At 28.0% G+C, this 58,523-nt stretch overlaps 7 protein-coding genes and 1 long non-coding RNA gene across 8 annotated transcripts; 5 read left to right on the top strand and 3 right to left on the bottom strand.

The window, feature by feature from the left end:
* The first annotated feature begins 7,715 nt into the window (after window positions 1-7,715).
* On the top strand, window positions 7,716-14,910 carry LOC128954362 (chymotrypsin-like elastase family member 2A). Its single transcript, XM_054299936.1, has 6 exons — window positions 7,716-7,772; window positions 7,868-8,117; window positions 8,228-8,290; window positions 9,134-9,521; window positions 9,598-9,808; window positions 14,657-14,910. The coding sequence occupies exons 1-6, from the start codon at window positions 7,751-7,753 to the stop codon at window positions 14,908-14,910; spliced, it is 1,188 nt and encodes a 395-aa protein (XP_054155911.1). The 5' UTR covers window positions 7,716-7,750.
* Window positions 14,911-15,717: 807 nt separating this feature from the next.
* Window positions 15,718-16,151, bottom strand: LOC128954360 (GTP cyclohydrolase 1 feedback regulatory protein-like). Its single transcript, XM_054299935.1, has 3 exons — window positions 16,085-16,151; window positions 15,907-16,001; window positions 15,718-15,853 (listed from the first exon to the last, which is right to left on the bottom strand). Exons 1-3 carry the CDS (start codon window positions 16,118-16,120, stop codon window positions 15,718-15,720), a joined length of 267 nt encoding a protein of 88 aa, XP_054155910.1. The 5' UTR covers window positions 16,121-16,151.
* A 1,061-nt stretch (window positions 16,152-17,212) lies between these two features.
* LOC128954359 (regulator of microtubule dynamics protein 2-like) lies at window positions 17,213-19,286 on the top strand. The gene is made up of 4 exons (XM_054299934.1): window positions 17,213-18,163; window positions 18,283-18,475; window positions 18,581-18,753; window positions 18,842-19,286. The coding sequence occupies exons 1-4, from the start codon at window positions 17,652-17,654 to the stop codon at window positions 19,284-19,286; spliced, it is 1,323 nt and encodes a 440-aa protein (XP_054155909.1). The 5' UTR covers window positions 17,213-17,651.
* A 546-nt stretch (window positions 19,287-19,832) lies between these two features.
* LOC128954229 (protein FAM91A1-like) lies at window positions 19,833-22,891 on the top strand. Its single transcript, XM_054299804.1, has 5 exons — window positions 19,833-20,028; window positions 20,103-20,184; window positions 20,268-20,368; window positions 20,477-22,569; window positions 22,648-22,891. The coding sequence occupies exons 1-5, from the start codon at window positions 19,951-19,953 to the stop codon at window positions 22,856-22,858; spliced, it is 2,565 nt and encodes an 854-aa protein (XP_054155779.1). The 5' UTR covers window positions 19,833-19,950; the 3' UTR covers window positions 22,859-22,891.
* Window positions 22,892-23,683: 792 nt separating this feature from the next.
* On the bottom strand, window positions 23,684-25,405 carry LOC128954227 (syntenin-1-like). The gene is made up of 4 exons (XM_054299803.1): window positions 25,127-25,405; window positions 24,538-24,930; window positions 24,031-24,470; window positions 23,684-23,950 (listed from the first exon to the last, which is right to left on the bottom strand). Exons 1-4 carry the CDS (start codon window positions 25,181-25,183, stop codon window positions 23,896-23,898), a joined length of 945 nt encoding a protein of 314 aa, XP_054155778.1. The 5' UTR covers window positions 25,184-25,405; the 3' UTR covers window positions 23,684-23,895.
* An 8,653-nt stretch (window positions 25,406-34,058) lies between these two features.
* On the top strand, window positions 34,059-34,626 carry LOC128954270 (uncharacterized). Its single transcript, XR_008484483.1, has 3 exons — window positions 34,059-34,122; window positions 34,225-34,445; window positions 34,562-34,626. It is a non-coding gene; the product is annotated as an uncharacterized LOC128954270 (long non-coding RNA).
* Window positions 34,627-41,978: 7,352 nt separating this feature from the next.
* Window positions 41,979-43,892, bottom strand: LOC128954283 (myelin transcription factor 1-like). The gene is made up of 5 exons (XM_054299860.1): window positions 43,635-43,892; window positions 43,329-43,550; window positions 43,006-43,226; window positions 42,401-42,888; window positions 41,979-42,286 (listed from the first exon to the last, which is right to left on the bottom strand). The coding sequence occupies exons 1-5, from the start codon at window positions 43,760-43,762 to the stop codon at window positions 42,038-42,040; spliced, it is 1,308 nt and encodes a 435-aa protein (XP_054155835.1). The 5' UTR covers window positions 43,763-43,892; the 3' UTR covers window positions 41,979-42,037.
* Window positions 43,893-46,065: 2,173 nt separating this feature from the next.
* LOC128954358 (RB1-inducible coiled-coil protein 1-like) lies at window positions 46,066-56,386 on the top strand. Its single transcript, XM_054299933.1, has 8 exons — window positions 46,066-46,194; window positions 46,477-46,631; window positions 46,718-47,221; window positions 47,330-50,003; window positions 50,258-50,382; window positions 50,900-51,027; window positions 54,708-54,811; window positions 56,048-56,386. The coding sequence occupies exons 2-8, from the start codon at window positions 46,564-46,566 to the stop codon at window positions 56,384-56,386; spliced, it is 3,942 nt and encodes a 1,313-aa protein (XP_054155908.1). The 5' UTR covers window positions 46,066-46,194; window positions 46,477-46,563.
* The last annotated feature ends 2,137 nt before the right edge of the window (window positions 56,387-58,523 follow it).

Here is a 58,523-nt window from a genome sequence, read left to right as displayed (position 1 = left end):
GGCGACAACTGACCAAATAACCTAACCTAACCTAACCTAACCTAACCTAACCTAACCTAACCTAACCTAACCTAACCTAACCTAACCTAACCTAACCTAACCTAACCTAACCTAACCTAACCTAACCTAACCTAACCTAACCTAACCTAACCTAACCTAACCTAACCTAACCTAACCTAACCTAACCTAACCTAACCTAACCTAACCTAACCTAACCTAACCTAACCTAACCTAACCTAACCTAACCTAACCTAACCTAACCTAACCTAACCTAACCTAACCTAACCTAACCTAACCTAACCTAACCTAACCTAACCTAACCTAACCTAACCTAACCTAACCTAACCTAACCTAACCTAACCTAACCTAACCTAACCTAACCTAACCTAACCTAACCTAACCTAACCTAACCTAACCTAAGCTAACCTAACCTAAGCTAACCTAACCTAAGCTAACCTAACCTAACCTAACCTAACCTAACCTAACCTAACCTAACCTAACCTAACCTAACCTAACCTAACCCAACCTAACCTAACCTAACCTAACCTAACCTAACCTAACCTAACCTAACCTAACCTAACCTAACCTAACCTAACCTAACCTAACCTAACCTAACCTAACCTAACCTAACCTAACCTAACCTAACCTAACCTAACCTAACCTAACCTAACCTAACCTAACCTAACCTAACCTAACCTAACCTAACCTAACCTAACCTAACCTAACCTAACCTAACCTAACCTAACCTAACCTAACCTAACCTAACCTAACCTAACCTAACCTAACCTAACCTAACCTAACCTAACCTAACCTAACCTAACCTAACCTAACCTAACCTAACCTAACCTAACCTAACCTAACCTAACCTAACCTAACCTAACCTAACCTAACCTAACCTAACCTAACCTAACCTAACCTAACCTAACCTAACCTAACCTAACCTAACCTAACCTAACCTAACCTAACCTAACCTAACCTAACCTAACCTAACCTAACCTAACCTAACCTAACCTAACCTAACCTAACCTAACCTAACCTAACCTAACCTAACCTAACCTAACCTAACCTAACCTAACCTAACCTAACCTAACCTAACCTAACCTAACCTAACCTAACCTAACCTAACCTAACCTAACCTAACCTAACCTAACCTAACCTAACCTAACCTAACCTAACCTAACCTAACCTAACCTAACCTAACCTAACCTAACCTAACCTAACCTAACCTAACCTAACCTAACCTAACCTAACCTAACCTAACCTAACCTAACCTAACCTAACCTAACCTAACCTAACCTAACCTAACCTAACCTAACCTAACCTAACCTAACCTAACCTAACCTAACCTAACCTAACCTAACCTAACCTAACCTAACCTAACCTAACCTAACCTAACCTAACCTAACCTAACCTAACCTAACCTAACCTAACCTAACCTAACCTAACCTAACCTAACCTAACCTAACCTAACCTAACCTAACCTAACCTAACCTAACCTAACCTAACCTAACCTAACCTAACCTAACCTAACCTAACCTAACCTAACCTAACCTAACCTAACCTAACCTAACCTAACCTAACCTAACCTAACCTAACCTAACCTAACCTAACCTAACCTAACCTAACCTAACCTAACCTAACCTAACCTAACCTAACCTAACCTAACCTAACCTAACCTAACCTAACCTAACCTAACCTAACCTAACCTAACCTAACCTAACCTAACCTAACCTAACCTAACCTAACCTAACCTAACCTAACCTAACCTAACCTAACCTAACCTAACCTAACCTAACCTAACCTAACCTAACCTAACCTAACCTAACCTAACCTAACCTAACCTAACCTAACCTAACCTAACCTAACCTAACCTAACCTAACCTAACCTAACCTAACCTAACCTAACCTAACCTAACCTAACCTAACCTAACCTAACCTAACCTAACCTAACCTAACCTAACCTAACCTAACCTAACCTAACCTAACCTAACCTAACCTAACCTAACCTAACCTAACCTAACCTAACCTAACCTAACCTAACCTAACCTAACCTAACCTAACCTAACCTAACCTAACCTAACCTAACCTAACCTAACCTAACCTAACCTAACCTAACCTAACCTAACCTAACCTAACCTAACCTAACCTAACCTAACCTAACCTAACCTAACCTAACCTAACCTAACCTAACCTAACCTAACCTAACCTAACCTAACCTAACCTAACCTAACCTAACCTAACCTAACCTAACCTAACCTAACCTAACCTAACCTAACCTAACCTAACCTAACCTAACCTAACCTAACCTAACCTAACCTAACCTAACCTAACCTAACCTAACCTAACCTAACCTAACCTAACCTAACCTAACCTAACCTAACCTAACCTAACCTAACCTAACCTAACCTAACCTAACCTAACCTAACCTAACCTAACCTAACCTAACCTAACCTAACCTAACCTAACCTAACCTAACCTAACCTAACCTAACCTAACCTAACCTAACCTAACCTAACCTAACCTAACCTAACCTAACCTAACCTAACCTAACCTAACCTAACCTAACCTAACCTAACCTAACCTAACCTAACCTAACCTAACCTAACCTAACCTAACCTAACCTAACCTAACCTAACCTAACCTAACCTAACCTAACCTAACCTAACCTAACCTAACCTAACCTAACCTAACCTAACCTAACCTAACCTAACCTAACCTAACCTAACCTAACCTAACCTAACCTAACCTAACCTAACCTAACCTAACCTAACCTAACCTAACCTAACCTAACCTAACCTAACCTAACCTAACCTAACCTAACCTAACCTAACCTAACCTAACCTAACCTAACCTAACCTAACCTAACCTAACCTAACCTAACCTAACCTAACCTAACCTAACCTAACCTAACCTAACCTAACCTAACCTAACCTAACCTAACCTAACCTAACCTAACCTAACCTAACCTAACCTAACCTAACCTAACCTAACCTAACCTAACCTAACCTAACCTAACCTAACCTAACCTAACCTAACCTAACCTAACCTAACCTAACCTAACCTAACCTAACCTAACCTAACCTAACCTAACCTAACCTAACCTAACCTAACCTAACCTAACCTAACCTAACCTAACCTAACCTAACCTAACCTAACCTAACCTAACCTAACCTAACCTAACCTAACCTAACCTAACCTAACCTAACCTAACCTAACCTAACCTAACCTAACCTAACCTAACCTAACCTAACCTAACCTAACCTAACCTAACCTAACCTAACCTAACCTAACCTAACCTAACCTAACCTAACCTAACCTAACCTAACCTAACCTAACCTAACCTAACCTAACCTAACCTAACCTAACCTAACCTAACCTAACCTAACCTAACCTAACCTAACCTAACCTAACCTAACCTAACCTAACCTAACCTAACCTAACCTAACCTAACCTAACCTAACCTAACCTAACCTAACCTAACCTAACCTAACCTAACCTAACCTAACCTAACCTAACCTAACCTAACCTAACCTAACCTAACCTAACCTAACCTAACCTAACCTAACCTAACCTAACCTAACCTAACCTAACCTAACCTAACCTAACCTAACCTAACCTAACCTAACCTAACCTAACCTAACCTAACCTAACCTAACCTAACCTAACCTAACCTAACCTAACCTAACCTAACCTAACCTAACCTAACCTAACCTAACCTAACCTAACCTAACCTAACCTAACCTAACCTAACCTAACCTAACCTAACCTAACCTAACCTAACCTAACCTAACCTAACCTAACCTAACCTAACCTAACCTAACCTAACCTAACCTAACCTAACCTAACCTAACCTAACCTAACCTAACCTAACCTAACCTAACCTAACCTAACCTAACCTAACCTAACCTAACCTAACCTAACCTAACCTAACCTAACCTAACCTAACCTAACCTAACCTAACCTAACCTAACCTAACCTAACCTAACCTAACCTAACCTAACCTAACCTAACCTAACCTAACCTAACCTAACCTAACCTAACCTAACCTAACCTAACCTAACCTAACCTAACCTAACCTAACCTAACCTAACCTAACCTAACCTAACCTAACCTAACCTAACCTAACCTAACCTAACCTAACCTAACCTAACCTAACCTAACCTAACCTAACCTAACCTAACCTAACCTAACCTAACCTAACCTAACCTAACCTAACCTAACCTAACCTAACCTAACCTAACCTAACCTAACCTAACCTAACCTAACCTAACCTAACCTAACCTAACCTAACCTAACCTAACCTAACCTAACCTAACCTAACCTAACCTAACCTAACCTAACCTAACCTAACCTAACCTAACCTAACCTAACCTAACCTAACCTAACCTAACCTAACCTAACCTAACCTAACCTAACCTAACCTAACCTAACCTAACCTAACCTAACCTAACCTAACCTAACCTAACCTAACCTAACCTAACCTAACCTAACCTAACCTAACCTAACCTAACCTAACCTAACCTAACCTAACCTAACCTAACCTAACCTAACCTAACCTAACCTAACCTAACCTAACCTAACCTAACCTAACCTAACCTAACCTAACCTAACCTAACCTAACCTAACCTAACCTAACCTAACCTAACCTAACCTAACCTAACCTAACCTAACCTAACCTAACCTAACCTAACCTAACCTAACCTAACCTAACCTAACCTAACCTAACCTAACCTAACCTAACCTAACCTAACCTAACCTAACCTAACCTAACCTAACCTAACCTAACCTAACCTAACCTAACCTAACCTAACCTAACCTAACCTAACCTAACCTAACCTAACCTAACCTAACCTAACCTAACCTAACCTAACCTAACCTAACCTAACCTAACCTAACCTAACCTAACCTAACCTAACCTAACCTAACCTAACCTAACCTAACCTAACCTAACCTAACCTAACCTAACCTAACCTAACCTAACCTAACCTAACCTAACCTAACCTAACCTAACCTAACCTAACCTAACCTAACCTAACCTAACCTAACCTAACCTAACCTAACCTAACCTAACCTAACCTAACCTAACCTAACCTAACCTAACCTAACCTAACCTAACCTAACCTAACCTAACCTAACCTAACCTAACCTAACCTAACCTAACCTAACCTAACCTAACCTAACCTAACCTAACCTAACCTAACCTAACCTAACCTAACCTAACCTAACCTAACCTAACCTAACCTAACCTAACCTAACCTAACCTAACCTAACCTAACCTAACCTAACCTAACCTAACCTAACCTAACCTAACCTAACCTAACCTAACCTAACCTAACCTAACCTAACCTAACCTAACCTAACCTAACCTAACCTAACCTAACCTAACCTAACCTAACCTAACCTAACCTAACCTAACCTAACCTAACCTAACCTAACCTAACCTAACCTAACCTAACCTAACCTAACCTAACCTAACCTAACCTAACCTAACCTAACCTAACCTAACCTAACCTAACCTAACCTAACCTAACCTAACCTAACCTAACCTAACCTAACCTAACCTAACCTAACCTAACCTAACCTAACCTAACCTAACCTAACCTAACCTAACCTAACCTAACCTAACCTAACCTAACCTAACCTAACCTAACCTAACCTAACCTAACCTAACCTAACCTAACCTAACCTAACCTAACCTAACCTAACCTAACCTAACCTAACCTAACCTAGCGGTGTCAGAGCTGACTGCGGTGTCAGAGCTGACTGCGGTGTCAGATCTGACTGCGGTGTCAGAGCTGGCTATGGTGTCAGATCTGACTGCGGTGTCAGAGCTGACTATGGTGTCAGATCTGACTGCGGTGTCAGATCTGACTGCGGTGTCAGATCAGACTGCGGTGTCAGATCAGACTGCGGTGTCAGATCAGACTGCGGTGTCAGATCAGACTGCGGTGTCAGATCAGACTGCGGTGTCAGATCAGACTGCGGTGTCAGATCAGACTGCGGTGTCAGATCAGACTGCGGTGTCAGATCAGACTGCGGTGTCAGATCAGACTGCGGTGTCAGATCAGACTGCGGTGTCAGATCAGACTGCGGTGTCAGATCAGACTGCGGTGTCAGATCTGACTGCGGTGTCAGATCTGACTGCGGTGTCAGAGCTGAATCTGAGTCAGATCTGACTGGTGTCAGATCTAACTGCGGTATCAGAGCTGACTGCGGTGTCAGATCTGACTGCGGTGTCAGATCTGACTGCGGTGTCAGAGCTGACTGCGGTGTCAGAGCTGAATCTGAGTCAGATCTGACTGGTGTCAGATCTAACTGCGGTATCAGAGCTGACTGCGGTGTCAGATCTGACTGCGGTGTCAGATCAGACTGCGGTGTCAGATCAGACTGCGGTGTCAGATCAGACTGCGGTGTCAGATCAGACTGCGGTGTCAGATCAGACTGCGGTGTCAGATCAGACTGCGGTGTCAGATCTGACTGCGGTGTCAGATCTGACTGCGGTGTCAGAGCTGAATCTGAGTCAGATCTGACTGGTGTCAGATCTAACTGCGGTATCAGAGCTGACTGCGGTGTCAGATCTGACTGCGGTGTCAGATCTGACTGCGGTGTCAGAGCTGACTGCGGTGTCAGAGCTGAATCTGAGTCAGATCTGACTGGTGTCAGATCTAACTGCGGTGTCAGATCTGACTGCGGTGTCAGATCAGACTGCGGTGTCAGATCAGACTGCGGTGTCAGATCAGACTGCGGTGTCAGATCAGACTGCGGTGTCAGATCAGACTGCGGTGTCAGATCAGACTGCGGTGTCAGATCAGACTGCGGTGTCAGATCAGACTGCGGTGTCAGATCAGACTGCGGTGTCAGATCAGACTGCGGTGTCAGATCAGACTGCGGTGTCAGATCTGACTGCGGTGTCAGATCTGACTGCGGTGTCAGAGCTGAATCTGAGTCAGATCTGACTGGTGTCAGATCTAACTGCGGTATCAGAGCTGACTGCGGTGTCAGATCTGACTGCGGTGTCAGATCTGACTGCGGTGTCAGAGCTGACTGCGGTGTCAGAGCTGACTGCGGTGTCAGAGCTGAATCTGAGTCAGATCTGACTGGTGTCAGATCAGACTGCGGTATCAGAGCATCATCAAGTGTCCTATTAAAATCAATAGTGTAAATTTTACCATATTTGATATTATTTATATATTTAAATAATATGTTTTAAAATAGGCTTTGTTTTAATTTAAAGTTAAGTAAATAAATATACAAACATAATGTTAACATTTCATTCATTTTGTATAATTTTAGTGATTTGATAACATCTTTTATCTTGTAATAAAATATTTGTTTTTTTGTAATGCTATTATTTATAAAGTATTAATAACTTTTTATAATCTGAATTTATTATAACTGTTAATATATATAACTTTATATTAATTTTACATTTCAAACACAAGATTTTTGTTTTTTTATAAAGTAATAAAATATAGTTTTTAAACTTTGTAATACAATATAAATATTTTTTCTAAGTATTAATAATCAATTAGGAAATTTAAAACTATTTGTTAAGTTTTATTATTTAATTTTTAAACAATATTATAAATTTACACTATTCGAGTATTAATATTTATTGATAAAATAAATAATTAAAGTATTATATTTGTAAAAATAATATTAATTTAAATAATAGCTTTTTATTGTAAAAATATTAATAACTTTTATTAGAATAGGATTGAAATACAACTAAATTTTATAAGAAATCAAAATGAAAATTTTGCTACAATTATGTTTGTTATTATTTTATAGTATTTTTTAAAATTAATAAAAACTAAAATTAAAATACATTTCTATTTTAAATATTATAATTATTTTTGATTAATAGTATTGTTGTCATCAGTATTGGTGTCGTTCAGTGTTTGCATTCACTCACAGATCAAACACTATCCGAACGTAACGCTCGACACGTGTGGTATCGGACGGCAGTCACTGTTGACTACAAAAAACTGTTTCAAGTGGTCATCAAATGTGACTACAAGTGTACAAAACGGACGGTTAGCTCAACCGGGAGAGTGGCCATGGATTGTATTCATCACAACTACATATTATTTTTTAGGGTTTATCCCATTAATGTGGTTTGTAATACATTATTGTATTTTAATGTTAAAATTTAATTATATAAATTATCTAAAACAAAACTATACTTAAATAACTTATTTAATATTTTTGTTGAAATATTTTATAGGAATCATTGTACGGGTGTTATACTAAACACCAATTGGATTATAACAGCAGCACATTGTATACGGTATATACTGTAATATACTATACTATAGAAATATAATCAATTGATTACATAAATTTAAAACTATTATAATTTAACATTTTGTTACTAAAATATTAGACGTATATTGAAAATACAGTAAATATATATTAATTATTTTTTTAAATTTAGATTTATATATATATTGTATATATATTATATATTAGATAATTTATATATATATACTAATGTATATTATATAGTATTAGACTGACCACCCAATTTATTAGTAAACCTGTATAATAGTATAAAATATATGATTTTCACCTATATTTTCCTGTATATTAAATATTATATTCCTGTATGTTAACCTGTACTTAAATAACTCTATATATTCGTATATTTTTATAATATAAATTTTAAAAAATTTAATTTAGATACTATATTTATATAAAAAGTTGAAATTTATCTTTTATATTAGATACGAACAATTTTATAAATATTTATAAATTTTTTATAATATTTAAATTATTTAAACTCTATATTAAAAATATAAGCAATTTTTTACTAACAAAACTTAATTCATAGTTATTTTATACTTTTATTAATCAATTAGTTTTACATATTTTAAAACTATATTTTATTATACATGTTAACCCCTTTCCTGTCACCTGTATATCAGACCCATGATTCCTGTATAATACAGGCGTCACCTGTATGGGTGGTCAGTCTAATACTATTATACTATGTATAATTTATGGATACTGTATATATATATGTATATATATATATTGTACATAGTATGTAATATACTTTATTTATTAATTTAATCTTAATTATGTAATTATGTAATATATATATATATTAAATATAATAATTATATATAAGTACCGATCGGACAATGACTTTGCGTACAGTTCAGGATAAGACAGATAAAAGCCATACATATGGTGTCCATCAGTGGTTCATACATACAAACTATACGATTAATAATGAGTTGTATGACATCGCACTATTGAAACTTAATAGTCATATAGGGATTACCAGATCACTGGATGGCAGGTATTATACGGTAAACGGTATTTGTTTGCCAGACAACAGACACGGTGTTAACATCGATGAAGAGTTGGCATTGTTTGCTGCTTTTGGTAAAACAGATCCGGGAGTCAGCAATACGGGACCATTGCGTACGGGTTGGTTAAAGTTTCAGAAATCAACTAATAATCGGATCGAAGCTTTCAGATATCCGGTTGATAGAGGAATAGGTGTTTGTCAGGTATGTCTCATCAAAATTTATATAATTTTTTTTACATATCAATAGTGTATATATATATATATATTTATATAATTAGGGTGATTCTGGCGGACCATTAATCCAATATGTTTTGGGTAGTAGTAGTAGTAGTAGTGGTAGTGGTAGTAGTGATGGTATGAATCGGGCCGTACTTATTGGTGTAGTCCGGGGTATAAACAATCAGCCAATGGTTGGCGACTGTCTTAATCTGAATCCAAATTCATTTATGGGTTTTATACGAGTATCCAATTGTGTCAATTGGATTGTTAGTACTGTTTTAAATAACTAATTAACTTATTAATAATATTAGTTTTGAAATTAATTTTTTTTTAAATATTTCTATATTTTTGTTTAACTTAATTATTTTTAAATATATTTAAGCATTTATCTTATATAATTTTTTTTTAATTTTATAAAAAAAAAGTTATTTTCTTGTTATACTATTCTACAGATATAAATTAAATAATTTTTTTTGAATTTTAAACTAAATTTTATTTCATTATAATTTATTGTATATAAATCTACTTTACATTATATTAATTAAGATATAATTAAACAAATTTGCTGTATTTTTGTTGTATTAATATTAATTAAATAAAAAATATTTATTTTGAATTTATATATATTTATATATTAGCCAAACATTATTTTTTATAATTATATTTAGAATAAAAACACTATTTATTATTATTATTTGAACAATTAATTTCAAATATTTTCTAGACACAAATATAAAATATTAAACAATAATTATATTGTAATGTTGACTATATTTATTACTATTATTTTATGGTAAAAAAATTATTTAAAATTATTTAGTAAATATATAATAGTTGTTTAAAAGTTATAAAAATCAAATAATTTAAAATTAAAACTGAAATTCAATAAAAAAATATTATTAAATATATACATAGATTGAACATAAATTTATAAACACTATTAGCAATTAGTTTCTATTAATTATATTAGACGATAGAGTATATTGTTATAATCAAAAACATAATCAAACACCAATTTTATATATAATTACACATATTTTTTATATTGTATTAAAAAACTTTTGTTAACATATTAATTGATTTGATAGTTCACTAATAATAATGATAAAAATTAAAACTTTTAAATAGTATAATACTCTCTATAAAAATGTTTTTGTTTTATTAATTCCTTTGATTTCTCAATCAGATGTTGTTGTCGTTGATATCGTAACTGAAGTCTATTCAAAGTGTTTGGTCCACATCTGATGTTATTGTTATCAAACGGTTGAATCAAATCATATCTCTGATCGTTGCTATCACTAACAGTTAGTCCGCAAGTGTTGTCCATATAATACCATTCAGTAGTCATTACTGTGTTTTTGTTGACTTTTTGTGTGCGATAAATGATGACAACTATTATCGCCGATACAAACATTAATACCATTACAATGCAAACGGCAATAGTAATGACAGTAATTGGTTCATCAATAATTACTTTTAAAAAATTAATTATTTGATTACATAATTAACAGTATAATTATTATAAAATAAATTTCTTACATAAAGGTGCTGTAGTTGTGATAATTTGTGTGACATTATCTATAATTGTACGGATAGTTGATGTGATATTTAACTCATGGATATTTTTAAATTTAATTTAAATAGTTCATTGAATATAAAAATATTTAATTTACCCGCAGTTATATTTGAGTTAATTTGTTTTACAGTATCGGTAAATGTATAACCAATAGTTGATATGGTATTTAATTCATTGGTAATATTTGACGCATTTGCTGTTTAAAAAAAATTATTTTAATAAATAACAAAAATTAATATATATTTTTAAAAAATATACTTTAATAATAACTAACCATCAGTTGTTATGTTTTGATTCAATTGGTCTATAGTTTGAATAATTGTGCCAATCGTTGATGTTATCCATAAGTTATTAAGTGTTTGATATTGTGATTCATTATTTATATTCATTATCTCTAAGAAATATATATTTAGAAAAAAATAATAAGTGCAATAAATTAAAATTATTATTATCTAATATTTTTATTTTAATTCATTTATAATTTATAAGTTTCCTTTCATATTATACAGATTGTAGATTTCATTTAGATATAAAAAAAACTATTGTATTATAATATTTAAACAACTTTATATATTAATTTTATATTAGCTTTAAAAATAAGTTGAATACTATTCAGTTAAATTTAACATATTATTAGTAATATCTACTTAATACTATACATCAGTAATAATAATAATACAATATTTGATGCATTATACATTTATATATATATATATATATATATATATATTAATAATACTTATTACAAACAAATTTTTATTTACATATAAATTGAAACTATTAATTGAATTATTCAAAAAAAAATCATAACTTAATTGTTTTTGATTTTTGTTTTGTTTAACATTTGTCACATATTTTCTCAAATGATACTAAACTATTAATTTAGTCAAAGTTATTGAATATTATGTAATATGTATTGTTATGATTAAATAAATTTAGTTTATTAATATAAATTTATATATATATACAGTATATACCGTATACAGTATATATGTAGTATAGTATACTAATTAATAATAGTTTGATATTATAGTTGAAAATTAATTTGATATTAATATACTAATAGTAAACAATGGGAAATATTTTACTAATTATTAAATTTGTATTTTGATTTATTTAATAAAAATACTGTACAATACTTATTAAATGTTATATATATATATATATATATTTATATAGAAGAGTGTATATATATATATACATATAGTAAGAGAGAGAGAGAGAGAATTGTTTACATGATATATATTAATAGTATTAATAGTTGTGATGTAATATATAAAACATTGATAGTATTTGTTTTAATAATCCAGTCTAAAATTTTTACAATTTTTTACTAACTTTATAAATTATTATCATTTTACTTATAAATATACTTTTTAAATAAATTCAATTACTTACCCACAGTTGTTGTTATGTTTGAATTAATATGTGTATAATTATCGGTAAGTGTTGTCTGACTGTCAGTGGATGTGATAATAATAAAACCAATTGTATTAATCATAACATTAATGAAATCTTAAAAAAAAATTTAAATAACTTTTATTACTTTTAATAATTTTGTAAATACAAAGACAAATACAATATTATTATATTATTATTATTTACTGTACCTTCAATTGTGATATTAAACAACATATTTATAATTTTTAATAACTAAAAACTTTTAAAAAATATATATTATGATTAATTGATAATATGAATTATTTTTTTAAATAACTTTTTTTTAATAATTTAATAATATTGCATATATTATCTAATATAAAACACTAACATACAATGTATACAAGTATTATATATGATAATTGAATACTAAATACTTATATAATTTTATGTATTTAATTTATACACATTTCATTTATACTGTAAAAACATATACTATTAAAACAATATTGATTGTGATTATAAATACCGTACTATTAATTGATATTTGAAAAAATAACAAAATTATTTGTTTATAATTTTAGTTTACAATTTTTCTCATATTTTTATAAACATTTTTTCTTAACTACATTTATATATCAATACATTTATAAATATTCATTAGTTATATTATGAAATATTTCTTATATTTCACTAACTCATAATAATAGTATAGTTTTTTTAAATATAATATTACTGTAAAACAACTTATTGTTTATGAAAAATTCATATTAATAATATTAATTGATTTTTTATAAACAAAATTATTTGTTTAAAATTTTTGTTAACAAATTTTCTAATGTTTTTGTAAATATTACTATTAGTCATAATTGTAATAAAATATCATTTTTATAATATCTTTATTTAATATTATATGTTATATATATATATATAATTCTTTAAAAATAAATCAACAAAAAATATGATGCTTTTAGAAAACTATAGTATAGTTTTGATAAATAAAAAATATTTTATATAATCTTAATTCATAAATATGTAAATAAAAAATTAATTGTTTATCAAGTTTTTAAAATTACATTATTTTGTAATAATTATAAAAAGAGAAAAAAGGTAATAAAATATATTTTATAAAACTTTGTAATACAATATAATAATATAAATATCTTTTTTAAGTATTCAATAATCAATTAAGAAATTTAAAACTATTTGTTAATTTTTAAACAATATTATAAATTTAGATTATTCAAGTATTAATATTTAAAATAAATAATTAAAGTATGAAAATTTATAAAATAATAGTAATTTAAATAATAGTTTTTTATTGTAAAAATATTAATAACTTTTATTAGTATAGGATTGAAATACAACTAAATTTTAATAGGAAATCATAATGAAAATGATGGCCTTAATGATCCCCCCTACCCCCCTTTCGCAACCCTATTTTAAATGCATAACAAAATTTATTTTTTCAATATTTCAAGTCATATTAGTTAATATTATATATATATATATTTAAAATAATTATTTAGAAATAAATCTATTAAAAAACTTAATCTAACAGTTTTGTTAAATTTAAAAAAATATTACATACAATCATATAATACAAAAATGTGTAAATATATACATAATTTTAATGTTTTTTAAGTTTTTTTTAAATAATTTTATTTTATTTAATTTACGTAATAATTATTAAAACAGAAAAAATGTAATATAATATTTATGAAATAAAAACTTTTAATACAATACAAGTATATTTGAATAACATTTTCAAGTTTTAATAATCAATTAAGAAATTAAAAAACTATTTGTTGGTTTAAAGTGTTTATTGTTTTTTTAAAAATAGAATAATTCTTAAAAATTATATTATTAATAATAAAATTAAAAAATTATTAATATTAATTATAGTATTAAATTTATAATAATAATATTAGTTTAAATAGTTTTTGTATATAATATATTGTTAATATAAGTATTAGTATTAATAACTTTTATTAGATTAGAATTGAAATATAATTAAAAATTTTATAGGATATCATAATGAAAATGTTGTTAAACTTATGTTTGTTAATATTTTATATAATTATTTTTCAATAAATAAAAGTTTAATAAACTTTTATATTCAATACATTTCTATTATTTAATATAATTATTTTGATTAATAGTATTGTTGTCATCAGTATTGGTGTCGTTCAGTGTTTGCATTCACTCACAGATCAAACACTATCCGAACGTAACGCTCGACACGTGTGGTATCGGACGGCAGTCACTGTTGACTACAAAAAACTTTTTCAAGTGGTCATCAAATGACACAATGGATATACAAAACGGACGACCGGCCAAACCGGGAGAACTGCCGTGGATTGTCTTCATTGAAGTTAATATAAAACCATCGATTTGGACACAATTGTATAGTTAAAAAAATAAATTATTAATCAAAAAAAAAATAATATATTTAAAACTTAATAAATTGTTGAAATAATAACAGTTTTATGGGAACCGGTACTATATTTAACAATAGATGGATTATTATCTGCGCTCACCTATTAAAGTATTATTACTACAAATATAAAGTTTTTACAATAATTAATATTTAATACAATTATTTCATATACTATATCCTCTCAGTAAGGATGACATAGAAAGCATTGCTGTTTATCCGGCAATACTAGATAAGCGACATAAGGGTCGGTCCTATTGTGTGGTCAAACATTTGTTGTATCCTTCATATGGAAAATCATCAAAAGATTATGACATCGGACTCATTAAACTGGATGAGGATCTACCCATTCAAACACCAGATACTCCACAATCATGGCTTATATACTCTACTATTAATTGTTTTCTAGTATTAAAATATTAAAACTTTTAACTTATAATAAAAATTATTTTACAAATAGCAGTACTGGTATTCAAACCTACAATAATGATACTAACTTATCTATCAGTGCTTTCCGTTTGATACTTAAACCATAAATGACTAATTATATACAGTTTACTATACAATATATTCTAATAAGCATAACTTTTGTTAAATTAAATTACTTACAGTATATTGTTAAAAAATTACTATTTCATATACATACAATTACTAAATAGAAATCAATAAAAATGTATTATATTATTTTTGTTAACTTTACAATAAACTAAAAATAAATTATAAATTTTTAACAAATTCTGTAATTAAAAAAAATTAAATTTATTAATCAACAAAACAAACATCAGTTTATTGACTATCAATTGGCTTATATAGAGTCCAACAACATGTCTGACCGACCCCTGTCATCGATATAACGGTATATCCCATGCCATCGAGTTTATCCAATACAATACGTGGACAGTCATCAGTACGCCATTCCTCACTGTCTTCACAATAGATAATTAATTAATTAAATTCAAAACAATATATACATACAATTTATTGCCCATTTGTGTACACTTTATGGCATTTAATTTAGCCATAAGTTGGGGATCGCTAAGCGAGTCGCCCACTATAGTGGGCCCACATTCCTGTCAATTGTTAAATTAAAAAATTTTAATAAAATAGTTTTAAATTTATTTATTTAAACAAAAGTAAATTATTATTTACAAACCAAACGTATTTGTGTTGATATTAGTAAATATGGCATTATTTTAATGTTAAATTGTATTTAAAACTAAATATTACAACAAAAAACTAACACAAACACTATTTATTTTATAAAAAAAAACATTTGTTATTTGATTTTAAATATAATTAATGTTTTTATTTATATATTTATTGAAAAATTAGTCCTTGAAAACTCCAATACAAACTGTTACAATAATTTAAAATATGATTAATTTAATCCAAATAGTTAGAAAATAATTTTAATAGATATATTTAATTGTTAATTTTTTTTATTAGCTAAAATTTATTTATATCTAAAATAGTTATTATAAAATTTATAATAGATTTCTAATATAATATGAATTTAAATTAAATTATATGTTATTAATATTTAGAAAAATTAAATTATTTATTTATTAAATAAAATGTTTCATCGTTATTTAATAAAATAATTTTAATATACTATTCTTTATTTATTTTCCTATTAATGTTTTTTAATGAAAATTCTAAAATAACATAATTTCAAATATCACACAAAAAAACTATATATAAATATTATAATTAAATAAATTAATTTTATCTGATGTATAATATTTATTTATATTGATAAATGGCTGGGAAAAAATATTTTACTAAAAAAATAATAACCCATATAATAATAATTATTTTTTAAATATATCTAACTATTAATATAGTGTATTATTCATTCATTCAATATTAATACTAAACAAATTTACTGTATTTTTATATTTTTCATATAAACGCAATAATAATAAAAAATAAATACAATAAAATATCATATATTTTTAAAGGAAAATATATATATATATATAGTATTAATGTCTCATAAAATTAATGTTACAAAAAAATCTATTATTTTTATCATATAAAATATTATTATAATTAGCTACTAAAACAATATTAAAAAAAATATTGATTTAACAGTTAAACAAAAACAGTAGTCAATTATAATAATATTATACAGTATTATACAGTATTATACTGTACTGTACTATACGTAATGTTTATCTCATGTTTTTACTCTCTAATAACAGTATATCATATCTATCTGTCTATAAGTACTGTAATAATAATAATAATAATAATACTGTAATAGAAATTCATTGAAAAAAAGGCAATCATTTTATAAATGTTTTTATTATTATTGAATGCATTGATTGACTGAAAAAATACAGTAAATAATAATTGAATGAATGTATGAAAAGCCGGTTTAAAGCAGTGTTTTGTTGTCATATAATTAATAAATAAAATGTTGTTTTGTTTATAAATACATTATGACTACTAATTGATTGCCAATTCATATAACATAATATTATAGGATATATTATCGCCGACGGGTAGTGGACGGGTGCAACTCAACTGTGTGTGTGTGGACACCTGCCGATGATAGCGGCCACCATCTACTGGTCATAACATTATCGATCGATACCACTGTTGAGTTTACATATCATATCAAACCCCTAGTGATAAACAAACAGCAAAAATATCTCATCAATTGGTCAGACAGTGTGTCACAGCCGAAGCTGTCGCGAGAGTTATCGCTGGACTGGATGGTCACAAACCTGCTGATGGATATGATATCGAAAGACCGGTTATCGCTGTTGGCTGCTGTCGGCTGTGGCGTTGCTATCGGTGTCGGCGGTCTGTACACTCATTATACACATTTGTCGACCAATCGACAGCTTACGGATCAAATGCAAACACTGACCAACAGTATTGAGGAATTGAAGAAAGAAGTAAACGATCTGAAGATACTATCGATGAACGCCTCAGCTGTTCAGTCGCAATCACATTCACCGCTTCATTCGCGGCACCAATTGTTTCATTACGCAGACTCTCATGTTGTCGTCGGCGGCGGCAATAATGTGACCGAAGAATCATTGGTACAATGTTTTAATGATAATCAACTACTACTACAACAACAACGACGACAACATTATATGCTAAATGAGTGCCAAACCGATAGCCAATTGACAGAACCTCCGCTACTGTTGCCGCCGCCTCCGGTCGACAATAGTGTTAGTACTGATGATAACGAAGAGTTTTTCGACTTTACCGAAGGGTTAGTGTCCGTGTCATACAAGAGAGAGAGAGAGAGAGAGAGAGAGACTTGTCTTATATTTTGAGTATTAAAATGATATCTTAATTAATTGATTTCTTTATTTGTTTTTGTTGTTACAGTGAAACCGATAACGAATTGAATGTATCAATAAATAGTTGCAATAATTTAGTTAAAATTAGTGATAATAATAATTATATAAAACAAGAAAAAAAGTCATTAGAAGAATGGATCCGATATTTTGATCAACTGCTTGAAGACTCGACAACCAATAAGAGAGATCTTTATCAGCAATTAGTCGACATTCAATTGAAGGTAATAATCATAGGTTTTTTAGTGTCGAGTATATAATATATTTTTTATTGAAATTTATTGATTGTTTTTTTTAAATTACCGCTAATTATCTGATAATAATAATAGTATCCCAATTGTGGTGATCTGTTGTGGCGATTATCAAAAGCCACGTATTTGTATGGAGTGTCCGCTCAGAAGGAGTCCAATATTGAACTAAAGAAGACTTTATCATTTGAAGCCCTGGACTACGCGACCAAAGCTATTGAATGCGACGAAAGCAATGCCGAGTGTCACAAATGGTTAGCATTAGTTTCCTGTTGTTCACCACCAGCACATCCCTTGAACTTATTGTACTACTAATTAAATATAAATTTATATTGCGCTCAGGTATGCCATAACTATTGGTTCACTTAGCGATTTTATTGCCACCAAAGAAAAGATAGCCAACGGCAACAAATTCAAACAACACTTAGACATTGCATTAGCACTGAAACCGGACGATCCATCACTCTATCATATGTTGGGCCGGTTTTGTTTTGAGGTATCGCAGCTCAGTTGGGTCGAGCGTAAGGTGGCCTCAGCTTTGTTCTCGAAAGTACCCGAATCGTCATTTGATGCCGCATTCAATCACTTTATGAAAGCCCACGAACTGAGACCCGATTGGAAAGAAAACATCTTATTTATGACAAATGTTTTGATGAGTCAGAAAAAGTTTAACGAAGCGATCAAATGGATTGATAGGGGATTAGGTCTGAAAACTGTCGGCGAAGATGATTGCTTAGCACACAAACAGTTAGATCTACTTAATAGTAAACTTCGAAAATATAGATAAAATTATTGGCAATTTTTTTGTTGTTGAAAATTATTTATATATAAAATAATTTTTTAGTCTATAAATCTATCTTTAGTTTATTAATATACCGGTATATATATATATATATACAGTTATCTTTAAAAAAAAATGTTTTTAGTTTTTAAAAATTGTCTGAATTTACATTAAAAAAAATTTCATGAAATAATAATTATATCAATTAAATAAATGCATTCCAATATACACTAAATTTATTTTGTGTGTAAATTCCTATATATTAAAGTTTTTTTTAATTAAATTATTAAATAAATAATTATGTATATATTAGTTTTAAAATTTAAATCCTAATTAAAAAAAATAATTAATTATTATTAACTAATTAGTATATAATTTTATTGTAAACATTAATTTTTATTTTTAAAATAATCATTTTTTTATTACATAACTATTGAAAACATTTTCAATAATAATAGTAATAATGTTATCAATGAATAGCTCATTGTTTTGATAACAAACCTAATGTTTTTGACTATTAATTACAATATAAATAATATAATAATTATTATTAAATAACATGTAATGCAATCAAACGATAAGTTTTTTGTGGTGTTTGAATGATAACTATATTATCAATCATCTGATCCAATCAACCAACCCATCATCAATCATCACCGACTGACCAGATATGGACATCAACGAAGTGGTTAATCAGTTGATATCCAAAAACATATCGTGGCATAAGTTGCCCGACAATATCAAACAGGTTTGTCGTATATTATTATCTGTTAACAGATCCAATTGGTGACAAACATATATTGTATATCTATATATTTGCAGAGTATTGGCAACAGTGATGAATACGACAAGAAAGTCATTGACTTTTATATTAAAAATCAGATGAGATATCGCAAGAATATAGGTATTTACGATATATTAATTAAATTGATATCTTTGATCACAATCTGATCCCAATATTTTTTTTATCTATTGATATCCAATTAGTTAAACACATCGAGAAAAGCCAGAAGACTTACTACGAAGAAGTACTTCGCTATAGTCGACAACATTATATGCTATTTCCCTATCATTTATCCGATATTATCGTATGTTTTTTGTTTTTCGTTTAGTTGAACCACCGATGACCTGTTTAGATGAATAATTTCTTAATTTTAATTGTCGTTTGTTGTTGATTATCAACAACAACTTGATAGGTGTCTGGTATGAGGATAACACCGTTTCAATACTATAATCAAATGATTAGTGATTTGTTGGAGACTGAGAAAAATTACGATACTTTACCCAACTTTACGGCCGCCGATTGTCTCCGATTGATGGGCATCGGTCGCAATCAGTACATTGATTTGATGAATCAGTTTCGATCGTCGAAGAAGTTCCTGGGAATGATACGTAAACCGCTAAAAGATTTACTACCGAATAAGCCGTTGGCCAACATTGTCATCGATTACTGGTGGACAGTAAATCCCGGTTACATTACCGAAGACGATGTCAAATATATGGTAACTACGAGCGAAAAGACAATCATCGACCGGATTCTTACCGACGATCCGTTTGCGCCAAAACTGAAATCAGGAGAAATGAATCAAAACGATGTCCGCAGTCTCTACCAGAAAGGACTCATCTATTTTGATATACCCATCGATGACACGGATCTCATACACATTCCTCCATTAGAAGGATTCGTTATGAATCGAGTGACGGGTGATTACTTTGAGACACTATTGTATAAGATATTTGTATCAATCGATGAAAAGACAACTGTCTCTGAATTGGCAAATGTTCTTCAAATTGATTCAACACTCGTTAAGAATGCAATATCGATGTACTGTCGACTAGGATTTGCATACAAAAAGAATATTGACTTTGATTCCGAAGACTTGCATCAAACGTGGCGGACATCATCATTAACGGTCAGACTATCATCAACTAGTGTTGATGGGGATTGTGTCAGTAATAATAGCACTACTATCGGTAGTAATAGTAGTGACAAATCATTGAACAAATCGCGTCAACGACAAGACATTTCCAAATTTATCAGTTCGTTGCCAACCGATGATGAAGTTGACAACAACTGTGGCGGCGAAGGTGTCGATGTATTTGAATCGTCGTCCGCTTCAGACACGTCCGAAGTGATGACCAAAGTTGCCGCACAAAGTAATACCAACAACAACAGCAATCATGTGATAACAAACACTCCAACCAATGGTACCAAACGTATTGGTCTATTATACGACTCAACGCTGGCCGCCTTTCTGATGATGGGTAATCTGGCTCCGGGTCTCAAGAATCATGCAGTAACTATGTTTGAAGTGGGAAAACTAGCCGACGAATCCATTGATAGTCTATTACTTGAATTATCCAAAATTGGTGACTCGGAACTCGATGAAGATGGCGGCGAAGCTCAACGTTATTTTATGCACGCCTCGCAACTGTACCGAACCGTACAGTTTCTACGACACAATCCCGATCTCACTTCATCGCTAATCATCGAAGACAACACCGTCGACTCTAACGCAGCAAACAAAGGTCTGGGTTTGGATCTGATTCGTTGCGAAAGTCTATTGAATTTAGATCCCGAATCATGTCAAAGACTACTATTGCGTAACTACAGTGTCCTCATATCGGTTGCACCCTTGAGTAACGAAACTCGTGTTATAACTAGCGATTTGTTACCCTATTTCGGTGCCTCACCGCTGGTCAACTCAATTTGGTTCAAACTGTTCATCTATTCGTGTACATCGTGGGGACCGCCGTCACTGCTGCTATCCAAAGGTGTCCGCCTAAGCGAATTACCCGAAATATTTGTCAACTACGAAGCCCTACTCATCACACCATGGGCTCGCGATCCGGGTATTGTACCGATATCGTCGGCTTTGATGGCCATCAACGAATCGGCCACTTTTAGCCCCGTATTGGTCCAGGCCTATCCGAAAAACAGTATCAATATGACCGATTCTGAGCTCATCTATTTGAGTCTACCATTTCTTGATACAAGTGATAGCGATACAAACAATCCATTAGAACGTCATTCGTCGGTAACGGCACTGTCCGCGCACATCAATTTGAGCCGTATATGCGGTTACATAACGCTTATCAACTTGAAGTATCCACCAAATGATGACCATCAAACAGAGTCGTCCGCCGACGCCGATGATGACGAAACTACCGATTCCGGCGACAATTGGACATTATTTGACTGTCAGTTCGGTATTCCATTGTTTGACCGCTCACTTAACCGTAGTGTTTGCAGCCGAATGTCGGCCAACAAACTACTCGAGACAGACAAGTATTTATCATATTATTATCATTTGTTTCCTTTTATTTTGTTTTTGTTTCTAAACAAAACTCTTTTTGATTATAATAGACTTAAACAACTGATGGATTCAAATAATAAACTGTTTGCTAATATCGAGACATTCATAGCCGCCTATTCAAAACCTTCGGCGGCGGCGACCAAATCGACACCACATTCGTACAAATTTCCCAATTCAATAAAATACGAGTCAATTGTTCCATTGCCATCCACTTCCATTATCTTCTTCGATGGACAGCTTACCGAATGGAAGCCTAATTGACTCATATATTTTGGCATTTAAATTATATATATATATATAAAGTATATAAATGGATTTATATTTATGTTAAATTAAATTATGATAATATATTTTCGTTAACTATATTTACAGTTAAGATATTGTAAACATTACCTTTATTTATAAATAAGCTCAAAGAGAAAAAAATGATTGAAAATTAATTTATGGTAAACTTATAAATATAAAAATATTTTATGATATTTAGATCAACAACAAAAAAACATCCCCAATAATAATAATAATTAAATTACAGTTAATAAATTGTATTAATAAATAAGTATTATAAAAGATAATTGCATTTAATAGTATACTATACAGCCGGTAAATATTTTTTTAATACGGTATATTAATTATGATAATTTTTAACCTAAAAAAATTATTATTTTATTTAAAAATTATTTTTAAAAAACTAGTAATCTATTGATTACTTACGGTAATTGTAGTTTTATACACTAAATAACATAATATTGGTAATCATAAGTTTTTTTTGTTTATTTATCATAAATCTAAATATATAAATCATTGATAAAAAAATTGATAACTCATGTACCGGTAAACTGTTATTTACATTACTGGGTAATCATTTATAAATAAAAATAAATGCGATAAATTTCCATAAGATATCAATAAATAAAACAAAAACAAAATAATTTTGATTATAATTTAAACAATACTCCATTTTTATTGGGATATAATTAGATAATTTAAATAATAATAATAATCAATCAATCATTAAATTGAAATAAATTTTAATAATAATAATAAAACACAAAAATATAGTATTTATACATTTAACATACGGTACATTACAAATTGATAGTACGGTAATACAGTATTATAATAATAATTATGACTTATTTAAGATATTTTTAATTAAAAATTTATCTGAAAAAAACCGTTAAGAACTATAGAGAAGATATACTTTATATAAAGTTTTTTTTGATTCATTAAATAATAATTATTATATCAAAAAAATAATATAAAATCATTTCAATTAAAAAATCACTCAATCAGTCATTTCAGACGTTGGGAATCGAGTGATCCATCAGTTTCTTCACCAAACTTGTGGACATTCTGTCAAAATTAATTGATAAAAAATAAATATTTAGATTTACCCGTAAATAAAAAATAAATAAATAAATAAAATACTAAACTGTTTCATCATATGGTCGAAGATAATCGATGGCATTATTGTCAAAGTTATAACACTGCCCGAGGACTCCATCAACGATCGGATTTCTTTATCATCGACGCCGACAACATTTTGGCCGTTAATTTCCAAAAAGTTATGTTCAGTTAGCAGACCGTTACGGGCGGCCGACGAGTCCTTAACAATGGCATTAATCCGACCGTTTTTGAACGTAAAGCCGCAATGGCCGGCACTATCCTTATGCAATGTAATCACTCGTTCAAATGGCCGATCTCTGACCACCAAATGAATACCATTGACACCGCACTTCTTGATAATGTCGTGTACTTTATCGGTTGAAAATCCGGCCACATTTTCCCCGTTTATCTGCAATATTTGATCGCCAAATCGGAGGCCAACCATAGCGGCCGGAGTACCGTTCTGAACAAACACAACAAAGATTCCCTAAAAGACAATAAATCAATTGTTAATTCGGTAATAAAAACAACTTCATCGGTGATATAACAAAAACCTTATTGATATCTTTGACTCTGAGGCCAATCTTCGACGACTCATCCTTGCAGACAACCACTTCGCGTACACCATGGGTAACATTGGCCCGCAATAAGCCAACTGATGTACCCGAAACGGGTGCCAACATTTGCGTAGTGCCTACCACTGTTGTCGGCGTTGATATGGCCACTGCTGTATTGTTCGGTGCCACCACAGCGTACTTCTTGATGGCCGCCACTTCCTGCGATGTCAGATCCATACCCATCCACTCATTCAGTTCGGGATAAATCGGTGATCCAATCGCTGATGTCGTCGATGAGCCCAATGTCGGATAGGGTGCCGATGGCGGTGCAGCCGATGATCCAGTGTTGGCGTAATGATGTAGAGGTTCAATTGGTGGTCGTTGTTGTGCCTGAATTATCACACATACAAGACATCCATTAATATATATATATATATATATTTTAAACAGTCATTTAATTGATACGACAAATGTTTATATTATAAACAAACAAAATATGATAAAACAAAATGAAACTAAAAAATGATTTATAACGCCATTTGGCGGTTAATGTATGGGTAAAAAAATTGTTTGTTTCGTCACTTACTTTAATCATTTGATCCACTTTCATGTCTTCGAGTGATGGATATAATGGTGAAGACATTGTCGTTGTTGTTGATAGTGATGGCAGTCGTTTAGTTAGTTTTGTTGGCACTGTTGTTGTTGTTGTTAATGTTTGGATGATATTTGAGTCAATGATTCACTGATTGATTGTATTATTATTATTGTAAAGACAATGAATTTAGTTGTTGTTGTGTTTCAAGTGTTTTATTATATTATGATATGATTGCTATTGATTAGTGAAATATGAATCATATGTTTACAGTACAGTCAGTGTACAGTATGTTAACAGTACTGCTATTAATAACTGTATTACTAATCAGTGTTGGCAGAGACATAATGTTTGTATAATACAAAACAGTATAATACAATGTACTGTAAAATACATGACCAATTTGGTTTACAAAACAAATTAGCGCCACTTATTGCTAAAAGCATTGATATAAGCAAATTAAATCATGTTTTATAATTAATATAGTTTTAATATTATTTATTTATTAAATTTCATTTGTTATTATAAATTATTTGATAATTATAACTTAGAAATATTAATAACGATTATTATAATAATAATGCATTTTCTAGAAATTATATTTTTACTAAATATTTTAATGTAAGTTTTAACATAATATACAGTGTATATTTACATTATATTTATTATACATATTTTATTATACACATTATTTATTAATATTAGTAATATTTATTATACAGTATATTAGTTTTAAAATTTATATAATACATTGGAGTACATTGTGTTTTACTACAGTTTATGCCACTCTAAAGTTTAAAATCGAGTAAAACTCGAGTGAAGTTCTCACAAAATTTACGTAAAGTTATTACAGTTATTAATTTGTATTACATGTTGTCATTTATTTTCGTTTTATTAGCTTCACATTAATTTTATTCATTATAGGTCTTTACGGACTATGTTTAATGAATAGAGGTGGGCACTTACTCTAACACTATCAATAGCTCTATGTATTATAAAATATTTCAGTGCCGACCTCTAATCATTAATGATAATCCGTAAAGACCTATAATGAATAAAATTAATGTGAAGCTAATAAAATGAAAATAAATGACAACATGTAATACAAATTAATAACTGTAATAACTTTACGTAAATTTTGTGAGAACTTCAATAAGACTTCTATTTCCGTTAAACAATTAAAAGACTATTACTGTATATTAATATTATACAAAAGTCAAAATTCAAAACCTTATATTTTTCCAACCCTCATATATACTGTATACATAATAACAGCAAAAGTAGCAGTCGTTTAACTGTCACAGCGATTAATCAAATGTTTTATATTTAATGAAATTTTTTACTTTTTTATATATATATAAAAACGTTTACTTATTTCTTATACTTTACCCGAACCCGATTTGTAATCCGTTTAATATATTTATTTAAAAAAACAATATAATTTAATATATGTTGTTTAGGTTTCAATACTAGCAAAAGGAAATAAATTCTGTGAAAATTTCCAGAAAGCCGGGAACATAGGGAACGTTTTTTTTTGTGTAAATATACCCTAAAAACCCTAATAGAAATAAATTTAATATGTAATACAATTGCTATTGCATTTTGGGTATTATTATCAATACATTTTCACGAATTCCTGAAAGGAATACGTATATGCATTCTAAAAGTCTGTCGGTCTGTCGGTCTGTCTGTCCCACGAGGACATAGGTTCGAATCCACGTTCAGCTACACATTTTTGTGATTTTTTTTAATTTTTTTGATTTTTTAAGTTTATTTTTCAGGAAAATAAACAAAATGGTGTCCAATAATTAATAAAAAAAATTTTTTTGAATTTTTTTTTGTTTTTTTTGAATTTTTTTTAAGTTTATTTTATTAGAAACATAGAGAAAATAGTGTCAAATCTTTTTTTTTTGTTTTTTTTTCTTTTTTAAGTTAAGGAATTCGTATGGAAATGCTTTTGAAGCATTCTCAACTGGTTGATTTAGTATATGATATAAATAATAATTTTTTAAAAAAATTTAAAGCTGTACTAACACTACAGTATTAAATATTATTATTATTATTATTATTATTATTATTATTATTATTATTATTATTATTATTATTATTATTATTATTATTATTATTATTATTATTATTATTACTATTACTATTGATAACTATACAATGTATTAAACTATTTAAATCTTGATAGGATATCTGTATAAATAATTAAAAAAAAATTTAATGTTGCATCCATCTATATAATCAGCACTTTAATGTACACAATATAATAATTATTACAATAAAATTAGTTATAAATATATATGAAAAATAAATTATATACTATAGCAATAATATAAATATGCCTAAGCAATTGATAACTTTTTTTTGATTGAAAATATTTAATAAATTACAGGTAATATAAAATAGCACATATTTTTGTAATTTAAAAAAATGATCTATGTTGTTGTTTTATTTAATTGCAATATACTTTTTAGATTACTTATAATATATAAATACATATTTTAAAAAAAAGTTAACTTCATATTATTAAATATTTAAAAAAAAATTTTTTTTATTGTTTAATAAGTAATACAATTTTATATTTTAATTATTTTTTCTGTCATTCAAATTATTTTTATCGTATTAATAATTACTAATTTTAATTTAATTACTACACTCATAATAATCAGCTTGACCACATTTATAGCCAACTGGACATCCCACTATATAGCAGTTAGCTTTAATAATGATAGGCGTTCCCGTTATAATGATATCCTGGGGAACAGCAGTTGATATCGGCAGCGGCAACGGTGTAACAATGGTATCGTTAGTTGTATTTAAATTGTTTGATTCGTAACACTTGGATGTTATATGACGACATGTATAGCCATTCGGACATTTTAAATGATCGCAACCATCCATACGTACTGTTGTAGTCAAACATATCATATAGACATAGATGACTATCATCAGTGACAACCACAACATAGACCAATAGCGCTGATTGTTAGCACCGGCAGTCTGTTTGATGAAACCTTTGTTATTAGCGGTCATCATTGACATTGACATCAAATAGTCTTTTAAAGTCTATATATATTGAATATAACAGTAATTAAGTTATTGTTAAATCTATAATTTTGTTATACCTTTTTGTTGTTGTTTAACTGTTAACTATTTGTAAATTAGTTAACTAAAGAAAAATAGAAAAAATACCTAATATTTATAAGTTTGTAAAATATGCTTTTATTTAGTTAATGACGTAAAGTATTGTAAAAATAGGAAATTTAAATATGTTTTTCAAAGATATGACTTTTTTCTATGTTTCTCTCTGTTTATCTCTCAGTCTATCTCTCTCTCTCTCTCTCTCTCTCTCTCTCTCAGTCTATCTCTCTCTCTCTCTCAGTCTATCTCTCTCTCTCTCTCTCTCTCTCTCTCTCTCTCTCTCTCTCTCTCTCTCTCTCTCTCTCTCTCTCTCTCTCTCTCTCTGTTTCTCTTTCTTATAATGATAATAATGTCTTCAATTAATGTCTATTTTTTAAGATAACAGAAAATAGATGAGAAAACCAATGAATTTTCATTACAATAGTTCTCCAGACTTATTGACTGTAAATTGTTGTGAAATTGTTAAAAAAAAATTGTTGACTGGACTTTCATTATTATAAAATAAAAATATTAATTTAGTTGCAAAAAATGTATATATAATAAGTTTAATATATAATATACTATAAGAAACAATTTTATTTGACATTAAAACCTTATAATAAATTTTAATAATTTTAGGATTCAAATGATGGTATGAAAAGAAAATAAGATTCAATGGGAATTCCCAGTAAAGTACAGAACATTAATAATAAATATATAATTAATAACAAGTTTTATTTATTTTGAGAAAATTATAAAAAAAATACATTTAGTTGTTTATAATTAATACAATTTTTGCTTAAAAAAATTAAAAATCATTATTATCGTATTGTACTTTTTATAATTAAACATTTAAAAAAAAAATTATTAATTTGGTTTTTTGATACACTCGTGATGATAGGTAACTGAACATCTCTCACCGGGTGGACAGCCCCTAACTGAACAATCAAATGTAACATTGATAATAACTGGACCCACTGTAACCACAATATCATCGATACCGGTATTATTTAATTGGTTATTGTTGTTTTTATAGCAAGCATGACCCTTTATATTCCAACATACTAGGCCATCGGGACAGCCTGATTCATAACAGCCATCCATACGTACTGTATTAGTCAAACATATCATATAGACATAGATGACTATCATCAGTGATGATAACAACCACAACATAGACAAGTGCTGCTGATTTTTTGAAGCACCGGTAGTATGTTTGATGAAACCATTGTTACCATTAGCGGTCATCATCGACATTGACATTAATTAGTTTGGCTAAAAAAGTTTATATATTGATAGTATAGAATCTGTATATATATATATATTTTTTTAAAAAAAAGTTAACATTAGTTAAGTTATTTAATAAACCAATTTATTATAAATAAAATTATTATTTTGTTATACCTTTTTTAATTGTTAATTTTAACTGTTTGTAAATTATTATGTAAAAAACTCTAAAAATAACTAATATTTATATGTTTGTAAAATATGTTTTTTCTTTGGTTAATGACGTAAATTTTTTTTAAAAATAGTAAACTAAAATTTAAATATAAATTTTATGAAATATTTGAATTATCAAAAAACAACAATATTAATTACATAAAAAATATTCAAAAAATACAATAAATTAATTTAAATTTAAATAATATATATAACATAAAATTAAAAAAACACTATATATATAATGTTTTTATTATAATTACAATAAAATGTTATATAGATGACTACAGTATATAAAATTATTAATATAAGTATAATACTCTATAGACAGTCAGCAATACATAGTTAATTAGTTAGCTATTTATAGTAAAAATAGACTATATTTTTATATTATATAACTAATAAACCAAATAAATTAATTGATGATTTACTTTAGACTTTAGTCTATGTTGTAATAATAGTTAAAAACTAAACATCAATGTCTACTAAATTAGTAGTACTAATACTACTACTACTATATAACTATTGTATGATTTTGTTTTGTTTTATCTCTCTCTCTCTCTCTCTCTCTCTCTCTCTCTCTCTCTCTGTGTGTGTGTGTGTGTGTGTGTGTGTGTGTGTGTGTGTGTGTGTGTGTGTGTGTGTGTGTGTGTGTGTGTGTGTGTGTGTGTGTGTGTGTGTGTGTGTGTGTGTGTGTGTGTGTGTGTGTGTGTGTGTGTGTGTGTGTGTGTGTGTGTGTGTGTGTGTGTGTGTGTGTGTGTGTGTGTGTGTGTGTGTGTGTGTGTGTGTGTGTGTGTGTTATCATTATAATTTATTGTATGTATGTGTATAACTATTGAATAAATTAAATTATTAAATAAGTATATATTAAATTGAGGTATTATAAAATAAAAAACATCTTTAAAACTGATCTATGTTTTTTAAATTAAAATACACTTTTAAATTATTTATAATAAATAAATATAATAATTTATATATAATTTAAAGCAAATCAAATCTTATAGATGATAATATTAGTTTTGATTGATATCACTAACACTGTTATATATAATGGTATATATAGATATATTATATTCTTTTTAATTAACCGGTAATTAACAATAAAAAAATACTAATAACAATAATAATGTTTTCAATTAATGTATTATTTTTTTTATAAATTAACAGAAAAATCTTTCAACACATGTCTAATGGATGAGAAAACCAATCGATTTTCATCCTTATAGTTCTCCAGACATATTGACTGTAAATTGTCGAGAAATTGTTCAAAATTTTGTTGACTGGGCTGTATTGATACAAATAATAAATGTTAACCTAAAATAGCTTTACTATTATTTATGTATCTATTTTATAATAATATAAAAAGTTAAAAAAAAATACTTAAATACTGTTTATGAGAAGTTTTTAAACTAGATTTTATAAGCCTAGGAGATATTTTATGTTTAGCGGTATAAAATTAACTATAATAAAATAATAAAATTAATCCTCACAAACCATAAATAAGATTTCAAATTATATTTTATTTTAGAATACATGTATATATATATATATAAATATTTTATTATTATTGTTATTATTAGAATTTTAAACAGTGTAATTTAATCGACAATTTTTTCCCTATTTTACACGATATAAAAAGAAATCTATTTAAAAACTATTAGTTATAAATGCATATATATATATATATTTATTAAAAAAATTTTAAAACTATACTTCATTTTAAACTATATTAACTTTAATTAAACCTAATAATGTATCTATCTATTATTATTATTATTTATCAATAATATAACTTTAAAAATTATTATATTAATATAATATAATTTATAAATAACTTAACTATGTGAATTTATATTTTTTTCTAATTAAACCACTAGATATTATTTGATTTATTTATTAATTGATAAATTTATTTTATTATCATTATTTATTCATATTTATTGTATAAATTTTAGTAAACTTTTTATTTATTTATAATAACAATAATTATTTTATTAGCTAATACTAATAATAAATATAGTATATTGTAAATATATAAATTTATTTTTATTGGGTTAGCTAAATGACATCTAATAGATATATAAACAACTTTGATTATGAATTAGACAACCATAGTATAGAGTATTAATAACTAATGCTATTATTGATGATAGAAAAGTGTCACAAAATATTTTATAATACAGATAATTGCATTTAAATAGCTTTAGACTATAGTATAATATTAGTACAGTATATTTTATATGTTATCTCTTTAAAAAAAACTATATTTGCAAATAAATATATTTTTTTAAATTTAAATTTTGTCACTATTATAATTATTTTGTTGTATTTTATAACATATTTCATAGGATTAATAATATTAAAAAAATGTGCTTTAATATAGTAAGTTTAGTATATAATACAGTGGCATATCAGGGATACAATAAGGGGTAAGAGGTAAGCCAATCTTCTCCCSAATGATATCAAAAWTTTTTGTTTTACCTCCCCCCCCCCGACTYAAAGCCAAAAATGTTAGGGACCGGCMACCACTTTGGCGCCAAATATTAATTTTCTTTAATATAAAAATTTATATTAAAACAAAAATATAGCTATTAAGTGAGTTTTAATATAAATAAATAGTTTATATTTATATAAATAAATAATAATTAATTATATATTGAAAATAATAATTAATTACATCACTATAACATTATTTACAATAAATCAATATAACACTTTAAGATAATAGTTCTATTTGTTTGTATGCGTGCACATTTCATCAACAACCATATTTTAATTCAAATCTAAAAATGTTTTGTTATATTTTCAATTTTTATTTAAAGTAATGCTATTTCTATGGAAAGTTTTAAATGATTATTAAGATCAGGTAGGTTTTAGGGACAGGTAGGCAGGTGCTGTGTTATTACATTTTGCTATATTGTATGAATCACAGGGCACCGGGAGGTTAGTTAAAAGTGAAAAATTTTGTAATTTTTTTCACAAAAATTATTAAATTTTAGATTTTTAAAAAAATTATTTAAATATACATAAAAAAATTAAAAAAAAGTTTAGACGTATTAATGTGAATTGATTATAAAGTTTTGTTACATTAGGTTAAGTAGTTTGTTATATAAAACAAATTAGACTGTCATTCAAATTACTTATGATAAGTATTTCAAAATTAGCAAAAGAATTGCACGGCTATACATGTTGCGCGGGACAAACTAGTATATTTTATAATTTTACAATTTTATGAATTAAAAGTATTATTAGATCAAATAAAAAATTAAGTAAATAAAGATATATATTTTAAATTTATTATCAATAATCATAGACAAAGTTTTCCCCGAATATTTTCCTAAAATGTTTATCATTTTACCGTACCCCCTATACCCCCCTGAAATCGAAAAATCTATGCAACCCTATATGTTATGTTATATTTATTAGTATATATTTATATGAATGTATGAACTTATACTGTATATAACTTTAGTATATATCCATAGCTTGTTTCATACAATATTATTGTACTGTACTATCGGATAGTAGTTACACAAAACCAAATATTAGTAATATAATACAATAATAATATAACAGTATATTTATTATAAATATTGTGTGTTCTATACCAAACATTTAATAATATCATATAATAAAACACAATTGAGAAAATCAATTATCAGAAAAACTTTAATTTTGGACTACATTTTGTAAGTTTCAAATAAATTTTTATAATATAAAGTACTATATTATTATAAACTATATTATAATTTATGATAATATAATTTGTAAAAAAAAAGATTATTAGATATTTTACCAAATTGTTATATTTTCAATATAAACGTATATATATATATATAATTTGTGAATTTTTTATATTACAAAAATATATTAAATTAATTAATTAGATAAATTAATAAATTAATTAGATTAATTAAAATTATTTAATGGCCTAAGTTAGATTATATTTAATTTTACTATTATTTTTATAAATATTGTTACATATAATATATATACAAAAAAATATTTTTTAAAAATAAATAAATTGCTTATTTAGATATTAACTATAAATTAATAACTATATTGCAATCAATGGTATATCTAAGACATATAATTAAATCAAATCAAATTAAAGTTATTTATTAAGTTTATAAATTATATATATATATCAATATATCTTTATTTATATATATATATATATCTCTTTTATCACTTTATGATTATTGATTCACTTATTTATCTATATTTTCTATAAATCTATTCTTAAATAGTACTTAAAAATTATTAAATATTTTACGTAATTATTATTATAATTGAATTATCAGTTGAAACTATACGAGTCATTGTAGTCTATCGGGTTGTCCGCGGGCTCGCGATTTCAAATCAAAAAAGTCTTCGTTAGTGCGATTGGCGGACAAAAACAGTCCGACGGATTTACTTCATCAGTAAGTGTTGTTTGTTTTTTTCGGAGGATATTGTCATCAATTGGTTTCATTTAAGTCATTCCCGATTTCTCATATATTATGTTTGTTTTGATCCCATTATAGTGGTTTGGCCAGTAAATTGAAGGTTGAACTGATCACGACTAACGGCGGAGTCGGCGCCGCCAATCATTACTATATGAATAGCGAACCGAAAGCCATTACATTGAATCAGGTTTTGAAAAACGAGTTCAACGACAACAACAACAACACTAATAGCCAGGACTTTGCCGCCGCCAGACTTACGGCTGGTATCAAAAGCGAAGGCCTTTCGTGTCCAACACCGGGTTAGTTGTTATATGAATCCGAAAAAAACGAAGTTTTTATCAGTTTTATAAAAAAATATAAATTATTTTTGTTGTTGTTATTGATTATCATCTCATTGATTGATTTTTTACGGTAGGTTGCGATGGCAGTGGACATATAACCGGTAGTTTTCTAACGCATCGAAGTTTGTCGGGTTGTCCGCGAGCCGTACAACTGGACGACAACACCACCACCACTACCAACAACATCATTAACAACAACAACAATAAGATAGCCAACAATTTAGATAATATTAATAATAATAATAGCAATCAAAGTAATCATAATAAAAGTCATAACAACAACAACAACACTAATAGCCAGGACTTTGCCGCCGCCAGACTTACGGCTGGTATTAAAAGCAAAGGCCTTTAGTGTCCAACACCGGGTTAGCTCTCTTTCTCTTTTTTTACAAAATTTTTTATTGTATTTAATATTAATAATATATTAATAATTTTATTATCATATGTTTTTTTTATTTTTATAGATTTTTTGGAATATTATTTTACTTTAAATAATAATAATTAATATAATGACAAAAATTATTAAACCTTATAATATTATTATACTATTTTTATCTATAATTTGTTTTATACACTGCTATAAAATATATATTGAATATACGAGATATGAGTTATCAACGTCTTTAGAGTATTATTTTAAGGATAAAATTATATTACCTGCTATTACAGTCTGTGCAGATAAACATTTGTTTTTAAAGAAAAAATATTACAAATTATATAATGTTAGAACTATTGATGATCTTATAAACAGAAAAAAAATTATTATTAATACTTTAGATAATCTTACATATAAAAAACAATTTGAACAGTTAGATAATTCAGATATATTTAATTGTTTTATAGAAATCGGCGATTTATTTTTTAATTGTTCAATTGTTAATAACTATACATATAGTATTCATTATACTAAATATTGTATTAATATTTTCAAACAAAGTGAGGCTCAAAACGATAACGACTTTCAAATACAAGAGTTTATGTTTGAAAAAGATAGTGTAATTAAATTTATTGTAAATATAAGTAATTATAAACAATTATTAATTGACAATTTAGGTTTAACTTTGTATAAAAGACATGAAACATTATATCCTGGACAGAAATATAACACCATAGATATAAAGACAAATAATTCAAATATTTTTTATGTAGATTATTACAAAACTGTAGTTAACTATGATATTGAATTATACAATAGCTTATGTTATAATGGAATAACAAGAGATCAATGTATTTATGAATGTATTATAAACTCAATAAATTCATCCATTGAAACATCAAGTTATAAAGAATTTACGCAAGAATATTCCGCATTAGCTAAATATCCAGATAAATGTGCCTATAGTTGTAAAAAAATGCAACAATGTATGTTTGAGTCATACGATTTAAAAACAAAAAAGGATTTAAACTATAAAAACCAGGAAGACAGCTATCAAATTGTCATTTTTAATAAAAATAATCAACAAATTTCTTTTAATATTAAATTGAAAATTTCATATTTACAATTTATAAGTGATATATCAAGTTCAGTAGAGCTATGGTTTGGTGCATCGGTAATGATGCTAGTTAAACAGTTTTATAAAAAAATATTTAAATATTTCAAAAAACAATATCAAAATCTATGTAAAAATCTCAAATCAAATCCTACGCCGCCATTAACGCCAACACCGGTATCAACGCCAGTACCGGCATTAACGCCAACACCTGAATCAACACCAACACTGTCATCGATCAATCAAAATATTAAAAAATCAACGGCTATTATTGTTTACAAACAATTAACAATTAACAACAATAAAAATATAAAGGTATGTATTTTTTTATTTAAAATTTATTTTTGACATTTATATATTTATTTTTTATTTCTATTAATATATATATATATATATATTTCTTTATTATATATAGATAACATCAGTATAGTATTGGATAAGATAGTATTTTATTTTTTTAATGCTATTGTGTCAATATTATCGGTAAGTAAATAAACTATAATATAAAGTACAGAATAATGTAATTTAAAAAATTAATTAATAATATTTTTTTAAAATAATTTTTTCAGTTTATCTGTATTTTTGTGTCTTTGTCGTCATCATTGTTATCGTCGCCGACAACAACTGTACTATTGATGTCTTATCGGAAAAAGTAGATTTTGAAAAAAAATTTGTCACCGCTTTTACACAAAAAGTATAAATATTTTATTTTAATTAAATTTTATATATTAAATAATATTATTTTTTTACTATATGATCATATACTCAGTGATGAAGAAACAAATTTTTTTTTAAATATATTGTTTAATATAAGAAAATAAACGACAAAAAATTAAGTCACCACTGTTCAACAGAGCACCGGTAGTTTTGGCAAATAATCAATTTATTAATTATTACAACCAATACTAGAATTTTATCAGACAATGTACAACAACAACAACTACTACACATATTGTCCGATAGGACAGTCGATAGTAATCTAATGGACATACAGTTTATCATAAAATCGATGGACAACCAGATTATGATAGAAAACAACTGTCGGTTCAATGATAGGGAAGTCTGTCGACTCAATGAACTAACAAATGTCTTAAATATCAGTCGACAACAACAACAACAACAACGACAACAATCAATGATTATATCCGACTATCAAATAGATATTATCAATAGGTTTACCACTAATGCAATTACGGGTACAGTTGTCAGCCGTTTGTTTGCCGTATACTTGGAACAGATGGTCAAACAATTGGTCCAACAATTAGGTGGTGTTGTTGGTGATGGTGGTGGTGGACACTATTTGTTATCAACGTTTGGCCAGTTATGCGATTACGACCAGATTTTATTTGATTACATAAGGATTGCAATTGAAATATGCTTTTTGGCTATTATTGTTATTACTTGTTATAACTTTTTCAATGATTACTTGACACTAATTTAGGTAATTTAGGTTTTTTTTTTGTTTGATTATCGAAATTTTAATTATTAAATATTTTTATTAAAAAAAATTTTTTGCATTATATTTTTTTGTAATATAAAGTATTTATAAACAGATGGCTAAACGACTTGTCCTTCAATTGGGTCGACACTAACGGTATTAACGTTTGACCACATCTGCAGATTGATATGATTGCCGACAATCTTTTAAAGGGACGGATGCCATTGATGAACGAAATTTGTAGCCGAAAATCATAAATAACAACAAATTATTTAAATTTTTTATAATAATAACAAAACTAAACTAAAAAATCAAGTTATTGTTTTAAAATGTTTAATATTTAATGTCTTAATTAATTCAAAAAATAAATAATTAAGATTAGATTTAATTAATTAATATGTAAAACTTTTTTAATATTTATCAATTAAAATAAATAACATGTATTTAGATAATTTGTTATATAGTAGTATATATAGTTTTTTTTTAAATTAGCATAATAAATTTTGTTTAAAAATTATATTTAAATTTAATACTAATATTTTCTTGCTATCTTGGTATATTTATAACTAATTATAATTAAGTTTTACTAAAAATCTGATATATAATTATAACTGAAATTACTTAATAAATTTTGTTGTTTATTAAAATACTTAATAAAGTTTATTTAACTTTACATGGAGTATATAAATTTATTTTATATACGTATGTTTGTAATAAAATTATTAAAAAAAACAATTTTACATAAATATAAGAAAACAAAAAATGTATTTAATTTTTAGCATTAGTATTAATGGCAAAGAAATCTGGGAGGTTTGACATAAAGACTAAGTGAACAGGAATCGTCTTCTGGACAACCAGTTGTTCGGCAATCCTCTGTACGGACAGTAGTAGTCAAACAAGTCATATAGACATAGATGACTATCAACATCAGTGACCAGCCCATCATAGACCAGCGCTCAATTGAAGCACCAGTAGTCTGATTGGTATAACCGTAGCTAACATTAGCGGTTATCATCGACATTGACATCAATTAGATTTTATTGATAGTATAGAATCTGTATATGATTTTTGTTTTTTTTTTGAAATAAAAACAAAAAGTTAACATTAGTTAAGTTATTCAGTAAACTAATTGATTATTTAAAAAAACTAATTTTTATATCTTACTTTTGAATTGTTTATTTTTACTGATTGTTAGTTAATAACTAAAAATTGTCTAATATTTATATGTTTGTAAATATGTTTTTTTGTTGGTTAATAACGTGAATTTTTTTCTTAAAATAGAAAACTAAAATTTAAATATGTTTTTATTAAAATAAAGATATAAAATTTCAAAAAAAACAATAATATTAATTACATAAAAAAAGTTATTTTTGTTTAATTAATTAGTTAATTATTTATAGTAAAAATAGACTATATTTTTATTAAATAACTAATAAACCAAATAAATTAATTGTTGTTTTATTATAGCCTATGTTGTAATCATTGTTAAAAACTAAACATCAATGTCTACTACTACTACTACTACTACTACTACTACTACTACTTGTGTTTGTTTTAAACCATATTTTCTATGTCCCGATACAAACAATATAATGATATCTCTATTATATGATTTTGTTTTATCTCATTTCTCTCTTTCTCTCATATATACAATATGTGGTATTCTAGCTCAACCCATATCCTTTATATAATACTAAAAATCTGATATTTAATTATAACTGAAATTACTTAATCAATTTTTTATTTATTAAAATACTTAATACAGTTTGTCTAACTTTACATAGAGTATATAAATTTTTAATATTGTGTTTGTAATGAAATAATTTTTTAAAAATAAATTTAAAACAAAAATAAGTAAAACAAAAATATATTTAATTTTTAGCATTAGTATTAATGGCAAACATATTTAGCGTATCTAATGCTAAGTGAACAGGAATCGCCTTCTGGACAACCAGTTCGACGGCAATCCTCATCGTCAGTGCGGACAGTTGTAGTCAAACAAGTCATATAGACTTAGATGACTATCAACATCAGTGACCAGCCCATCATAGACCAGCGCTCAATTGAAGCACCAGTAGTCTGATTGGTATAACCGTAGCTAACATTAGCGGTTATCATCGACATTGACATCAATTAGATTTTATTGATAGTATAGAATCTGTATATGATTTTTGTTTTTTTTTTGGAAATAAAAACAAAAAGTTAACATTAGTTAAGTTATTCAGTAAACTAATTGATTATTTAAAAAACTCTTACTTTTGAATTGTTTATTCTGACTTATTGTAAGTTAATAACAAAAAAAATTGTCTAATATTTGTATGTTTGTAAATATGTTTTTTTTGTTGATTAATTACGTAAATTTTTTTCTTAAAATAGAAAACTAAAATTTAAATATGTTTTTCATAAAAAAGATATAAAACTTCAAAAAAAACAATAATATTAATTACATAAAAAAGTTATTTTTGTTTAATTAATTAGTTGGTTATTTATAGTAAAAATAGACTATATTTTTTTATTAAATAACTAATAAACCAAATAAATTAATTGCTGTTTTACTATACACTCTCTCTCTCTCTCTCTCTCTCTCTCTCTCTCTCTCTCTCTCTCTCTCTCTCTCTTAAATTTTTTCTCATATATGTAGTATTATAGCCCAACCCATATCCTCTATAATTTACATCATATATCAGTCATATAATTAATTAAAAATAGTTTTTTTTAAAGCTTAAGTAATATTTTTTCTGTTTGTTAGTTAATTATAGTTAGTTAGTTAAACAGTTTACTAAAAAAAGGGTAAATCTTTTAATAAAAAAAATAACACTAATCTTTATTTTTCCTAATTATTAAATCATATACAATAGATAGATAAATATTATATAACAATATATTTATTATTATTATTATTTTTAATTCAATAGGACTATTAAAAAAATAAATAATCTGTTCAACAATGTTGTCGATGAAGATGATTATGATGACAGTGGTAGTGATGATGATCACTAACGGTAACGGTTTACTAATGGCTACTACTATCGGTGGTGTTGGTGGTGGTGGTCATCGTATTGGAAATGCTGGACAAAGCAACACTAGGAGCTGGCTATCAATGCTGAAACTGATGGCCAGTTTGGTTGTTGTTGTTTCCTATATAATGCTAACATTTATGACATCGACTGTCCGTATGACTGATGAGGAAAAGGAATGCGATAATCTAACAGACAAATGTCCCGATGATAATGTTTGTACACATAATGGTCATACATATCGTTGTTTAGATAAAAAACCAGAAAAAAATGAGGAGTAGAAAAAACAATCATAAACTAAAAAATAATTAATTAATTGTTTTTTTTCTATATAAAAAACTAATTTTAAATAAGCTAAAAAAATAATAATAATAATATAACAGGTAAATTTTTATCATATATATATATATATATATATAGAATTTTTATAATTTTTGTTTGTTTTTTTTAATTTTATATATAACTACAAATCACTGTATTTTAGAATATTTATTAGAAATATTTAAAAAAAAACAATTGATTAATAATACTAATAAAGTATTTGATATTTGTATGAAATAAATAAATAAATTTTTCAATTAATTATTTTTTATTATTATTTCTAGTTATATTTAAATAAATATTTGTATTTTTTAGTTTAATTTGTTTTTTGGGACTCTTATGCCTATTATATATAGTTTTTTATTTAAATTCAGGGAATAAATCTAGATTTTTAAGTATATATTTTTGTACATTAATAATAATAATAATAATAATAATTAACTATTTTTAGACATTTTATTTTAATATAAATTCTTGAATATATTATTAAAACTAAATATACAATTATACGTATCATCAATAATCAATTGATTCAATCTAATCAAATAACAATTGATAAAAAAAATGTTTATAAAAATCTCTGAATTAAAGTAATGTAAAACATTAAAACTCTCTCTCTCTCTCTCTCTCTATATATATATATATATATATATATATATATATATATATATATATATATATATATATATATATATATATATATATATATTATATATATATATAAATTTATAAACACTCCATCTATACAATCAGCACTTTAAGTAATTTATATAATATAATTATTACAATAAAATTACTTATATTTGAAATAAAATTATATATTGTATTAATATGTCTAAGCATTTGATAACTTTTTTATTGAAAATTTATTTGTAATTTTATTTTTAATTAATACAGTATATTATTATACTGTTTGTGTATAACCATTAAATAAATTACAGATATTACAAAATAGCATATACAGTATTTTTGTAATTTTTAAGAAAAATTATCTATGTTGTTTTTTTTAATTACAATATACTTTTTAATTATTTATAATAAATCTATAATAATTTATTGTATATATAATTTAAGGCAAATCAAATCTTATGGATGATAATAGTACCGTAGTTTTCATTGATATCATTAACACTGTTGTATAATATATACTGTACAGTATATACCGGTTTATACGGTACTGTATATATAATAAATACATTACATTATCTGCATTTTAATTAACCGGTAATTAACAATAAAAAAATACTAATAACAATAGTAATGTCTTCAATTAATGTATTTTTTTTATAAATTAACAGAAAAATCTTTCAACACATGTCTAATGGATGAGAAAACCAATCGATTTTCATCCTTATAGTTCTCCAGACATATTGACTGTAAATTGTCGAGAAATTGTTCAAAATTTTGTTGACTGGGCTGTACTTCTAGACTATCGGGAAACGGTATGGTCTCCAACAGTTCCAGCAAATTGTTACGCAAACTTTGATAGTATTTGTTTAGATTTTCAGTGGTTCCCATCAGTTGTTTGTTTTCCTATTGTTTTAAGAAGAGAGAGAAAGACAGAGATATAAACAATATTAGTGATATAATCAATGATTTCATCCATAATATCACTCATGAGTTAACACCAATTTCATCTGATTATACCTTTTCAAATGATTCCATTTGTTGTTCTAATTGTAAATACTCTGACTTAACCCGATTCAGTTCGGACTCCATTTTGGTGTTATAGTCGCGCAACAGATAGATCTGGTCATCGATGTCGCACAAGTCGTCACTATTGTTGTTATTATTATTATTATTGGCAATCAGTTTGTCTAAAGTGTTGGTCATTGTTGTTGTTTTTGTTGTTGTTGTAAGTGATTTAACATTTGTTAATCGGCTTTCAGTTAAGTTAGTCTTATTATTATTGCTTATATTGTTGTTGTTGTTGTTATGACTTTTATTATGATTACTTTGATTGCTATTATTATTATTAATATTGTCTAAATTGTTGGCTATTTTATTGTTGTTGTTGTTAATGATGTTGTTGGTAGTGGTGGTGGTGTTGTCGTCCAGTTGTATGGCTCGCGGACAACCCGACAAACTTCGATGCGTTAGAAAACTACCGGTTATATGTCCACTGCCATCGCAACCTACCGTAAAAAATCAATCAATGAGATGATAATCAATAACAACAACAAAAATAATTTATATTTTTTTTATAAAACTGATAAAAACTTCGTTTTTTTCGGATTCATATAACAACTAACCCGGTGTTGGACACGAAAGGCCTTCGCTTTTGATACCAGCCGTAAGTCTGGCGGCGGCAAAGTCCTGGCTATTAGTGTTGTTGTTGTTGTCGTTGAACTCGTTTTTCAAAACCTGATTCAATGTAATGGCTTTCGGTTCGCTATTCATATAGTAATCATTGGCGGCGCCGACTCCGCCGTTAGTCGTGATCAGTTCAACCTTCAATTTACTGGCCAAACCACTATAATGGGATCAAAACAAACATAATATATGAGAAATCGGGAATGACTTAAATGAAACCAATTGATGACAATATCCTCCGAAAAAAACAAACAACACTTACTGATGAAGTAAATCCGTCGGACTGTTTTTGTCCGCCAATCTCACTAACGAAGACTTTTTTGATTTGAAATCGCGAGCCCGCGGACAACCCGATAGACTACGATGACTCGTATAGTTTCCCGTAATATGACCGGAACCGTCGCAGCCGGGTGTCGGACAAAATTTAATTTCCTGTTGGGCGACCAGTATCTGGGCTTTGTCGGCATTGGGACAACCGCTTAGACTATAATCAATACCGAAATAATTGGCCATTAATTAGATATCAAAACAAATAATTTATTTGTTAATTATTTCATTTCAAATATACCTGCGATGTGTTGCATAGTTTCCCGATATGTGTCCCAATCCCGTACAGCCGGGTGTCGGACAGTGAAGCAACTCTTTGCCGCCGTAGGCGTTAATGTTGTTGTTGTTGTTGTTGTTGCTGGAAGTCATTGCCTGATCTTTGAATATTTTAATTATATCATTCAAATCAATTGATTCAAACTAAACAAATAAAAAAAACAATTATTTTTTGAAATAAAAAGTTTAGAAAAATGGCTGAATTGTCGGATTGTTTAATATTTTTGTTATATTATTTTAAATGCAATGCAATGTATTCATGCATTACGTTGTTTGTGTGTATTTAAGTGTATGTATATTAATAATATTAATACATATGTGTGTTTGTATGTGTTTGTATGTGTTTGTATGTGTTGTGTGTATGTGTTGTGTGTATGTGTTGTGTGTATGTGTTGTGTGTATGTGTTGTGTGTATGTGTTGTGTGTATGTGTTGTGTGTATGTGTTGTGTGTATGTGTTGTGTGTATGTGTTGTGTGTATGTGTTGTGTGTATGTGTTGTGTGTATGTGTTGTGTGTATGTGTTGTGTGTATGTGTTGTGTGTATGTGTTTGTATGCGTGTATGTGTATTAAAAATTTCTATAAAAATTGATAATTTAAAAACAAAAAGTGTCCAGATACATTGACACATTTAATGTTATAGATTATTAAGTAATACAGTATATTGATAACTATATGTAAAAATAAACTAAATTTACATATATTTTGTTTGTTAATTTATACAATGTATACGATATACTAAAATTAATATTATAAATATTGTTATGTAATGCTACTAATTTGTAATGTAATGTAATTAATTTGTAATAATAATAAACACATTTGAAGTTTGATTGTCATTGAATTTATTGTTTGTTTGTCACATGAAATTAGTTTTCAGTATATTTATATCAATAATATACAGTATATATATTTTTAGTATATTTTTTGTATATTTTTTGTATATTTAAACTCTGTTATAAAGTTATAAATACATAAAAAATTGTCTCATTTGTCCTAAATTTGTTTTTTTGTTGTTGTTTTGCATTAGATTACATTTCATATGATATTTGTATGATAAGAGTAATAAATTAATTAAATTTTAAAAAACAATTTTTTTACTAATAAAAATTTAATATGTAATTTTTTAATTAAAAAAATGTTAATTTTATCATTTAAAAAAAGTTTCTAAAGTATATACAGTGGTAGTCAATAGCCTATTATTTACTTATTTATAAGTAGTCAATAAACTTTTTTTAATCCTTTAATTTTATTGATAATATTATTTTCTGCTAATAAAAAAACTAAAACTATTTGTGAATTTGAAAATATTTATATAAAATTGAAATGAATTTATTAAATGAAATAGTTTTTTTACAAATATTAATTATTTTTCAAAAAAAAAAAATTATTCATATATAAACTCATGAATTTTTTTGGTCAATATCAATGTCAGGCTAAATGCAATAATTTTATTTTTTAAAAAAAACTAACTGTCCTTTAAAATATTATAGATGCCCTTGCTCATTAGTTACATTATGTTGTAAAACACATTTTAGTCAATAAATAAAACTTTCAATACTGTATATTACTTTTATAATTGTCATTAAATATATCTAATTTTTGGTAATACACAGATACTTACTGTATATTAATTGTTAAATTAAAACAAACAAATAATATATATATATATATATAAATTTATATGATATATGAAAAATTGTGTGCCAAAAGAGGCGACAAATAAAACAAATAAAATAAAATTTACAGATATTTTTATAAATAGATATTTATTTTCAGATATTCAATCAAAAAAAACTAAAATAAATTGATTTATCATTTGACTAAATAATAATAAGTTTAATGCTATTTAACTAACGGCTATTAAGTTGTTTGACTTATATATATAGGAAGTGAAACATTTTATTTTTTTATTTTATTAATATAAAGTATTTAATTTATCATTAGTTGATTAGATAAACATTTTGTATAAATTAAAAAAAAACTTATTTCATATTAAATAACTAAAACCTATTTGTGTAGTTGTATTGCATTATTACTGTATAAAGTATTATAATAATATTGTAATTATTATAATAGTAAACTACATTTAACTTTGAAACTATAGTATAGTATCATATCATATAAATAACTGTAATATCAGTTAAAATTATTTATTTATTTTTTTGTTTACTGAATATTTTTATTAAAGCAAACACTAGTCTTATAGTTAACTACTTTGTCAATGCATAGACAAACTATGTTTCATATGTTTGACTAGTGTTGTATTGAATACACTTTTAATTTTTAAAAAAAAGTATTGCAATCATATGATTGTGCGCATCGATAGTCAACACTAAACACTGTAATAATAATAATGTAATATAAATATGATTGCATTTTATAATAAAAAGCATTACTAATACACTATAATAAACAATAATAACAAACAATAAAATAAAACCAAAAAAAAAATGATTGAAGACATTGATGGCGGCAATGATGATGACTAATGGTGTTTATGTTGAAGACATTGATTCAACAACAGTAATGATGATAATGTCTATTGATTTTAATAGTTGATCCCATTTTTTTATACAACTATTACAATACAATACTAAATAATTATTTATTGAAAAATATTTATTATTATTACTATTATTATTAATAATACTATCATATGATTGCTTTGATTACGTTATGAGATATAATATAAAGTAGTGAAGTGTTTAATGTCTTTGTGTTTGAAGAATAGTTTTATTATTATTATTATTATTATTACCACTTCTTTGATTTAATTGATTATCACTTTGTCTTCTTCTTCTTCAGCGACGACACGAAGAATAAGAAGAAGAAGACTGACTATTAGTGTTGTTGTTTGCAGTGATTATCAAACAAACAAAAAAGACACCAAAAATGTTATACATATTTCTTGTAGAAAACGGATCAATGATGACGTTTGACATGAATTTGGCGCTTCAGAAGTAAGTGTTTTTGTTTGTTTGGTTTTAACCACCAATTGCTGTGATAATGAAATAAAAACAAAAATTTTTCGTAAAATCCCGTATAGTGTGGCAAATCTGAAGAAAGCCATCGAAATCCAGTGTCAGATACCTGAAGACAAACAAGTTTTGCTCATAAGTGGCGGCGAAAGTCTGAATCCGACCGCCCGGGTCTGTTCGTACGGCTGTTCGGGAACCGATACGAGTCCGATATTTTTGTTCAGCAAATCGGCCATCGAAAACGTTAATCCGCCGCCGTGTATTACCGAATACGATCCCGATGTCGATATGACCGATCGGGTCCAGAGTTGTATCGATATGAATCCGCCGAGTATCAATACGGTAGTGGCCAGGGCCGAAATGGCTCAACAATTGTACGAAATGGCCAAACAACAGTATCATAATTGCGAAAAACTTGTTCATGACCAGCATCTACAGCAACAGGGCTGGGCTGCCGTTGTGGCCAATCTCGAAGATATTGCCAACTCTTTCACCAACAGTGCTCAGGTGTTGGACGATATGTTCAACCGATTTATTGACGAAAAACCTGTTTATCGCGAATTGTTGCAAATGTTTGTATTAATTAATAATTACCGTAAAAACCATTTGATATGATATTAAAATATTTGATAAATAATATGTTTTGTTTGTTTGTTTGTGTCATTCATTATTCTCATCAGATTTGACGAAGACATTGATACACTATCGAAGATACCGTTATTGTCAACACTAAGCAATACTAGAAACACTGGTCAACAACACTCAATCAACAACAACAACGATGATGATAATGATGGTGAAGAACAACAGCAACGACAACAACAACAGTTGTCGAGTCTACTCGAATGGATTGGACGTAAAGATAATCAAAATAGTTTGGAACAATTGAAACAACACTGTTGTCAAGGTATGGATCAATTTGATTCGGAAGAGCTAACAAAAGTCAAGGACGAAGTGGCCGATGTACTTGAATCGTGCAATCAGTCGTCGATGAAAGAGGTGAAAGGTCTGGAGGAACGGCTGTACGGTTTAGAAAAGTTGATGTGCGAGTCGAAGAAGTGTGTCGACGAACAGCGCGATTTGGCTCAAGCTTTCTATCAGAACCAGACTCGAGCCGCTAATCTAAGAGATCCGTCCATTTTGCCCGATCTGTGTTCCAGTCATCAGCAACAGTTGCAAGTGATGCTGAAGAATCACCAGAAACTGCGTGACATTCGGCGTCGATGCGCCCGCGCTAAGGAAGAATTGGCCGGCAATTTGCACGCACGGCTCCGATGGATTGTATTCATTGAGAAACGTCTGGGCGAAGTGGACTCGAAAGTACTGATCTATCGGGAAAATATTCGCCGATTGAAAAAACATCTGGAAGTTGTCCATCAAATTCATTTGACACCGAAATTGTATTTGGCGTCAGTGGTCGAAGTTGTCCGACGTAAGACATTCTCCGATGTTTTTGTTCGCTGGGCATCGAGTTTGGCGGACAGTTCGTCAAAATTATTGGAAAACGAAACCCGATTGCGTCAATCGTTTTCCACTCAATTGGATTCACATTTTCTACGGGTACTGTTTCCGGGAATCAACGATTTCCCGCCCTATTTTGCTACCGAAGCTCCCCAACCGTTTGACCAGAAATTACCTCAGCTAACTGAAGCCGATATTGAATTTTTGCGGCAAAAATTACCCGAACTCAGCGATATGCTGAACGTGCCTTTGCCAGTGCCTATGCCTGAGCCGTCCATCACCAACAACAACAACAGTACGTTAGTATCAAAACCGAGCGAATCAGATACCGATGACTATGAGACGGTTAACGAAGAGTTTGATAAACCGTCGCCCGATGATACGGATGCGTCTACTGATGTATCAATACAGGTGTCCATTGCTGACACCTGTTTTGCCGAACTTGAAGATAAAATGAAGAATATTTCTCAGGAATTAGACAAAAAAATCAATGAAAACAAAGAATTGATAGAAAATTGTGACAAACTTGAAGAACAATTGTTGTTAAAAGATAATAGTTTGCAATCATTTCAGAAAACTACGTTCAACTCTATCTCAGGTCTCAAAGATTTCAAGACATCGATTTACGAACAATATTGTGATCTTCGCTGCAGTTATTTGTCGTCGTTTGAAACAATGAAACAACAGTTAAATGATTGGCTTATTTCGAAAGAAAATGAGTTCAACCAGAAGGAAGTAAAGCTGAAGAATAGTTTACAAGAAAATGAGACAACAATTTCTGGTCTTAGAGGTTGTGAACAAGTATTACGCGACGAATTGGATTTGCTCAAGACTGGCATCGATGACCTACACAGTGATAATCATCGATTGGGCGAAGAATTGACTGATAAAATGCGCGAAATTAATGAATTGCGCGAAGAAATGGTAGAAAATAAGACATCGCTGACATTGGAACACGAATTGGAGTTGACATCGATGAACGAAGAGATGTCCAAATTAATACAAACAAATCAATCGCTAGAAGACACGATCAATGATAAGTTAAATGAGGTGATGGCTATGAAAATGAATTATGAAAAACTAGAATCGGAACTATTGACGAGATCTCAAGAGGAAAAAGATTCGCTAAAGAGTTCATTGATTCAAGATTTTAATGACAGACAAGAGATACTGAAGAATGAGTTTCAATCGCAACTCAAAGAACTGGAGGTAAAACATGAATCGATGGTCAATGAGTTGCGCCAAGAATTGGATGAACAACGGCTGCGGTGTTTGAATGAATTGAAAGAAAAATTAGATTCTGAGCACAAACACGAAATGGATTCACTAAGACATCGATTCAAACTGGCTATCAGTACAACATCAATAGAGCGGACACCGTCGGAGACTAGTCTTGAAAAAGTCAATCTGGATGTGATCGACCAGTTGGCACAGGAACGGGAAGTTATGAAACTGAAACAATTGATTGTCGACGAAAAGAATCGCTACGAAGAGCTACTGATCCGATCGAAACGAGAACGCGATGATGAATTGAAGTCAATTAAATCGGATTTGGCCGCCAAATATCAGGTCAACTTCAACGAAGCCGTCAATAAGCTATCGATGGAAAAGGATTCAATAGCTCAAGAGTTGTTAGCCAAAGATACCAGTCTTAGCGCATCGGTTGCCGCCATCAACGAGCTGTTAATAAAGTATAATAATAGCTCATTGGAGAGCAGCGGCAGCACTGGTAGTGATGTCAAAAGTCATACACAAATTGTTGCCGAAATTATGAACCAAATAGAAAATGAAATCCAAACACTGACCGGCAGTTGTTTCCGTGAAAAACAACTAAACGAATCGGTTATTTGTGGCGATCCGAGACTATTGCAATGTCCGTGCAATTCAGCCAATGTATGAACACTTTTTTGTTTGTTTTATTTTTATATAATTAATTAACAAATTTATTAATCTGTTTGAAAGTAGAAATTTAATTAAAAAATTAAATCTTATTTTTTTCAAATATTATAAATATATTTTTTTTTAAATTCAAATCCAAACTATTAATTTTTTTTCTTATATATAATAAGCTATTATTGAATAATAGCAATTTTGTCGGTAATTAAATTATATTTTTTTCTGGTTATGTTTTTGTGGTTATATTGCAGATGATTAAAGAAAAAGATTACGAAATTAATCGATTAAATAGGATAATCAATATGAAAGAGTCGGAAATGACACAGTCGTCCACTACATCGGGCATCGGTAGGATTGAAAGGGTGTCCGTTATTGGGTAAGTTATAGTTTTGATTTTTTTATGTTTATAATTATATTTGTTTTAGTAAATTAATTGTACCGATATATTAATATGTTGCCCCTCCCTCCCTCCCTCCCTAAAATAATGCATGATTTATTAATTAATTACCGTATTATTAGTGATAAATGATTTTTTGAATTTATTTTAATCATAATTAACATAAACATTACAATTAATTGCTTAACAACAACACAGTGCAACTGATGCTGATATTTATTAGAAAAAAATAAATCACAAAAGTATTGATAGTTTTTTTTGTGTGATATATACTATTGTTATAATTTTGTGTGTTTTTTTTCTTAAACTACTGTATATTATGAATGTACTAAAACATTAGTGTCTAAATTTTAATTGCAATTTGAATATATTCAAATCAAAACAAACAAAAATAATTCAAATCAATTAGTTTTTTATATTGACACCAAATTATTTGACATTTTTTACATTTTTAAAAAAAAAACTTCAATTATATCATCAATTATATTATCATCAGCTGTGAAGTGGGCGATATTGTGCTCATCTATTATGAAGAGAAGTTTGAAAATTATATTGTCTTCAATCTTAATCATGTATTACACTTTCTGCACACCGACTGTTTGGATGGTCTATCCCTAAAATCAGGTAAATCTTATATATATTTTTTTTAAAAACATAACTAACTGTTCCTTTAATTATTGCGATATATATATATACTGAAATACAAATTTATATGTTTTAACGTAATTTTAATGACTTTTAACTACAGTATTAATAGAATATATAACATTTAAATATAATTTTTGAAACACATTTTAAAAATTAGATTTATTTTATTTTTATTTGTTGATTTTGTTGTTGCATTAAATCCATATGAATAACATATTTTCCAAATTTATATACAAAAAAAAAATATTAACCAAAATATTATATTTCTACAAAATGTATTATTATTACATTATTATTGCCACTAGTGTTATAGTAGAGTAAGTTTATGGAAAATTTTATATTGTTTAATATATTTTTTTCTATAAAAATAGGACATATTAAATAGGACCTAGTATAATTTTTTATAAAATAATAATGTCAAAAAAATTGACAATGCTAAAAAAATAATGAATTTCATCATTACATTGTTAATTGTTATTGCGGTTATTGATAATACATTGCAATATAATAATAATAATAAATATCCACAATTACCGTCGGTACTCAACAACAACAATAATAATATATGTTATGGACAGTTGGGTTGTTTTTCAACCGATGGCTTTATTAGGTCAGCATATGATTGGCTAAAGAGTATAATAATTGATACTGACATTGATATTGATAAAAATAGTGATTCATTAGATATAAAACAATTGCTTTCCATACGTCCCGAATCGGGTGCCGCCGCCGCCGACCAAACAAAAATCAATCTCCAATTGTTTGCCATCGCCTCAGATGATAGTATCGTACAGTCTGTACTCCACTATAATTCCAGTGAACAGGATCTACACGACGCCTATTTTGATGTCAATCGGCGGACAGTTATCATAGCTCACGGCTGGCGAGACTATTACGGCAAATCAGTTTGGATGGCCGAAACTATCGACTATTTTCTCGGTTACGGCTATAATGTAGTGTTTGTCGACTGGAAAGAGTTGGCATTTGATGGCAACTATTTTAACTGCGCTTTTCATACGCGAATTGTCGGCTCAATGGTTGCCTACTTTATCAAAACATTGTATGTGATGGGCGCCAAACTCCAGGACATACACTGTGTTGGCCATAGTCTGGGTGCCCATATATGCGCCAATGCGGGCAAACAATTCAAAGATGATGAGGCGAAAATCGGTTACATAACGGCACTCGATCCGGCAGGGGTTGGATTTTGGACGGACACCAAACACCGTTTAGCACCCACTGATGCCGGACTAGTTATCGTTGTGCATACCAGTGGCGGTTTTATCAAATGGGACGGCAATCTCACTAATTTTATCCAACTAAGCGGCTATTTGGGTAATCGCGATTCACTGGGACATATCGATTTTAGGCCGAACGGTGGTACCGGCCAACCGGGATGCGCAACCAATTTGATTATACAATTGCTCAATCAATTCAAATCAAATCTACCCGATTGTAATCATCAACGGGCACCGTATTTGTCGCTATCGGATAAATATTTGACTGCACCGAAAAGTTGTCAACATATTGGCTACCAGTGCGACAGTTACGATAGTTTCAGATCTGGCAAATGTGCCGATTGTGGCCTTAATGGTGACAAATGTCGACCATTGGGTTTCAATTTAAACTATTGGACAAATGATTTAAATAATAATATATCGACTAAATTAATGAAATCATTTCCAAATAATTATTATTTCCAGACATCAGATACCGAACCTTACTGTCTGTTTCACTATCAGATTGTTGTTTATGTACAACAAAAAGATTTATCTCAACAACTATTAGGTGATCTTAAACTGAAACTAAATTCAAATAAAACTATTGCCATCAGAGCTTTGCAATCATCTGATTTTATGAGATCATCATCAGATCAGCAGACATATACACATTTGTATACCAGTGCACAACATTTGGGTGTCATTACCAGAGCCGAGATTGTATTGAATAGTTACATATCAAGTGATCTATTGTCGAAAATTAGTAATAAAATCAATAGAATTGATATCAATTTTATGAGTAATATCAATGAAAATGTACGACAATTTTATTCATCACAACTCTATTATAAAACAATTGGCGATAATATGGGAAAGTTTGCCATCAATGATGACATTGATAAGACAAACAACTGATACCATACCCTTTAAAAAAAATTAATAATAAACTGAAAACTTTTATATAGAATTTTATATAAGATATTAATAATAGTTTTTTTCAACAACAAAAATAACATTATTAATACTATATAAATAATTTTGGTTTTCATTTAATATATGCATTTATTCTTTTAATTATATAATAATATATTAATATTTCTAACATATAATTTAATGATTTTATAAATAATTTAAATTTTTTTATGATAATTTATTTACTAAAATATTTATATATATATATACAGGTATATAATGTGTAAATATAGCATATCATAAACAACCAATAATAATAATAATCAAAAATTACAAAAAATATACATCATGGATGCACATTTAAAAATATAATTTGGTATATAAAATACAATTAAACGCTATGTTTGACTGCGACCACCCCTGAGATAGTTAGTTAAAATATAAGACATAATAATAATAATAATTGTTATAAAACTGTTTTTTGATTTTATATCAAAAATATATTTATTTTTTTAAAACTGTTGAACAATGTTGTTATAGTTGTCTTTGTTTTGGCTCATCACTTATAATAATAATCAATTGACAAATAAAAACGGATACTATAGTAATTTTTTATACATAATATATATACCTCTCTCTCTCTCTCTCTCTCTCTCTCTCTCTCTCTCTCTCTCTCTCTCTCTCTCTCTCTCTCTCTCTCTCTCTCTCTCTCATTTTTTTGAAGGAAAATTATGAGTGTATAAAATCAATAATAACTATGAAATTCATATTTTATGTTTGATAGATACGATTCAAATCAAAAAATGCATTCAATTTATATACAGTATATATATATATATATTTATAAACAATGTTTAACTTTTATACATATATTGTATATATACTTAAAGATTTGACTATAAGTTAAGAGAAATGTAGTTTAATTTATGAGTGACGACCGGAACGGTTATTCAGTAATAGATAATCCCTGTCCACACAAATCCTCAGTTGTTATACATAACGATTAACCACACCTTTTACAACATATAATCAAAAATGTTTGCATAAAATTTCAACCACCAATTCAGTTAAAAAAAATTGTTTATTTTTATCATCATATATATATATACACACACAGTATGTGTAACTCTACTCTATTTACCATTGAATAGCATTATTATTATTTATTTTTTATTTTAAGTAAAACTATTTTATAGCTTATATAAAATTGGGAAACAGTTTTTTCCCATACCTTTATACCTATGATGACTGTACAGTACTATACTGTATATGTAAAATATATTTTAACTGTAGAAGCCGTGTATAGTTAAGTGATCTCACATTTTTTCGCAGGTTTACACATACACTTAACGTACACATAGGCATACATACACACATATGCACATACATACACTCAACTTTTTTTCTATACATTAATACAGAAATTGTTTGTCAAATATTTACCTTTAATAATGATTATCTCTCTATATATAATAGTGTAAATAACATAAGCTAATCGTTAATTGATTTTTGCCATTTAATTAGTTACAGGAGAGGCCCATCAGCAGCAGCAGCAACAACAACAACAGCAACCGCAACGTTGGACTATTGCCGAAGTCACTGATAAGGAGTACTGTCAGGCAAGAAAAGTAAGCAATACTTTACTACTTTTTAACTACTGATATGTATCGCACATACCTTTAGGCGCTCACACACACACACATACAACACTATACTCTAAACTGCTCTCTCTCTCTCTCTCTCTCTCTCTCTCTCTCTCTCTCTCTCTCTCTCTCTCTCTCTCTCTCTCTCTCTCTCTCTCTAGCAATGAGAGAGAGAGAGAGAGAGAGAGAGAGAGAGAGAGAGAGAGAGAGAGAGAGAGATTACAAACCACACATACCTTAGCACATCCATTACATTTAGGATGAGATGCGCCAAATCCATGGCTTATCAATTAGGTGTTCATGGCTTACATTGTCTATGTGTGTGTGTGAGTGTGTGTGTGATCTACAATATACAGTATAGAGAACAGTTATACTGTATATATATATAAATTGTAGTTCATCTATAGGGAGGTCTATATCATGTTTTTATACCTCCAATAACTACGACTACTACTATTTAATACAGTATTATACCATACAGTAGATGTTTATTTAATTTTAACAACAATTATCATTACATTTGTTTTTTTGTTTCTTGTTTGGAGCCATAGCTTCCAACCGACAGCACTTAAACTGTATATTAAACTGTATTATATTGCACTTAAACTTTAAGCACAGTTATCTCAAATGGTTTTTTTTAAAAAGTTAATTTTTGTTTAATTTATTTATACGGTAAATCTAATTGAACTTAATTAAGGTATATATATATTGTATATTTATAGGTTTAATAGCCTATAAGTCAATAAACATTAGTTAAAAAAAATTTTTGATTACATAATTTAATGAAATTAGATATTTTTTTAATAAAAGATTATTATTTGAACAGATGCTTTGAATTAAATTGATTTTTAGTTTTTTAAAAAAATTATAAATAGGAAAAAATACAATTAAAAAATATTATAATTAATTGCAAAATAACACATTGTTTTTTTAATTGTAAATTTAAATAATTTTTTTTATATATTAAATTATTAAATCAAAATAATAATATAATTAAAAAAAACACACACATAAAATGCGGGCATTTATTTATTTTTAGTCATAATTTACTAGTTTTTATATGATTTGCTAATTAATTATGATATATTAATTGCAGTACACAAACAAACAAACAAAAATTTTATATTAAATTTGATTTTTTTTCAATAGATAATTTGTTTAATAATAAAAAAGTGCTATCAATTAATAATATTGTATTTTATTTTTTGTTATAAAAATTAGGCACAAAATCGTTATAAGGTTCCCATACAGACCAAGTTTTATCGGATAAAAGCAAAACCGTGGTCACGATTGTCTCAATTGATGACCCGATCGATGGACAGCAAAAGTATGATATTTAGGCCGACATTTGCCGCATCGTCAACAACAACAACAGCTACTAATTATAATCATCACATTATGAGCTCATCGGTCTATTCAGGTAGTCCTACCACAAACACCGCCACCACTACTTCCTCGTTACCGATGTCCGCATCGGTAACCATAGACATCATCACCGCCGCGGCCTCGGCCGCCGCCGCCGACAATAGCAACACAACAAACAATGCAAACGATAAATGATTAAATTAAATATTTAAAGTATATATAATTAATTACAGTATATATATATATATAAATATATATAAATTATATATAAATATATAAATAAATAAAAATTTGTACAAAAATGAGTTATTCAATTTTAATATTTACAATTAAAAAAATTTCAAAAAAATGTTCATTTATTTTATTTAATAAATTAAATGATAATTTTTTTATTATTATTATTAATATTATCAAGCTTAGTTTTGTTGTTGTTGTTCATTTGAATTATTTTATAAAATATACACACACAAAAATTTGATTAAATTTTTTAAAAGTTTAATCATAATTATTTATAATAGACTAGTAATGAAACAAAACAAAACAAACAAAAAAGGAAAATACATTATATTATGGGTATAATAATAATAATAATTGATAGTATTTTTGTTTCAAATAGCACCCCGGTAGTATTTAGGAACATAGCATATACAGGTATAATAATAATAATAATTTAATTAATTAATTAAGTTAAATAGCATAATACCAGAGGTGTTTAGATTATTAAAAAAAAGTTTATCGCAATAATAATTAGTATTATTAACTATTTTTTAGATCACTATTAATAACATAATTATTATTATTTTTTTTTGTTGAAAAATAAATACACTTTTATAAAAATCATATAATACATATAAATTAAAATATTAATTAACAGATTATATTATATAACAAATATACTGTAGTTTATTATTATTATTGATAATAGATTTGTTGATAATTTTTGGCAAAAATATTTTCTTCATCTGCTGTTATTATTGTTTCATCAAATGATGGCATTATCTCCTGTTTATCAGTCAAACTGTTATAATCATAATAATTGTTGCTATCATTTATCACCGGAAAATGTGTCCAATTATCTAATGGATAACAATTTTCTTGTTGTTGTTGATGATGACTATCTTTGTTATCTTCGACGATGGGCTGCAAGTCATCCAATGAGGTGACAATATATTCATCACTTTGTGTCGACTCTTCTTCTTTTTCTTCTTCTATTACTTTTTCTTCAGCATTTGATGCCTGTATGACAACAACACCATAATCTAAGCACTTGTTGTTGTTGTTGTCATTAGTATTCAATTGTTCATCAAATTGTTGCCATTGATCAACAAAATGTTTATCATTATTATTATTATTATCCTCACCATTGACATCGTCGTCATCATCAGCTTTGACAACAGTTTTGACGATCGGTGTCTCCAAATCCAGTATATCTGCCGCATCAGTGATATCCAAGTTATCCAAATATAGTGTATTATCATCAGTTGTCGATGGATTGCTTAATACTTGATGAAGACATGTCTTCTTCGACAACAACATCAATGGTGTCTTCATTGTCGAAGAAGACGACGTCTCTTCTTCTTCTTCTTTTTCAGTCATATAGTTGTTGACGGGTTGTTGTTGTTGTCGGCTCTCATTATAATCGACATAATTATTATAATTATTAAAATTTTTATCCATATCCTCCTCCTCCTCTTCCTCATCATAATAATGATAATAATAATAATTATGTAAACTATTATTAGTTTTATATGATTGATGATGATTTGATGACCAATTATTATCATCGTAATAAATATTATTATTATTATTACTATTATCGCCACTTGGATAATAATCTGATTGATTATAAACTAACAGTAATGATAATATTAAATTAAATTAAATTAAATTAAATTAAATTAAATTAAATTAAATTAAATTAAATTAAATTAAATATATATATATATATATATATATATATGATTATAATATTAATTAATTAAGCTTACAATAATTATTAGTATCCGATGATGAATTGTTGTCATATTTTTGATACTGTTCCCAATCTGATACTGTTTCTTGCATATCATAATCATTATCACTAACCTATTGAAATATTTATTTTTTTTCAAATTGGATAATTTTATATATAGATATTATTAAGTTAATATATTATTATTTTCATACATAACTAAATAATTAATTATTAAAATTTATTATTACCTGTTGATGACTTAATGGATTCATTGTTTGCATAAGACTATCGACATGGCTGTCAATGGCATTAGACATATCATTGGCAATAGTGGTCGCATCCATCTATAATAATTAAAAAAATAAAATAATTAATAAT

This window comes from Oppia nitens, unplaced genomic scaffold (assembly GCF_028296485.1).
Source record: "Oppia nitens isolate AA-2021 unplaced genomic scaffold, nextdenovo-longstitch-racon4-pilon3 scaffold26_pilon_pilon_pilon, whole genome shotgun sequence".
Taxonomy (NCBI): Eukaryota; Metazoa; Arthropoda; class Arachnida; order Sarcoptiformes; family Oppiidae; genus Oppia; species Oppia nitens.
Note: the sequence above shows the minus strand (reverse complement) of the source record. Positions and strands in the feature narration are given on the sequence as shown.

What these genes read in the sequence shown, in the direction of transcription:
- LOC128954227 (XM_054299803.1), bottom strand. Translation starts at nt 25,183, where the DNA reads ATGTCTTCACCATTATATCCATCACTCGAAGACATGAAAGTGGATCAA. An exon ending in AAGTGGATCAAATGATTAAA is followed by an intron (nt 24,931 to 25,126) that starts GTAAGTGACGAA and finishes GTGATAATTCAG; the next exon opens with GCACAACAACGACCACCAAT. An exon ending in TTCGACCATATGATGAAACA is followed by an intron (nt 23,951 to 24,030) that starts GTTTAGTATTTT and finishes TAATTTTGACAG; the next exon opens with AATGTCCACAAGTTTGGTGA.
- LOC128954358 (XM_054299933.1), top strand. Translation starts at nt 46,564, where the DNA reads ATGTTATACATATTTCTTGTAGAAAACGGATCAATGATGACGTTTGAC. An exon ending in ATGAATTTGGCGCTTCAGAA is followed by an intron (nt 46,632 to 46,717) that starts GTAAGTGTTTTT and finishes AATCCCGTATAG; the next exon opens with TGTGGCAAATCTGAAGAAAG. An exon ending in GTCCGTGCAATTCAGCCAAT is followed by an intron (nt 50,004 to 50,257) that starts GTATGAACACTT and finishes GTTATATTGCAG; the next exon opens with ATGATTAAAGAAAAAGATTA.
- LOC128954283 (XM_054299860.1), bottom strand. Translation starts at nt 43,762, where the DNA reads ATGACTTCCAGCAACAACAACAACAACAACAACATTAACGCCTACGGC. An exon ending in AACTATGCAACACATCGCAG is followed by an intron (nt 43,551 to 43,634) that starts GTATATTTGAAA and finishes TATTGATTATAG; the next exon opens with TCTAAGCGGTTGTCCCAATG. An exon ending in AAATGGAATCATTTGAAAAG is followed by an intron (nt 42,287 to 42,400) that starts GTATAATCAGAT and finishes TTAAAACAATAG; the next exon opens with GAAAACAAACAACTGATGGG.
- LOC128954360 (XM_054299935.1), bottom strand. Translation starts at nt 16,120, where the DNA reads ATGCCATATTTACTAATATCAACACAAATACGTTTG. An exon ending in TATCAACACAAATACGTTTG is followed by an intron (nt 16,002 to 16,084) that starts GTTTGTAAATAA and finishes AACAATTGACAG; the next exon opens with GAATGTGGGCCCACTATAGT. An exon ending in ACACAAATGGGCAATAAATT is followed by an intron (nt 15,854 to 15,906) that starts GTATGTATATAT and finishes TTGTGAAGACAG; the next exon opens with TGAGGAATGGCGTACTGATG.
- LOC128954229 (XM_054299804.1), top strand. Translation starts at nt 19,951, where the DNA reads ATGGACATCAACGAAGTGGTTAATCAGTTGATATCCAAAAACATATCG. An exon ending in TGCCCGACAATATCAAACAG is followed by an intron (nt 20,029 to 20,102) that starts GTTTGTCGTATA and finishes ATATATTTGCAG; the next exon opens with AGTATTGGCAACAGTGATGA. An exon ending in ATCATTTATCCGATATTATC is followed by an intron (nt 20,369 to 20,476) that starts GTATGTTTTTTG and finishes ACAACTTGATAG; the next exon opens with GTGTCTGGTATGAGGATAAC.
- LOC128954359 (XM_054299934.1), top strand. Translation starts at nt 17,652, where the DNA reads ATGGTCACAAACCTGCTGATGGATATGATATCGAAAGACCGGTTATCG. An exon ending in TAGTCGACATTCAATTGAAG is followed by an intron (nt 18,476 to 18,580) that starts GTAATAATCATA and finishes TAATAATAATAG; the next exon opens with TATCCCAATTGTGGTGATCT. An exon ending in AATGCCGAGTGTCACAAATG is followed by an intron (nt 18,754 to 18,841) that starts GTTAGCATTAGT and finishes TATTGCGCTCAG; the next exon opens with GTATGCCATAACTATTGGTT.
- LOC128954362 (XM_054299936.1), top strand. Translation starts at nt 7,751, where the DNA reads ATGAAAATTTTGCTACAATTAT. An exon ending in GAGGAATAGGTGTTTGTCAG is followed by an intron (nt 9,522 to 9,597) that starts GTATGTCTCATC and finishes TTATATAATTAG; the next exon opens with GGTGATTCTGGCGGACCATT. An exon ending in TTGTGTCAATTGGATTGTTA is followed by an intron (nt 9,809 to 14,656) that starts GTACTGTTTTAA and finishes TTTGATTAATAG; the next exon opens with TATTGTTGTCATCAGTATTG.